Source organism: Chiloscyllium punctatum, chromosome 51 (genome assembly GCF_047496795.1).
Source record: "Chiloscyllium punctatum isolate Juve2018m chromosome 51, sChiPun1.3, whole genome shotgun sequence".
NCBI lineage: Eukaryota > Metazoa > Chordata > Chondrichthyes > Orectolobiformes > Hemiscylliidae > Chiloscyllium > Chiloscyllium punctatum.
In genome coordinates this window covers 9,151,658-9,223,746 of record NC_092789.1, presented here as the reverse complement: position 1 = coordinate 9,223,746, position 72,089 = coordinate 9,151,658, and positions in this window count along the sequence as shown.

Below are 72,089 nucleotides of genomic sequence, written 5' to 3'. Positions count from 1 at the left end.
CTGAGCCAAGATCCTGTTTTCAAATTCTACTCAGTTTGAGGTATGTCCCAGCGAATCGAGCTGATAGAGGAACGCTGTGTAACAGATAGAGCAATGGCAGTCTTTTCTCCCACAATTCCACGCCATTGTGAAAGGCGTCTATCTCTGGGCTTGTGTTTGCAGTCCATAGGGTTATTGCGAACGTCTCCCAGCAGCAGGAAGGGAAGCAGTCTCAAGTCCAAAGGCTGAGCTTAACGACTCTGCATTTCCCTTTCACCTTCCCTCCCAGCCAGAGGGGAGAAGGTTCTCTGAGGCCGCAGGAGCGAAAGGCAAATGTTATTAACCTATGAAACTCTGACCACAAAGATACACATAGCTCCATTTGTTTCACTTTGTTCTTTTCTGTGCCCATTCACGATGCCTCGTCAAAAATGTGGGACACCACCAAAAGACATCAGTCACTCACTGATCAACGCCGATACTCCGAGATCAAACACTCCAGTGAGTTAGCCATACAGAACAGAAAGATAATTCCCTTCCACATCCTTTGATTTAACTTGGCGGAAACCAACCTTTGTGTATTCAGGCAGATTTCACTTTATTTATACATTTCAAAATTAGCTTCAAACGCTCACTTTGGGTTGTGCAATCGGATGGAGCAAGGAAGTACAGGAAGGGTTTGCTCCATATGATACAATTATAGAGTCTGGCTGTTAGACCATGACAAAGGTTCCCAGAACAAACCAAACGAGGCACCCCGCACCATGGATTTTCAATTTGCATCAACCGGAGTACATCCTGCTCGTTTTCTGATTTTCTGAAATTATTTCAGCCGACATTTAACGTTTACACACAGAATGGCACCAGTGCAACAGATTTTACACATCACTACCGGATGTTGATTGTTTGATCTTGCTGTGTATTCTTTTCTTGCACCGCTTCAACAGTCACACATCGAAAATTTATTGCTGCTCCAACTAACAGTAAGAAAGCTCCACCCTTCATTTCCTTGTTCTCTATATTCTCATTCCTATACTGATCATTCTGTTCATTCATTCTCAATCTGTTTGCATATCTCTTTCTCTCTCTAACGATCGCTATCTCTTTCCATACCTATCTGTACATCAGCTCACAGAACTGTCCCTGAATCTCCCTCCCTCTCTCTATTTCCTCCCACATCCACATCCTTTTGCTATGTGTTTTTTTGTCATTATATCTCTCTTTCCCTATCATGCAGATTCATGAGTTAGTTTTCTCTCTGTATTTATCTCTTTCTCTCTGTGTTTCCCCGATGTATCGAAATGCTTCAGATGTTTAAATAGAGTCATAGAGTCATAGTGATATAAAGCATGGAAACAGGCACTTCGGTCCACCTCTTCCAAGCTGATTAGATATCCCAACCTAATCCAGGCCCACTACCATCACCTGGCCCATATCAATTGAAACCCTTCTGACACATAAACCCATCCAGATGCCTTTTAAATATTGCAAATGTACGAGACACGACCACTTCCTCTGGCAACTCATTCCATTCATGTACGCCCTCTGCGTGAAAATGTTGTGCCTTAGGATTCTTTTACACCTTTCGTTTTTCAAACTCAACCTATGTCCTCCAGTTTTGGACTCCGCCACCCCAGGGAAAATACTTTGTCTATTTACCATATCCATGATCCCTCATGATTTTAAAAAATTCTATACGACTCCGACACTCCAGGGAATGCTGTCTCAGCCCATTCAAACTCTCCTCATAGCTCAAGATTCTTCAACTCTGGCAACATTTTCGGACGTCTTTTCTGAATCCTTCAAGTTTAAAAAGTTCCTCGCCATTGGAAGGAGACCAGAATTGACCGCAATAGTCCAGAAGAGTTCTAATCAATGTCCTTTAATGCCGCAACATCACCTCCAAACTCCTGTATTAAATACTCTGACCAATAAAGAAAACCATACCAAACACCGACTTCATCACCCGATCTACCTGAGACTCTACGTCAATGTGCTTTGAACCTCCCCTCCAAGGTATCTTTACTCAGCAACAAAGGTATTTTTACTCAGCAACAATCTCCAGGACATTACCATTAAGTGTATAAATCCTGCTCAGATGTACTTTCCCAAAATGGAACCCCTCGTATTTATCTCACTTAAACGTATCTGTCACTTCTCAGCCCGTTGGCCCATTTTAATTAGATCCCGTTTTAATCTGAGGTAACCTTCTTCACTGTCCACTACATCACCAATTTTGGTTTCAACTGCAAATTTACTAACTCTGCCTCTTTTGCTTATATCCAAATCATTTATGTAAATGACGAAGAGTGGTAGATCCAGAACCGATTCCTGTGGCATGCCACTAGCGGCAGGCCTCCAGTTTGGAAAACACAATCCACGAGCACCCTCTGTCTTCTATCTTTGAGCCAGTTCTTTATCCCTTTATTCCATGAGAGTAATCTTGCTAACCAATCTCCCATGTGGAACCTAGTCGAACGCCTGACTGAAGTTCTTAAAGATCACATCTAATGCTCTGGCCTCATCAATCCTCCTTGCTACGTTTTCAGAAGACTCGACTATGGTTGTAAATCATGGCTTCCCATGCTTACAGTCATGTTGACCACGAGTCCTTGCCTTTCCAAATGCTTGTGCACCCTCTCCCTCATGATTCCCTCAATCAACTTGCCCACCTTCGACGTCAGGCTCATTGATCTACAGTTTCCTGGCTTGTCCTTCTCACGTCTCGTAAATAGTGGCACGGTGTTCACTAAACTTCAGTCTTGTGGCACTTCGCCTGTGACGAACAATGCCATGAATATCTCACCAAGGGGCCCAACAATCACTTCCCATCTCCCCGCAGAGTTCCAGCTTACACCTGACATGGTGTTGAGGATTTATCGACTTTTATGCGTTTCAAAACATCCAGCAATTCCTCGTCTGGAAAAAGATATTTTTCAAAATGTCATCTTCCATTTACCTATGTTCTATATCTCCCATATCCTTTTCCACAGCAAACACCGATGCCAAATACTCGTTTAGAGTCTCCCTTATCCTCTTCGGCTCCACACAAATGCCACATTGCAGATCTTTGAGGGGCTGTATTCTCGACAGTTACCCTTCAGTAAATGATTCTTTTATTTTACTCACTTGTCGATTCACCATTTATCGCCAATCCTAACGTAGCCTTAAGATGGTAGCCTTAGTTCCATCGTGAAATGCTATGTTCCATGTCTTGTAGGTAGAGTCCACTGTGCCATTCCAGACGGAATTCCAAGCTTTTGACTTAGCAGTTCAGAAGGAGCAGCTATATATTTCCACATCAGTACAGCGTGTGGTTTGGAGCGGAACGTGCAGGGCGTCGTGTTCCCATACACTGGTTGCTTTGTTCTTCGAGATGGAAGTCGTCATTTGTTTGGTAAGTGCTGTCTGAGGATCTTTAGAGATTTTATGCATTTTTGTAGTCGATATACGTTACTGCTACTGTGCCTTTAAGTTGGAGGAAGGGGAGACCTCTGGATGGGTTCCCGAAATATTCGTTCTGTTTTCGCCTTGAACCTGGTGCCAGACCTACAGAGTAATACAGCAATTTCACTTTTTGGTTTGAAGAATGCTTGTTGAGTGTGGTGTCAGCCAGGCGGGCTGATTTACCTGCGATAATGTTGACTCTCTGGATTATTGTTGGAGTTGCAATCATGCAGACATTTAGAAAGCATATTTTCATTACATTCCTCACTTCTGCCTCATCGATGGAAGAACGGCTTTAGGGAGCGATTCAGGAGGTGGGTTAATCGTTGCAAGTTTCCCTTACAGTGACTCTACTGATTTGGTGACTTCAGTTCAATTTCTGGTCAATGGTAATCCAGCAGGTGCTCATCTGGAGGGAATTCAATGTTGGCAATACCATTGAATATGAAGGGGCTTTAGTTAGATTCCCTCTCAATGGAAACCCCCAAGAAGTTGTGGGGTGGGCACCATTCAGTGACAGTGACATCATTGAACTTCAAAGGACAATGATTAGCTTTTATTTAAATGGTAATCACCAGCATGTTAATCGTCAGGGAATTCGATAATTCGATGATGGTAATGCCATGGAATGATATGAGGCAATAAGTCGATTTGCTCTCAATGGTAAACCCAGTTGTGGATAGATGGATTGAGGGGGTGCGGATGGAATCAGTGATGGTAACGCCATTCACTATCAATAGGTAGTGATTCTAAGAGGGCCATTGCCTGGCAATTCTGAAACGCGAAGATTCACTGCCAGTTTCCAGCACAGTGTACTCATGTAACAGTCATTGCCGGTTTGTTATACATTTACCCTCTAAGTGAAATTGTCCTGTTGTAAGTCTCCATTCTGTATGACACCCTTCAGTGAAGTTCAAAAGGGTGAACTGGTGCGAAGTATGCACCGATCGCTCATTGTCTGTTTGTGGGAACAGAGCATTAGTGGTGAATATTGACTGTTCGGTCGCTCTTCTTCGGTAACTGTGTTCACTATCATGGGTTCATATAATCACAGCGTCATAGAAATGTACAGCATGGAAACAAACCCTTCAATACAAATCTTCCTCTGGCAGCGCATTCCAAATATGCACGAACCCAAGTGAAAAAGGTTCCTTTTAAGTGTTATTACTCTTACGTTAAACATATGCCCACTTATTTGGACCCCTCAATCTGGAGATAAGGCGTTCTCAATTTACCCCATCCGTGCCTCTCATGATTTTAGAAAAGTTGTTACGTTCATCCCTCAGCTCCTGACTCTCCAGGAAAAATAGCCCGAGCCGTTTCAACCTCACCCTCTACCTCAAACACTCCAATCCTATTAACATCCTTGTAAATCTTTTCTGAACCCTTTAAGATTCACAACATTCCCTCGATAAGAAGGAGAACGAAATTGCACAGCAACTTCCATAAGTGGCCGACACAATGGCTTGCTCAACCATAACATGACCTCCCAACTACTATACTTAATGCAGCGATGCAGGAATTCCAAACGCAGCCCTCACTATCCTACCTATCTGAAATTGCACTGGCAAAGTTCAATCTAGTAATTGTTGTGAAACGTTATGTGTCCACATGGCAAGAAAAAGCAGACACGCGCGTGCATATTCTCACGCAGACATACGTAAACGCTGACATAAAAAAAAACCTGCACAGACTACAGAGTGAAAACATGGGAGAAAATTGGAGAGGGAGGCAAGGAAGGAGGAGACAAAACTCGATAAATCAATGAAGACAGAGATTACAGAAGGAGAGATATTATATATTTGATGAGAGGAGGGGACAGAGGGATTTGAGAAATGTGATGGAGAAAAGGAACGATTATAAATGGAGAGGAACAGTATCGGGAGTGGGGGGAATGAAGAGAACGTGTATACGAGAGAACTAGTTCGAGAGATAAAGAGGGACAACCATGCAAAGGTAAGGAGAATAGAAGGTCGAATTTGACTTGTTATCTAAGACAGGCCAAGGACATCCCAAAATTCTGTTAAACAAAACTATTTACCAAGCACTTCTCTGCTCATGGCAAACAATTTGTACCTGGAAAGCTCACACAAACTTCTGAATTGTAATAAGTGGAAGAGCTGTGCTCATTTTGCTACTGACTGCGTGACTACTGGTGCCAAAGTAACAGCGAGAGATCTATGACTGCATCACTAGGCATAGCACATCCATAAGAAAACTGAGATTGTGTGGGTATCTGTAAATGTTTCTCACACGGTGAGCTGAAAGTTTCGCAGCAATGCAGAATGATTCTGATTTCGGTCAGTGAATGCAACAAAGTGGACTGTTCCATTCATATGACACGGTTGAAGCCCAATCCGCAGAGGTCCTGTGGGACAATTCATTATAGAATCATCGATAATGTGCTCGTCCGTGGAGCACTGTGAAAGGTGGGGTAAACAATGCTCTTCAATCTTGCAACATTGATACTGCTGGAAACTTTTGCTTCCAATAAAAGATATTATCATTTTCTTTTACCGGGTACATCTTTGAGTGGAGAGTCTGCTAAACCAATGATTGGTCGGGGGATGTCCGTTCAGCCTGTCTAACGTGTACTGCCATGTAAGTGGAACATGGTTGAACTGTGTCGTCTTACGTCAGCAAGTCATAGTTGATTTGTAAGAAAAGATTCCTTTTCAAACGGAATACTATAAGTCAAACTTTCAAGTGTTTGGAAAACATAATTAACACGAACATTGTCAAGAGAGTAGCAAAAACGATTGCCACCACTGATCTATTCTTAGACCCCTTGTATCTCCCTCGAACATGTAGAATTTGGGGGATGATCTCCATCAATTCTACGCAACGATTACAACAGTGTGGGTGTGTGGATGTGTGTAGTTGTGGTGCATGTGTGAGAGTACGGCTGAGGGCGTTTGTGGGTGTGTATGGATGGGTGTGTGTCGATTTGTTGGTGTATGGGCGTGTGTCTATATTTGATTGCGGATGTGTGATTATGTGTGTGGGTACACGAGTGTGTGTTCGTAAGTGTTAGTGTGTGGGTGTGTGTGGGTGTGTGTAGGTGTGTGTGTGTAGGTGTGTGCGTGTATGAGTGAATATGCGTGCGTTTGTGAGTATGGGTGTGTGTTTGTAGGAGTGTGTGCGTTGAAATATGAGTGTGTGCATGTATGTGTGGGTGGGTGTGAATGTGATTGGGTGTGTGAGGGTGTGTGGTTGTGTGTGTGGATGTATGTCTATGTGTATCTGTGTATGCGTGTGGGTGTGTGGGTGTGTGTGAGTGCATTTGTGGGGTTGTATGCGTGAGTGTAGGTATGTCTAGGTTTATTAGGTGTGTGAGAATGGTTGTGTGTTGTTTGCGTGGGGTGCGAGCGTGGTCTGTGACTGTGGGTGTGTGCGTGGATGCATGTCAGTTTGAGTGTGTATGTGGGTATGTATGTGGGTGTGTATATGGGTGTTTGGATTTGAATGTGTTTTGAGTGTGTGGGGGTGTGGTACGTGTGGGTGGGTGTGCGTGAATGGCTGTGGATGAGTGGATATGAATGTGTGTGTGGTTGCGTGGTTGTGTGAGTAAGTGAGGGGATGTTAGTGGGTATGCGTCATCGGGTTTGGAGGTGTGTAGGAGAGTGGGTTTGTGTTTTTGTGTGGGGGACGTGTGTGTGAGTTTGCAGTGTGTGTCTGGGGGTGAGTGTTTGTGTATGTGTCCATACGCTTGTGGGTATTGGTGTATGTGTGTGGGTGTGCATGCACTTGTTGGTGTGTGTGTGTAGATCTGGGTGGGTGTGGGTGTGTCTATGTTTATGCTTGAGTGCGTTTGTGTGGGTCAGTGTGGGCGTGTGTGAGAGTGTGGGTGAGTCTCTGTGGGGTGTGTTCATCTATGCATGTGCATGTTGGTGGGTGTGCGCATTTGTGTCTGTGTGCATGTGGGTGTGTTTGGAAGTGTGTGAGAATGAGTGTTGGTATATGGGCGTGTGTCCATGTGTGAGAGCGGATGTGTGAGTATGTGTGTGGGTACACGAATGTGTGTTCATAAGTGTTAGTGTGTGGGTGTGTGTGGGTGTGTGTCGGTATGTGTGTATAGATGTGTGCGTGTGTGAGTGAATATGCGTGCGTTTGTGAGTATGGGTGTGTGTTTGTCGGAGTGTGCGTGTTGAAATATGAGTGTGTGTATGTATGTGTGGGTGGGTGTGAATGTGAGTGGGTGTGTGAGGGTGTGTGGTTCTGTGTGTGGATGTATGTCTGTGGATCTGTGTATGTGTGTGTGTGTGTAGTGTTTGTAGGTGTGCGCCGATGCGTGTGTGTGTGTGTGCGTGAGTGTCTGTATATCTGGGTGTGTCTGCCTGTGTGCTCATATCCAATCCTTCCTCACGTCTGATCATTCACACACGCACTTATGCAAACTTTCACTCTCCCTGTCTCTTACACACGTACACTCAACTACAAAGACCCCTTTCCCACACACTCTCACAATTGCATTTTTCACACATACACTTAGGCCCACACTCACACTTGCACATGCCCTCCATTCACACACGCATTTAAATGCTCTCTCCCACATGCACACTCACATAAACTTAGACAGCCTCTCTTCACTCGTTTGAACATACACTCACAAACTCACGAAAAATTACAAACTCTCCTCCCATTCATTCATATCACACACACTCTCAATCACATACTCATGCACAGTAACCCCCGCCCACACGCACTCACACGTACACATATTCTTCACCCACTCTAACATACACAAGCTCACACGTCTATTCATGCTCTCTGTCACACACACACTCACACACACGTACAAAGATGTTTCCTCCCACACACACACTCATACAGACCCTTTAACTAGACTGACACTCGCACACAGTCACATAATCTTGCACAAAATCTCTTCAACACACACTCTCATACACTCAGGCACACATAAACACACAATCCCATGCACTCAATCTTACACAGATTCTCCAAACACAGTCATACACTCAATCTGACACACCTCTACAGGCCCTCTCGACACACTCACAGAGATTCCCATTCACTTAGACTCTCCTCCTCCACTCACGAACACACTCTCTGACACACACACACTTATACAAACATTGCCCATCACACAATCTCGCACTCACTCCCGCACATTTAGAGAGTCTCTCCTTCAACGCATTCACATATACTTTCTCCCACATACTCATACTCACACAAACTCATGCAGAACCTATGCCACACAGTGACACTCACACGCGCACATACACACACAGACTTTCACAGCCCCTCATCGTACACACTAACATACACTTGCACACACCTCAACTCATACACACACATTTATATTGTCCTTCCACCCCAAGCATATTCAAACACCGACACAGACTCTCCTCCCCTGCACACATATCCACAAGTACGCAGGCACAATTATGCATACCTTGTCCGCATACACCCACTCAAATGCACTCACATCGACCAAACATTCACTTACATTGATCCTTAATGCACACGCTTACACACAGTCACACATAATCACACACACTAACACACGCTCAGGCCCAATCACACATTTACACGGATCCTCTATCTCACTCATATACACACACACTCTTAAAAACACTCTCACGCATTGACACAAATACTCAGACTCGCACAATTAGACCTTCCACATGCACTCACTAACCCACACATTGCACAGAACCCATCCCACATTTCCACACTCCTACACAGACGCACAGAATCATACAAATTCTTACACAGAACCTACACACACAAACCTTCGTATACATGTCCTCTGCCAAACACAATGTCACAAAATTAGACAGACCTGACTTCCTCCCTTGCACGCACACTCACCATCACTTACATATACCCTCTCCCTCTGACACACACACACACATACACATAAACTCAGACACACTTTCATCAACCATGCAGACACATACTTAGGCAGATTTATTGCCACATTTACACACATTTAAACACTCAGACACTCACTCACACTTACACAGGCCTTCCTGCCCCACTCTAACACACATTTCCGGTTCCTCTCCCACACGCAGCTACACACACTTATGCAGCCCCTCCCGCACACACTACACACAACTTCTCATAGACATAGACGCACACACACCCCCACTAATAAAAGCACACACACACTAAGACTGTGCTACCACTCAATCGCACTCACACACTTGCACAGTTCCATCCACACAGTCACATATTCACACTTGCATATCCCCTCCACCCACACTCACACACGTACACTCACGCACCTTTACATTATCTGTCCTACACATGCACTCGCACAAAGTTCGACAGACCCTCTTCCCTCATTCGCACACCCACACACACATATACAGATCCTCCCCCACACACGCACTCATACACAAACGTACAGAGTGTCCCACACAAACACTCACACTCGAACGCATATTTGTACAAACCATCCACCTACACAGACATTCGGCCACAGTCACATACACTTGAACAGAATCCCTTCCCAGACACGCACTCTAACACACTCATGCATATAAACACACACTGCCACACCCTCACTCTTACACAGCCTCTTCAACCACAACTCTGACTTTCAGACCACACATCTATATCTGCCCGGTCCCACACACACTCACAGAGATTCACACAAACATAGGTAGACCTTCCTCATCAACTCATACACGCTCACACTCACACAAAATTATGTAGATCCTCCCCCCACACAATTATACACACACTTACACAGATGGTCTTCCACACACATGCACACTCCCCCTCAATACACACATAGATAGACCTTCCTCCCCACACACAGTCACACACACTCAGTCAGATGTCCCTGTGATGGACTCACATGTACTTCCATAGACCTTTCTCCCAAATACTCACACTCACGTGCACTGAAACAGAACCTTCCCCATACACTGGAACACACGCACATTCACGTAGATTTACAGAGACACTCATCCCACACACTCACATATACACACATACACTTACAATGTTGGCATCCCACACATACACTCTCATATATACACAAACACTCACACAGACATTCCTCCCACACACTCACACACAATAACACCTACACAGACCACTCTCACCCCCACCCCCACACCAACACACATGCACGAACACACACTCAACTGTACTCAGGCACATTGATGAGATTTTATCTCACATACACTCAAACACACTCACATTTACCACACATTCACTTACATCGATGCTTACCCCACACACTTACACTCGTTCACACATACTCACACACACTTATGTAGAAACTCTCGTAGCGACTGATGCAAACACTCACCTTCACATACTCTTACTCAGTCCTTCCACAAACACACACTCACTAAATCACACACTTGCGAAGAACCCCCTCCCACATTCAGAAAATTTCACACGCTCACATATCCACATGAACACACTCACATTCGCAGACTTCTGCTTACACTTACACAGAATTCCACACACACTCACGCACACTGAGGCAAACCTGCCTTCATCCCTTGCATATGCAGTCACACCCACTTACACAGGACCTCTCTTTCTCACACACACGCACACAGACACACTCACAAACAGATGTACACACACGTACGCAGACACTCTCTCACACACAAACGCACACACTAACATACACTCTCACACGCACAGACTAAAACAGACCCTCTACACACATTGACACCATAACACACACTGACACAAACCCTCTCCAAGACACATACACACACCAACATTATCCATTCTCCCACAATTGCACTCAACACTCTTTCACAAAACCTCGCATCCAGACACACTCAAATACTCACACGCACACTCACAAATACCCTCTCCCAAACACACTTATACAGACTCTACTCCCACACACACGGTCACCCATACATTCACAGCTCCTTTCCCACACATTCTCACTTGCAAGTGCACACATAATTCGAACCCACACACTTACACACTCTCACCTATCACACACTCATGCACATTCAAATTTGCACACACACTGCGTCACGCATTTTCACAGTTAAACCACCCACACACTCACACACACTCAGATATGTGCATAAATTCGCAAACACAGACAATCATCACACACTCACACACTTACAGGGATCTTTGCCCACACACTCACATTCACACATGCTCAAATGTACACATGTATTTGTGCTGACCGGCCTCGTACAGACGCGTTCCCACACACTTGCATGGACTACCTTCCACACACCTACAGTCATATACACTTACATAGACGCTCGCCAAGACACTCACGTGAAGACAGAAACTCCTCCTTGCTCACACCTAACCAAGCACTATGACACAGACCATTCTCCCACACATACCGTCACACACAATTACACGGACACGGTCACCCACGCACACCCACTTACACAGATCCTTTTCCACACACACGCACGTAGACACATATATATTCATACATTCACATTCAACGTTCCACACTGATACTACTCCGACACATGCACTTACACAGAACCAACCCCACGTAGGCACATGCAATTTGACAGACCCTCCTCCCACATACAGTCACAACCACAGTCACACGCACAGTCCAACATACCTACACACGCAAATGAACAAACACATATGGGCACCTATAAGCTCATGCATACATACACACGTATGGTACTCTTTCACAAACACTCTTACACACATGAACACACACATACAGACACGCAGAGACACATGAATACACAGTCTGACACATAATTTCAACAACATGCACAACTACACACATGCCCTCATGCACACGTCCATATAATCATATACACACACACACACACATACGCACACAGGCACACACACAGTCGCACATGCGTACAGAGAATCTTTCCCCAGACACCGACAACAACTTATACAGAACCATACCCCCACACACAACCTCACAAAAACTCCTGCAAACTTACAAATTTCCTCTTCCTACACATGCATACTCCCATACTCACATTTCCACACACATTCACACACACTAACACAGACCCTCCTCCTACGTGAAGACAGTGACACACACGTACATATGCTCTCCCACACAGGCCCACTGACACTCACATGTGCACACGCACACTCAATCGCACTGATACAGTCCCTCTTCCGACACACATGCTCATATGCACTTACACTTCTCCCACACACTCACACTCGTATTCACTCCCATATACGCACACTCATACAGATTGACACAGACCCTCCTCATTCGCACTTACACTCACACACACTTGCACAGTCCTCTTCCAACACACATTTGCACACCAGGCCTTCCTCCCACGCGCTCACACTCAAGCACACTCCCATACACACACACGATCACACACACTTTTGTCGACCTCCATCCATGCACTCATATCCACACACAGACTGTGACGCACGGAAACAACACAGACATATACATACATCCACACCCATGCACACAGATGCACACATGCACGCACACACAGTCAAACATGCCTCCACAGTACCTCATCGACACACTGACAGGCTCTTATACAGACCCTCCTCCCACACACTCAAATACATGCATACTCATGTATGCGCACACTTACACAGACCCTCATACACCCTCACATTCACACCCACTCACATATACACATAATATTCACATACACGTAGTAGATCCTCCGTCCACACAAACATATCCAAACACACTCATACACACTGACGCAGACACTCCTCCAATGCACACACACTCACACACACTCACACACACTTACACACAACCTGTTAACCAACACACAATGCTACACACTGACACGAACCCTCACACTGACATACACTCATACTTTCCCACACACTGACACATACCCAGTCCCCCAACACACACACATATTCACACACTGAGACGGAGCCTGTTCCCACAGGCTCACACTCACATATACACACGCGCTCAACACACAGACACAGATCCTCCTCCCACACACAAGCTGACACTCACTGGCACCTTCCTTGTCCCTCACACACAGTCAAGTACACGACACATTCCTACCTCACACACGCACTCACACTCATCCAAAATGACACAGACCCTTTTCCTACGCGCTCACATACACTTACTCAGACCTTCTTCGCACGCACTCGCACAGACACACACATGCACGGTCACATAGAGTAATACACACTCATTGACAAATGCTTATTGAGACTGTTGCCCACACGCACATACGTGCACACGTGCGCGTGCGCACACACTCGTACAGACCCTCCTCCCACACACACGTGCACACATACACACGCATATAGATACACTCTAACTCACTCTGTCACATGCACACACATTCTTATGCAAAAGCATACACATTCACACACACTAACAGACACACACGTGTTTACACACATGCATTCTCACACACACTGATGCATGTAGATGTGCATACACACGTTGTCTCTCTAACCCACACATGCACACAAACATGTACACATGCACGCGCACATGCATCCACACACACTCACACTTACGTGCACATGAACACACATACAGACACATTCCCTCTGAAAGTCTATCTATCTCACACACTGGCACTCTGTCTCTCACGCACAGTTTCTCTGTCCCTCTAATGCAATCTCTCTCGGTCTCGCACACACGGGCTCTGTCTCTCCCGAACACTGACTCTCACACACAATTTCTCTAACTCTCTGACACTGTCTCTCTGTGTTTCTCACACACTGACTCTGACATATATTTTCTCTGTCTGTCACACAGTCTCGCTCTCATACGCACTATGTTTCATGCACAGTCTCTCTCTCTCTGTCTTCACACACAGAATCTGTCTCATGAACGCAATCTCTGTACTCCATCACAGTTTCCCCTCTCACACACACTGACTTTCAATCACTGTCTCTTTGTCTCACAAGCATGGCCTTTATGTCTCACACATTGACTCTTGCACAGTCCCTCCCACACACACGCTGACTCTTACACATGCACTGTTTCTCTGTCACTCACATGCATTCTCTCTGTCTGTCACACACAGTCACTCTCTCTAACACAGTCTATCTCTCTCTTTCTCTCTCTCTCACGCACACACACAAGCACACACAGGTTTCTCCCACACTGTCTCTCATGCACAGTATGCTTTTCTCTCTCTCACTCACAGTCTCTCCATCTCGCACGCACCGTTGTTCACATGTAGTCTTTCTGTCTCTCGAATAAAGTTTATCTGTCTGACACACAGTGCCTCACAAACATTTCTCTGTCAGTCATATACAGTCTCTCTATCATGCACACATTATCTCTCTGTTTCACACACAGACTCTAACACGCAGTCTCTCTCTCTGTCTTGCACACATAGTCATTCTGCCTCTCACTAAAACAGTCCCTCTGTCGCACACACAGTCTCTGTCTCTTATCCACAGTATGCCTCACATACACAACTTCTCTGTCTCTCACACGCAGTCAATCTGTGTCATCCACACTGTCTCTCACGTACACAGTGTCATTCTCTCACACTCGCTCTATCTTTCACAGTCCCTCTGTATCTCTAACATGGTCTCTCTGTCTCTCACGCACACTAACTCTCAAAAACAATATCTCTATTTTTCTCTCTCTGTCTCTCTAACACAGTCTCTCTCTGTGACACACACAAACACACAGTCTCTCTGTCCCGCGCATGCAGCCTTTCTGTCTCACTGACACTGACTCTCACACACAGTCTCTCTGTCTGTCTCATACCTTATCTGTGTCCCACAGGCAATGACTCACACAGAGTCTCTCTGTCTCTCTAACACAGTCTCTGTTTCTCACACACACCATCTCTCACGACCATTCTTTCTATCTCAAACACACAGCCTCTCTCTCACAATGCACGCACAAACATACACACACAGAGTCTCTCTGTGTCTCTCACACACACATTCTCTCGCTCTCACACACTGTTTCTCTGTCTCACATGCGGAATCTCTCTCTCTCTCTCGCAAACACACACCTTCTCCATCTCTCCATCACAATCTATCAGCCTCACACACAATGTCTGTCACTCTGTCTCTCACACAATCTCTCTGTCCCCCTAACACAATCTCTGTCTCACACACACTCTCTCTCACTCATTCACACACAGTCTCCCTGTCTCTCAAACACAGTTTCTTTGTCTCTCACGCACTGCATCTCACACACAGTCGCTTTGAAACTCGAACTCAATCTCTCTGTCACTTTGCAGCAGTGTCTCTCAGTGCTTAGCATATTCTCCTCGTGTCTGCATGGATGTCCTTTGGTTGATCCGGTTTCCTCCCACAATCGAAAGATATGCAGGTTAGTTAAACTGGCCATGCTAAATTGCCCAAAGTGTTAGGCTCACTAATTACACCGCAATGGGTCTGTGTGAGTTACTCTGTGTGTGTGTCTCGAACACATTATCACTATCAGTCTAAACCTCTCTCGGTCTAACACATACTGACTCTGAGTCACAACCTCACTTTCTCACACGCAGTCTGTCAGTCTCTGTAACTCTCTCACACAAAGAGTCTCTCTGTCTCTCTGACATCGTCTCTCCTCAACAGACACAGATTCTCTCTCACACACTCAGACACACAGAAATCTTTCACATCCAATGGCATACCCATTGCTGATTCTTGCACTAGCAAACACCTGGGGGTAACCGTCGACCAGAAAGGAACTGGAGCAGCTGCACCAATCCCGTGGCTACAAGAGCAGATCAGAGGTAACTCCTGTCTATTGACTTCATTGACATTTTAACACACTCGTGCTCCGATTGGAGTGGTGTAGGAGAATTCTCCCTGGTAAAAGGAAGGCTAGATTTTCTTTTCAGGATATGCAGTTTTAAACTTTTCAATTGTCTGAACAAATCTCTGGGCCATCTTATGGTTGTGACAGATGCAACAAACTTTTCAATTCGTATTAAACCCGTCATCCTGTCTGCATTCACACATCATCATTTCTTCTTTTTCCTCTCTTTTCTTCTTTCTTTCTTTCTCTCTCCATCCCTGTTGCCCTTTTCCAAGTATCTCTGACACTTGCATTCATTTAGCCTCTCTCACCCTTCGTGCTGTTTGTCCTTCCAATCTCTTAAGAACAATGGTGAAACGATTTAGAACGTAGAACAGAGAACATTACAGCGCAGTACAGACCCTTAGGCCCTCGATGTTAGTGGACCTTTGTACCTAGTCTGAATCCCAGCTTAACTACACTATTACACTCTCGTTCATATGCCTATCCAAAGTACATTAAATGCCCTTAAAGTTAGCGAGACTACTACTGGCTGAACGCAGGACGTTTCACGCCCCTGCTACTCTCTGAGTAAATTTTAGATTCTATTCTATGGAGTTCAGTCAACTGAGAGGGGATCTCATCGACACACAAGGGATACTTAAGTGGCTCGACGGGGTGAAACTTTTGCAAGTGTCTTCCTATGTGGGTGAGTGCAGGACCAGAGAGCATCGTCTCAGGAAAGAAAAATACAAATTTCTGACTAAAGTAAAATAAGAATGTCTTCTCTCAGAGGATTGTCAGTCTTTTGAACACAATGCAGTGCTGTTGGGGGATGCGGTGCAGAGCCCTTATGTATATTAATAACTGAGAGGTTTCATTCTTAATCAGTCGGGGGAAGAGAAATGTAGGTCGCGGGAAGGAAAGTGGATGCACAGAATTATTGGACCAGCGATATTCCTACTTCACGGAGGAACAGGGTGGAGGGAGCTGCAAGGTCGAATGCTGTGGCTATTTATTATAGACGTAAGGTCTTCTCATCTTCTCCACTGTTTCTCAGACCCTCTCCCTCCCTTTCTCTCTCCCTCTGTCTCCCTGCCTTAATCACCCGCCTGGATGGTTAAATATTTCTATTTTCAATCCGTGGCTGAGTTGTTAAACATTCCCTTCTGAAGCGCAACTGCTTTATCCTCAGACTCCAGCCAGTCTGAACCACATCAGCGCAATTGTCAGGAGCGAGATGTTCCTGGATACAACCCAGCAGCTCGCTGTCTCTTTAAGAGCCGCCAAAATACATCATGAGCTGTTACCAACCAGGTTTCAATCACTAATCGCCTCAAGTGAAGTGTAGAGACTGATTTCAGTGATCGATTGTGTGTCATCAACACAAAGCAGTGACACATTTGTTGACTGGAGATATTCATCATCTTGCAATTGCGTGATGCAGATGTTACTTGGCAGTTTTCATGCCAAGAGAGCAGTGTGGAAAAGCACACAAGATCAGGCAGATTCCGAGGAGCAGAAGATTCAACGTTTCTGTCAGAAGGAATTTGGGTGTGGGGGTAAAGAGGCTGGAAGTAAATAGGAGGGTGTATCTGGTGAAGTTAGGTGGGAAGGCGATAGGTAGATGGAAGTGGAGCAATGGTGATAAGTCGGAGAGAGGGGTGGTGCAGATGGATGTGAAAGACACTGCACAGGTCAAGAGGGCGGTGATGAGTGGGAAGGTTAGATCTGGGAGAGGGTAGGTGAAGAGGAAGTGAAGAAACTAGTGAAATCCATATTTATCCCGTAGGGTTGGAGGGTCCCGAGGTGACGATGAATTCTTCTTGCTCCAGACGTTGTGTGGTTATGGACTGGCAGAGGGTGTCCTTTGCAGAGTGGGACGTGGAGTTGAAGTGTTAGACTACTGGGCAGTGGGATTGGTCAGATGCGCGCATCCAGGGGGTGTTCCCTGATGCGCTCCTCAAGTTGGCGTCCTGTCTCAAAGGAAGCTTCCATATCTTACAGATTTTTTTCTGTAAGCTGGACACTTCAACTCCCCTTCCCTCTCCACTGAGGACATATAGATCCTGGACCTCCTCTATCGCTAAACCCTAAACATCAGAAGCCTGGAGGAAGAACGCCTCATGTTCTGCCTTGGGAACCCCAAAGCCACCGGATCAATGGTGATTTCACAGGATTCCTCATTTCCTATCCCTGCCACATTCACTGTATCCAAATCCAAGGCCTGTCCTGTCTAATCATTGTCTCTACTATTTATGTGCTCCACTCACCTCTCCAAAACTTCTCCTTCCACCACTTTCATCTTCCTATATCCTTCCTAGCTGACTTTCCCCAACGTCACACAACTGCTATTTCACTCTCAGCCCCCTATCCCTGATGAATTGCTTTTGCCCGAAATGTCGATTCTCCTGCTCCTCGGATACTGCCTGCAGTTTCACATTCTCTTGCAGTTTTCAGACCGAGCCTTGGTATTGTCCAGGTTTGCAACTTCAGCACAAGGACTTCTGCACATTCTGAGGAGTGGCGAATAGTGTTAAAGATTCATCGGTGAACATTCCCCTCTCCTGAACTTCTGATGGAAAGCAGTTTATCTCTGAAGCAGCTGAAGATGTTTGGGCCTCAGTCATCACTCTGAGAGACTCCTGCCCATGATGCTCCTGCAAACGGTACACTGGGCCATTAGATCAAAAGGACTCGATTCCAGGAGTTGGTAACATCTGATGTAATTGGAGAGGTCGGAATTCATCTGCAGGACTGAGTGCAGTTTTGGTCTCCTTCCCTGGCAGAGGGACGCCGTGGCTGTGGAGTTAACCAAACTGGTTGCAGGGTTTGCCGGACTAGTGTCGGTAGGCCGAATGCATAGCGTTGCGCCGTTGCCCCTCGACTTTACATGAATGATGGTTCGGGAGAAATCGACAGAACTCTACGACTTCCCACTTCTCCCGGGTAGATGCTGTTCCAACACATGAAGGGAAGTCGAAACTATCCAGGGAAAGATCAGCACCCTCCTTTCTGGATTGGTACCACAACCCCCCATCGTTCTCTCTCTGACCCACCCTCAGTAAAAGCAGTGTGTAACGACGACAAGACGCTCTGCAGAAACTCACCCAGTTACAGCACCTCCTTAACTTATGGTCACTTCGATTTTGAAACACGCGCTGTGTGGGAACATGACACACTCCCTTTAAGGTCCCGTTATGAGTTCCTCAGCAAAACGAGGAAAAAATATTTCGGACGTTCCTTCAGTTTGACTCAGTCAGAATCCAGGGCACTTTCCGTGAGGAACATTGTTGGTCGACCCTCCAGCACATGGACGGCAGAAGTTCACGGCGTGGGGGGGGGGGGAATGGAATGTAATTGCTGACCCAGCCAGCAGAGCCACACCCTCACGTGAGAGAATAGAAACGAAGCATTCGGGAGGCGCTGCGGCATTGTTTCAGAGGGAGCCTTCTCTCCCAGCATGCCCACCCATCATCTCACTGAAGGATTGTATTTCCTTCTGCTCCACCGCGCTCTCCAGGCCGGATCGGGCTACAGCACCGTTGTTACAAGGGCACAGACAGCAGTGTACAAAACAGGGATCCTGCTGCTGTTAGGATAGAAGTTACTGTCGCAGTTATGTAATTAACTTAGTGTTGTAATATGGCATCATACTGCATGGTTCCCGTAACAGATAATGGCAGTGTGCTGTGATAGGTTAAGTGTATGCCGGGAACCAATGTGACAGACGATGTGGAGCTTTGAAAGGCAAACCAGGCCAGCATGATTTGTTCTGCCAATGTTATCCGATAAGCGTGGGAACAACTGTATTAGCTGTTGAGGAACAAATGGGTCGTGAACAAAGAGCTAATGGGTCGTGTGTCACCCCAGATGGGACAGGGAAGAGAACCTTCCCTCTGAGAAGAGGGTTCAGTTGCAGGGCACTTCCAAGTTAAACCGAGAGCTCTCCTGAGACAGACAGAATAAAAGTTTTGGTCAACCACAAAATAAAGGGATTGTGTTTACTCCTAATTTGGTCTATATTCAGTCAAGTAAGGGACATTCTCGGAAACGCTGCTGTCCGAAGTTAGCTGCTGATGGATCACTCTGATGCAAAGAATTATAAGTTGGATGGTGAATTCAAGCTTGAGGAGACACAGAGGCTGTTCAGGAAAACTGTGCAGGGAAATGCGCAAGTACAGAATAAAGAGATTGAGACAAAATTCAAAATGATGTTTTTTAAGAGTGTGTGGATACAACCCTATCTTTGAGAAAATACAACAAAGCAAAACAAAAAAAGTGACAAAATATTGGGGAGTGCACGGACGGGGAGCGGTAGGATTTTTCTTTGTTAGTATTAGTGATTGTGGATGAAATTGAAAACCAGCATGTTGGTAGTTGATGGTTAAATGTTTAAATGTAAAATAGTAGAGAATAGTCATCGTGTTAAACTGTTACCCGTCTGTTAGATATTTAGGAGAAGGCCCATACTGCACTTTTAGAAATGAAGAAAAGGGTCTTTTTCGGCAAGGGTGTGTGTGTGTGTGTGTGTGTGTGTGTGTGTGTGTGTGTGTGTGTGTGTGTGTGTGTGTGTGTGTGTGTGTGTGTGTGTGTGTGTGTCTGCATGCGCGAGGGAACGAGAGAGAGAATCATTAGCTTGCAGAAAAGCTTTGTCTGTCTGGGAGATGGAGAGTTTGAGCATTGTCATCTGGTTTGTGTGCACAATTGCTTCTCGGTTGTCAACTCTTTGTGCCTTTTCCCGCATCTCGATATTCGGAAGTGTTTTGATTTAATTTTTGCTCTGCAGCGATTTAGGAGTGTATTTTCTTCATAAAGAGACTTTTCAAGAAAGCATTAATGGCTAAATGCATTTTGCTGAAGCAGTCCTAGATTAGTTGAGGCAGCACGAACGAGAACAGTTTTTTAAGTTAATTAGTGGAAAATAAGAACGTTTAGGAACTGATAGATTTGTAAGTGACGATTGTAAGCTGTAGAGTTAGGGAACACGTATAATAAATGACGAGGCGCAATCTGACTTCTAAGGCATAAGGGAAACAGAGATGTGAAATTGATTTTGAAACAGAGATAATAGGTACGCTGGACTGGTAGGTATGTCAGGATGAATAAACGAACTGCAATTGAAACACTGAGTCAGACAATTCCAGGAGCAAGAAACGATATCATTAAACTTTCTGAAAAATGGGAAAGAAGAACGAAGTTCTTTCATTAACTAAATGGCTGAAAGACGGTATCTTTGACATAAATATGTGCGAGGAAATCGCAAGGCTAATGAAGAATTACAGACAGAAGGGGAAATCAAACAATAGAATATTGAAGTGGGAATAAGAGGGTGACAGTTTCAGACTGTTTCGATTTGAAGGACAGCAAATTTTTCAGGCACTAGTTCCAACTGATGGGAATGCCAGAGAGCATAATAAGCACCTTCTGTGAACAACATTTGGGTATCATAGCATCTCCACGTGCTCATCTTAGAATACGGGACAACATTTACATATACGAAGTTGGAAGACTTGGAAACCAACCGCACCCCCACCCGACACACTCCCCCATCAAACACACACCTTTTAGGTGGAGAGAATGTAACCATTGCCTTGTAATGAGGAGGACAGGAGCGATCGAGGGGGAATTGAATTGGCAAGAGGCTGACCCAGAACAGAATATGTTGAGAATAATACAAGAGACAGAACAGTCGAGAAGGCAAGCCGAATCAAACGCTAATAACCTGTAAAAAGAAAGATTCCAAGTTGAAATTTAGAAGCTTTGCAGGTTAAGAGAAGGAAGGGATTGGAAGCATATTTAAATCGTTGCAGGGATGTTAGGGAGAAACAGCCGGAGAGTGATAGTGTGAGTGATAGGGGAAGTAAAGCCGAGAAGTCAATAATGTGGTCAGGAAAATGGACGCGAACAGAACAAGCGGCAAAAGAATGACAAGAGATATAAGTATGGTCCGAAGTGGAATCTGATGAGGAATTACAATGTCGCAGCTCTAATAAGGGAAGAAAGCCTCCACCGCCATTCCTCGTGAAAAGTTGGAGACAGCTTGGGGAACCCAGGATCTGGAACGACTGACAAATGTGTTCCCAGTTTACATGAAGGAGTAGGAAAATTGATTAGAGCTTTGAAGATGAAACCTCAGAATGGTTCATGGCTATGGGTGATTTGAGGGCACTGCTAATAAAGGTGGTGGGACTCTAGCAACTAAGAGAGAGAATGGTTCGAGCTCGCTTGAAAAATGTGGTGGACAATCCGATGTCTGATGATGCTGAGTTTGAGCGAATCAGACAGAATATATGGCGGGCTCTGAGAGATTGTTATCAGCCGAAGGTTGATCCCAAAGTTTTGACATGGGATCCACTGGAAGAAACTGAATACGGGGCAGCCTGTTTGGAAACCCAGTTGAAAAAATGCAGGTTTGAAACAGGACAAAATGTTGAATGTAGTCAACTTTTGACGACAATGTTCTGGACTGCTACTGTTGAGGCAATGCCCGTCAAGTCAATCTAAGTTAGCGGAAGGAATGAGTCTAACGTCCATAGCCCGGCAGGAATTCAGAGATCCTGCCGACCATGTAGTTGAAAGATACCGGAAAGAAACAAGAAGCGAACTGATCAGCAGGAGGAGGCGCAAATAAAGTTGGCACCACTGCAGCTGGAGGGACTTAAAAAGAAAGAAAGGCAGAAAAAGCAAGAAAATGTGCTCAGTGACAACGGGGTTTCTCGTCTCTCATGTGGTGAGTAATATGCCGGTACAGGGAAATTCTCTAACGGTACATGGCAAGTGCTCGAAAACCCCATGACGATAACAAACGTTTTTGGAGGGACCTTTTTCAAAAGTATCATACCGAGGATAAAATAAACTTAACCACATCCTCGGTGGGACTGGGGTCTTCAACGAGAAGGTGTGCGGGAGGGCACAAAGCGTATGGTGACAAGTCACATTCAGAGAGGATCAGAAATAGCGTGTTGGTGGTGTTATCAACTTGGCCGTTCATGGAGAGATTGCGCCTATTGAACTTAGCCATCCCAACCCCAGGGTGAACCTTCGAGTCAGGAAAGTCCAGCCTGTCCAGCTACAAATCCATACAGGCCCGATGGGAACTGAAAATCCGTATAGGATATATTAGGGTTGCATAGAGAACCAAGTGGGAAAGGGAAATATCCTATAATAACGCGGAAAGGTGAAAAGGAACCCTTTGCCCATGTTAGTGTCGAAGGAATGTTGACACCTCTGATGATAAATACTGGAGCTACGCACATTTGCGTCCAACCACAGTGTTCCGCCCACCTTCCCATGTCAAGTAAATTCATTACAACAGTAGTATATTCGAGTATACTGCGGTTGCCCAGGTTTACAGCTCCAGTAAATGTACAAATGGGTAGTTAAAGGGTCGTCTTGCATTTATTAGTCTCTAAGGGGACAACGATTAATTTGCTGGCTTGGGATGCTTTATTTAAGTTAAAATGAAAATTGGATTATACTCAAAATGGTTTTAGTAAGAACAGGGTGGCCATATTGGATAGGTGACTTCGATGATTATATTTGGGAAACTTGGGAAAAATGGAGGAAAGATGTTTTAGCTTCACTGATTTTGGCTGAGAAACCCGTTTCTGAGCTGAAGTGCACAGTGATATTTGGCAGGATTCAGAGTAAAATAATCAAGGAGAAGCGGCACCATGAGGTGTGTCACCCGGCAGCATTTCCAGAGTTAATCAATAGTGAAAGGAAAGCAGGGATCAGCTTTGCAGATAAGACAAAATATTCTTCTCAAGAAGTGGCAAAGATTCTGTCACTTTGCTCCGTGTGACACTGTTATTAAATGGGGGACTGCAGTACAAGGATTTGGAACCCATAACGAAGCACGTAGAAATGATTAGTGATTGGCAGATGACAACACCAAGAATCTGGATGTCGAGCGATAGTAACTATGTTCGAGTTGCGGTTTTTATTTTTTTTCTGGGGAACTGCGAGGAGCTTGAGATGGTTTCCCAACGGAGTATGGCAATTTTAGCTGGAGGACAAAGTTAAAAATCACACCACACTAGGTTACAGTCCAACAGGTTTAATTGGAAGCACACGAGCTTTCGGAGTAGGGCTCCTTATTGTCGCCTGATGAAGGACCGTCGCTCCGAAAGCTAGTGTGCTTCCAATTAAACCTGTTGGACTATAACCTGGTGTTGTGTGATTTTTAACTTTGTGTACCCCAGTCCAACACTGGCATCTCCGAAACATAGCTGGACGAAGTCGCCATCAATTTCCATAGTCATTGGATGCATTGCCAGTTAGCTTCTTGTCAAAACATGGTAGGGATATAAGGACAATGAAATCACCAAATCCAGTGGAAATAAAATTAAAACTGGGCCCACATTTAACAGACGATCACATTCTCTTTTGAAACAAGAGGCAGAAGAGGGAATAGCAGCAACAATATTGGGACTGCTGGAATCAGAAATACTGAGGGAAACATGCCGCCCCTGTAATACTCTTTTGCTGCCTATTTCAAAAACGGATCCATCCAAATGGAGACTGGTACATGATTAGAAACTGTTTAATGAAATGGCGTAAGATTGGCCAGCAGTGATTACAAATCCACATACTTCCTTGACTAATATACCACCGGAAGCAGATTGATTTTCAGTTATTGACTTGTGCTCAGCCGTATTTAGATTTCTACTGGCAGAGAACTATCAATATTTGTTCGCTTTTAAATATGGGGGAAGACAGTTTACTTATAATCGAATGCTGCAGGGGTTTATGCATTCGTGACATATATTTATTCAGGTGTTGAAGATGGCTCTGGAGGGTGGGCGATTGGACAGAACAATAATCTAGAATGTTGATGATTTGTTAGTTTGCTCTCAGAGTCAAGGGCAATGCGAGCGTGACACCTTATCTCTTCTGGAAAGCTCGACATAGTTGGTCATAAGCTGTCCAGGCAGAAGCTGCATTGCTGTAACCAGCAGGTTGAGTATTTGGGTAGGCTGATATCGATGGGAAGTAACTGGATAACAACTGATCAGATTATGGCAACAACACGAGATGTGAAGTGATATATGTTGGCGATCATTGACAGGTTTAGTGAATGGGTAGAAGTGACGGGTCGATGGATTCAGGGGCAGGCACTGTAGTAAAGATATTCACAACTGAAGTTATTCCGTGATTTAGCATCCATCTGAGATGAGTTCCAATCATAGGTCTTCTTATATGAAGCAGATGGCTACGTTGGTGCTTCAGAATTTGCAGTATAAGCAGAGGTTTGGCAGTGTTTAGCATCCCCAGTCGCAGATTATGGTTGAACGGATTAACGGTACTTCGAAGGGTCAGTTGATCCAAATTGGTGCGTGCACCAATCTTAACTGGGTCGATTCACTGCTGCTGGCTGAATTGAGCTACCAAATACAGACTAATTGCCTGACACCGCATGAAATGCATCCCGTTAGATCCATGCGAGTTCCCAAGTGGAGAGGTCCATATGACAGGCCTAGTTTGAAGCAATTGGAATTTCTCCTTCAGCAGTAAAGTAACAGTTAACTATGCTTCGTGAGTCCACACAAACACCGGAAAAACTGAGGGACCTAGTGTCTGGTGACAAAGAGGTGACCATTAAACCTGGAGATCGGCTGTGTGTGGTGCTTTTCCGGAGAGAATGGAATGAGCCACGAACAAAGGTTCCCTTTACAATAACCAGGGCGTCGCCTACTGCCGTTGAAGTGGAGGGTCGGTCTATGTGCTATCATCTTAATCTCTGCAGTCAAGTGCTTGCGGAGGCACAGGTTGACTCTGTGGTTGAGGTACATCAGGGTAGAGAAGGGGCTGTGATGATTGGACGGGGCGGGCTGGGACCGTTATTCCTTTGCGTGACCTGGGACAGTTGGAGAGTGAGGCTTGTGCCTCCGAAGCCGTCGGTGACGCCGTTATGAAAGTAGATTTTTCTTCCTGCTTTGTGTGGCTGTGAACGGATTGGGGGTGGTTGTTGGTGTCCCCCTCCCCATACCAGAACCATTCTATTCCTGTGCTGACTTGGGACCGTTAATTGGACGGGCCGGGCGGATCTTGCTTGGTAGTTCTAATCCTTTGAACGGAGTGCCCAATAGGCACAGGGGTTGAAGCCCGCATTCGTCGTGTTTGTCTCCCCGGAGTAATAATCGGTATCAGTGGGCAAATGTTATGTTGGCCATCCTTGCTGGGCAGGACATTTCTTGTGTACGACGTCGCAGCCATTGGAATGTGTCATTCCTGAACATTATTATTCATTCTCATGCTCTCCATGGCGTGGCTAACGTCGGTTTTCTCAGCCGATTGACCTGAATCAATTGCTACTATATCTGCAGCCCTATTGTGTTTTCTGGTGCTTCTTCCTCCAGTCTTCCACGGTTTGTCGTTACACTGTGTCTGGGTTGGCAACACCTTCAAAAGTGTTGTGGTTATTTTACTTCTTGGACTACCAGTCAGAGTAAACTGTCGCCTTCCGTGGCTGAGTTTGAGTTGTGGGACAGATTGAGATTTGAGTGTTTTAGACGTAAGATTCACCCGTGTGATGATCTCCATGAGGTTGTTGTCTCACCACCCGCTCAGTTTGATGGTTTGTCCTCGCCGCATTTGGTGTTGCAATGTGATTAGCCAGTTCTGCAGTGAGGATGGATCCGGAATCAGTCATATGGTTGTACTCCCATTCAGAACGACTCGGCAGTCTTCCAGGGGGACAAGTCGATTTCTAATTAATCGATGAGTAGCTTGGAAGCTTGATAAACGTCGATGATGGAAAGAGGGGATAAATTTATCAATTTTACTTTTTTGGTGGAGTAGTGCAGCGGGCGGAAATTCTGGCGTGGCTTAGTTCTTTCTGCACAATTGTTCCACAATCAAGTGACATGTTCTGAATCTAGGGCTGATATCAAGACTTTCATATTCAATAATATTTGAGAGGCGATTTGAAGACAGAACGCAGGAGGGAAATTTCTATTTATTTATTTATTATTCCTAATCGGTAGTGGACGGATTGAAAAACATTACGACAACAAAAGCAGGAATTAATAGACAGCCGATTCTGAATTCGAGATTGTTTTATTATTTAATTCAAATTCGACCATCTGGCCGCCAACATTTTGCTTATTTTCAGTATCAGTAAGTGTCTAAAGGTACTATCAATAATTCAAGATTAAGAATGAATGATCTTGGATGATACCAAAACCCTCCTTTTCACCATCACCGATGAGTTAATTATTGCTTTTAGAATTTCACCCGTGGGATATGGACATCAGTCATTTATCAGAGACCAAAGAGATAGAGAGAGGGAGAGAGATAGGGCGAGAGAGAGAGAGAGAGCGAGAGGAACTGAAATGTGCTAAGAGGAACAGAGGATTATAGTTCGTGAAGAGAACTGCAGAGAGACTTAGTGTGTTCTGTTTTGTTGCTGATATATTCGGACGAGGTTCATATTAACATTAACTTGCAGATTGTTCTGTCCTGTTCCATTGTAAGTATCCTTGATCCTCTCATTTGTGACCAAAAGATGACAACAACTGAACAGTTGCTCAGTTGGCTTTCGAGAGTGGCCCAGAGTAGAGGGATGGAATGCTTTACAGTGGAAGTTTCAAGACGTCGCAAGGGGATCAGAGTGTGTGACATAGGAGAAGTACATCCCGCAAATTATTTCCGAGTGAAAGCTTAGCACTAATGTCTTCATTAAACTTTTATATCCATTCATTCAAAAGGCATGAGAGTTGCTGTCCGAATTTATCTCCCGTCGCCCCCTTTGAGAAGGTGGAGGTTGAGAATATTTGTGGCTGAATTCCTTCCTGAACCGCTCTAGCCCGTCTTCTGCAAACCGACTCAGAATAAACCCTCAGGGAGGGAATTCGATTTTGACTATATGACTCTGAAGGAATGAACAATGTACTTCAGGAGTGAGTAGCGTCGAATGGAATTTTCACTGAAGTAGAGTTTCCATCGATCCGTCCCACTTCTCCTTCTGGTTTAAGTGAACATAGGTTTGAATATGTTATCAATCATTCCTCTGGTCATGCTTTAGCGACGTATTAGTTGTGCATATAGTATTGACACAAAACAGTGATTCTGTGAACCAATCTAGTTTGAAGCTGAGAGGTGTGTCGGTCTCTCTGCCATTTCTGATCATTAACATCCACTGACATCCCGCCTCACCCCCAACCACCGTGACAATACGATGCTTATAAGGCAACTCTAAAATTTGGAAGAAGACACAGGTTTTGAATACTGGAGTTCAAAGCTTCATTCACGATTGGAAAGCTGTGAGTTAGGGCTCAAATGGATGAGCATAAACAAGAACAGCTCAAATTACAGCGACTGCAGTTAGATATAGGCACAGGCTAAGCTGAAAGATGCCATATCCTATCTTTGCTTTTCTGTGATTCTCTGAATGTCATGGCGGCATCAATAGAGAAACAGTAGGCATCTACCGAGCAACACGGTTTCACCATTTTTATAATCTCCAATTCTACAAAACCTCCAGTTAAGTTGCAACTTACGGTTACACTTGCAAAACACCGATGAAACGGGTCTGAACTTTAATCTAACCTCCTGTTATTGAGTCATGATCAGTGTTTCGAAGTTATTGTGCGTACAATTGGAAAAGTGTGAAATGCTGAAAGCATTGCGTGATCCCTTTGAAAGATGTTTTTTTTTGGTGCGGTGCTTAGAGTTAAAATGGATGTTTATGTGTTGCTTTAAAATTTGCAGGTACACAGAGATATCTAATTGAAATATTCTGTATCAAAATTTCAAGCAGCATCAGTTATCAAGAGAAATACCTTCCTTTTGATTTAAAAAGACAATAAATTTTAAATAGGCCCTTATGTTACAAAAAAGTATTAAATTTAAATCTGATGGACTGACAATCCATTACAAATCCGAATGTGAAAATATCCATAGGTCATCAAGGTTATAAAATAAAAGCATATTTGAAAAATCGAGAGAGAATGAACAGGCAGGTGGCAAACGCGAACAGCTCTCAGTTCTTTCAGGAAGCATCACTGTTTTACCCTGGTAACAGGGCACAGCTTCATAAGTTCTGACAATACAATTTACAGGAAACATTCCTGACAGAATAATGAGCGAAAAGACACAGGAAGTTCCAGAACACACGAAACACAGCTGGAGTTTCTTGAGACTACATTCTGTTGTTTTAATATGTAACTGGATTTTGCGTAAGTGGGAACACAGTAATATTTGAGTTTTGCGATATTCGGCAGTAACTAAAGGTTAGAGGACAATTGTTCGATCTGTCATTAATTCAGTTAAGTTATTCATTGTCGGAGTTATATAAATAATTTGTCACTTTCAGACTTTGAAGACAGAGTCAGGGATGTGTACCACTTAAATGAGAGAAGTTTCTGCAATGAGAACTATCCTTACACATCTTTCTAACGGTTATAGGGCAAGCTGCTTCCCTTTGGATGATTGGTTTGTAGTTCAGAGAGAGGTGAAACCCCGCGTTATGGCAAATCTAAAGTCAGTGTTGCCCCTTCCATCGCTGAGTAAAAGTTAAATATTTCAACTGCACCACATCAGTGGTGGAGTTGGGGTGTGGGGGGAGGTTAGGGAACAGGTGTAGGTGACGGGAGCCAGTCTGTCACCCTACAATTATCATGATATCATGAGTATTTCAATGGTGGACATGGATTGGCAGGGAATGCTTTTAAATGAGACAATTGGCTGTTTTATTCTGCAGTGGAAAGGAAGTCGACGGAAAACATCTCAAGAGTTTAGTGGATTGCTCACTCATGGGAAATGACGACAATATCTCATCAAATGCACAGTGACTGAATGTTCGACTCGTGGAATAGTCACTACATTCGAAATCTAAGACCACCAAGTTCATGCTGTGTAAACTCGCGTTTAAACCTTATTGCAAAAGTCTGATATCAAATATTTAAATAAGTTAAAAGTCAGCGCACTCAGGAATGTGAAAGTAGGGAATATTGATGTGTTCCTCTGGAATATTATTCCTCTAGAATTTTTATTTCTATCACAAACAACTTTGTTCCCAGCACCAATACCGGTCTATTAACACTTCTTACTCTTCTCCATTTTGAGAAACTCCCTTCCATTGCAAGCCTCTTTCCTTCAATTTCCCTCGGGCATTTCAATTTTCGGTAAATTTCCCTAGAGAATTGAATCTTCCAAACTTCAACACCTCGCATTTACCGGATTGAACTCCATCTGACATTTCTACCCCCAACTTTTTATTTTATCTCTATTTTGTTGCATTCTCGTGCATTCCCCTTCACTGTCTGCTACTCCACCAACCGTCATGTCGTCTAAAGATTTGCTAATCAGATCACAAATACGTCCCTGTCGAATATTTGTGTACATCAGAAACAATATTTTTTCCAGCATGGATGCCAGTGTAATACCACTTCTTATACTTCTCCAATTTGAGAAACGCCCTTCCATTACTAGTCGCTGTTTCCCATGATCAAACAATTTATGTATCCACATAGCTATTACATCTTGGACCCAATGCGACATGACTTTCTCCATCAGCTACTGAGCTGAACCATATCAAACGCTTTGTTGAAGTCCAGGTATATGACATCTACAGCCTTTCCCTTATCAATCAACTTTCTCACTTCCTCAAAGAATTGTATTAAGATGATAAACTTCCCTGCACAGTACCATGTTATTCATCACTTGTAAGCCCCTTGACTTCCAAATGGGAACAGGTGCTGTCCATGAACATATTCTCCAGAAGATGTCCTCCCATTGACGTCAATGTCTGTGATACATAGTTCCTGGATTATTTGTGCTATTTTCTGTAACAAGGGGAACAAGATGACGAATTCGCCAGTCCTCTGGAACATCACCAGTGTTCAATGATGTTGCAAAGATATCTGACAAATCACCAGCTATTTCCTCTCCCGCTTCCATTAGTAATCTGGGTTGCATCCCATCTGGACCTGGGGACTCGTTCACCTTCATTGTTTTGCCATTCTCATGCCGGCTTCACCAGAGTAATTGAACGTCTTTCTCAAAACACAGCATCCGTGATGTCCCTGTTCTTGGTGAATACCAATGCAATGCACTAATTGATGATCCCATCCATTTTTTCTCTCACTCTGCGCATGACTTTCCTCCTTTGTCTGCAAACCAAGACAGTGCGAGAGTTGTACACCAGTTGCGTTACTTCACAAACCTGATGGGACTCTGTTAACTTTCGTGGACTCGGAGAAGGTCTATGCTATAACAAAATCGGACTCATATCCAATTTAAAGTTTGGAGGACAGGGTAAACAAAGTTGGACAAGCCACTTCCATCAGCAAATTAGATTTACTGCGTGATTAATGACAGGGAACTATAAGAGAAAGCGAAAGGCCTTTCACTGTTTGAAACCTCAAACAGGCGATATACATTCAAATTGATGTCATTTAAAACGAAGAACGTACTGGCCACATTCGAAAGATTCATGAATAGTGTTGAAGCTGGGTCGGAAACTGTGCCATCAATTTGGATGATACAGTGTTCTTTCGTGAATCATTAATACATCACATGATACAGTTGGCAGAGCTCTTTGAACCAGTAAGAGAACCAAAAGTGTCATTTAATGTAAACAAAACTAATTTCCAAAGCCAGTGGTGACGTTCTTGGGACATAGCATTGGTGTTGAAAGGTCGACACCCCGGAATGGAAAAACGAAGACAATTGAGAAATTTCCACGATCAGCCGAGGGGAAAGAGGTGTTTCAGTTTTTTGGAATAAGCAGATTCGACCATTCCCATTGAAAAGGATGTATTGTGTTTGTGACTGGCCTGACACCATTTAAATATCTGTGTGACAAACAATGTGTCAGGGTCAGTTGTGCAAAAGTATGATAATCGTCTTCCATTCTTGGAATGAATTAAAGGCAAGAATATGAGAATATTTTGTTGGAGTGTTATGATATCAGCTTTGAATTTACAAACTGTACATGTTGTGCGTCATAAAAATGTGAACCTAAGTGACTATCATGTGTAAACAATTATAAGGAGATAGAGAATTAGGAAAGAAAAATAAGCCATCTTTCTATTATGACTTTTCATTTTGTTTTCTTCGGAGAGGAGCTGTGAAGTTGAAGGCGCATACTGTAGCTTTAAGAGAGGGTCAATTCTATTTTTCACTGAGAACTGACAAGCATCTGTCATATGAGGCGCCAGCATTCGCGGAGTGAACTGTGAAATTGAGAAAAATAACATTTGGATTTGAAATAGACGTCTCAGTTGGTTTCGCCTTCGAAAACAATTCAAATTTAAACAATCTATTTACATTATGTCCCAGGTTGTTAAAATCCAATTGATTTTGAAGTTGTTGTGTTGCCAATCACGAATCAATGACAAGATCCCATTCTTGGGCCCTAAAGCAGCAGGCATTTTGGAAGTCAGTCAGAATATAAACAGCCATGGAGGGAGACCGCCATTCAAAAGAACTTTTCCTTTGGAAATACTGAAATTTCTTCATGAACATAATTTGGGCCTACATCCACCCTGCTCACTACAGCGATTCCAGAAGGCAGCGCATAGCCGTCTCCTCAAGAACAATCTGTGCCAGCCAAGTAAACTAAGTGCAGTCAGCGACGTCCATGTAGTATTCTAAGTACTTCTCTCAGTTCATTCAGGAGAGAATACAGAAAACAACTTACACGCAAAGAGAACTAGAAAATTAGATCTCTGTTCCTCAAATGGATGTCGATGCGAATTCAATTGTTGCACTGAAACCTGAAAAAGACGGGGTTTTTTCTCTTGCAAGTGTATCAAGGCTATGGACTCAAGGCAGTCTCCTGTAAAACGCTCCATCTCCACCCAAGAAAGTGACTGGATATCGGAGGGCAATATAAAAGTAATAATTGACAGCAGCAGTAAGACACAACTGGCGTTAGGTTATAGGGGACTTGCAACAAAATGGTCAAATGGGCAGATCAGTGTCAGATTGAATCAGACACTTGCATGTGCGAGTTGATCAACTTTGAAATAAATAGTAAGTTCTGCGAGAACTGAATGAATGCCAGGTTATGCAGTCATTCAAAGGAATAGAGGGAGTGTTGGCTGCTTTATCAAAATCTCTGAACGTCAGTTGCCTAGCTGATATTGTAGTCAATTAAGTACCTGTGACTCTTGTCTTAACTGATTTGTCAAAATATTATAGTTTCAAAAGTGTAACGTTGGAGCTTTAAAAGACTTGGGAAAAACACAGGTGGATTATAATGTGCAATTCAGATCGAAATACTAGGGGAATGATGTGCTTGCACTGTTGGAGGTTATCGAAGTTGAAGTCAGAAACTTGCTGAAACAAACATGAGGTAACGAGTGTCTTCAGGAAATGCTGAAAATGTTGCTGGACAAATGGTAATGGGGACAAGAAAATAGGTGAGAAATTGAAAACGTACTTTGTGTCGACCTTGCTCGTGGAAGTGTTGAATAATATCCCACGCATTCAAGAGATTTTGCGGCACAGATGAGTTTGGTTGCCATCACCAAAGAGAAGATGCTAGCAAAACTGAAAAGTATGAAATTGAATAAATCACTGCACCAGGTGGACTACATCCTCAAGTTCTGATATATATTGTTGAAGAGATAATGGAGCTTTCAGTAGTGATGCTGCAGGTGTCATTTCTGTTAGAGAGGGCTGGGGTATCGATATTGTAAAGCCCATGTTGAAGAAGGGAGAAAACCTAAAATAATGATGATGATTAGTCTGATCTCAGCCTTTTGGAAGATTTTGGAGTCCATTGTGAAGATTTCCGAATACAGTCAAAGAGTCATAGAGATGCACAGCATGGAAACAGACCCTTCAGTCCAACCTGTCCGTGGCGATCAGATATCCCAACCCAATCTACTCGCATCTGCCAGCATCCGGCTCAGATCCCTGCAAACCCTTCCTATTCATATACCCATCCAAATGCCTCTTAAATTTTTTAATTGTACCAGCCTCCACCACATCCACTGGCAGTTCATTCCATACACGTACCTGTCTGAAAATGTTGCCACTGAGGTCTCTCTTATATTTTTCCCCTCTTCAACCTAAAGCCTTGCTCTCTATTTCTGGACTCCCGTAATCCAGGGAAAAGACTTTGTCTATTTGCGGTATCCATACACCTCATATTTTTGTAAATCTCTATTAGGTCACCCCTCAGCTTCCAACGCTGCAGTGAAAACAGCCCCATCCCGTTAGGCCTCTACCTGTAGCTCCAATACTCCTACCCTGACAACATCCTTGTAAATATTTTTTGAACCCTTTCAAGTTTCCCAACATCTTTACGATAGAAGGAGACCAGAATTGCTCGCAAAATTCCAACAGTGGCCTCACCAATGTCCTATTAAGCCGCAACATGACCTCCCAACTCGTGTACTCAATACTGTGACCAATAAAGGAAGGAATACCAAACGCCTTCTGCTGTATCCTGTCCACCTGCGGCTCCATTTTCAAGGAACGATGAACGTGTACTCCAAGGTCTCCTTCTTCAGCATGGTATAATAGGGCAAAGTCAGAATGATTTCATCACGGGAAGGTCATGGTTGATAAATAGAACAAAGAACACAGAAGATACAGCACAGTATATGCTCTTTGCCCCACGATGTTATGCCAACGATTAATCCTAATCTGAAGTAAAATAACCTAACGTGCGCTCCCTTCATTTCACTGCTGTCCATGTGCATGCCCAGTTGTCGAAAAAATGTCCGGAGTGACTCTTCTTCCACCAGTACTGCTGGCAACGCATTCCTTGTGCTCACAAATTCCTGAGTAAAGAACCTACCTCTAATTTCTCCTCAAAAGGCTCTTCCTCACACCTCAAAATTATGACCCCTCGTTGCAGTCAATCCTGCCCTGGGGCATAGTCTCTGCCTATCATTTCTATTCATGTCCCTCATTATCTTGTGCACCAATATCAAGTCATCACTCTTACTCCTTCTGTCCAGAGAAAGTTCGGTGCTCAGTTAACCTCCCCTCATAAGGCAATCCCTCCAGTCCAGGCGGCATCGTGGTAAACCTTCTTTGTACCCTCTCCAAAGCCTCCACATCATTCTTATAATGGGGAGACCGAAACTGGAAGAAAGGGAGGACTGCAGATGCTCGAGATCAGAGCTGAAAATGTGTTGCTGGAAAAGTGCAGCAGGTCAGGAAGCACCCAAGGAGCAGGAGAATCGACGTTTCGCTCCTGAAGAAGGACTCATGCCCGAAACATCGATTCTCCCGCTCCTTGGATGCTGCCTGACCTGCTGCACTTTTGCAGCAACACATTTTCAGACCTAAACTGGACACAATATTCCAAGTGTGGTCTCACAAGGGTGTTGTAGTGGTGCTGCAAAACCTCGCGGATCTTTATCTCGAAATGTCTATTAATGAAAGCCAAAACACCGTACCTTTTCTTAATAACCTTATCCAGTTATGTGGCAACTTTGTGGAATCTATGCACTTGAACACCAAGGTCCTGCTATTCCCCCATACTGCCAAGAATGCTGTCTTAATTCCTATTTCAACATTCAAGTTCGAACTTTCAAAATACGTCACGTCACAATTATTCATGTTGAACTCCATTTACCATTTCTGAGCTCAGATCTGCATTCTGCCACTGTCGCGCTGAAGCCGACAATGTTTCACAATACTATTAATGGCAACTCCAGCCTTTCTGTCATCTGCATACTTAAAAACACACCCCTCAACCTCCTCATCTCAGTAATTTATAAAAACTACAGAAAACAGATGGTCAAGAACAGAGCACTGCGGGACGCCACTCACCACTGACCTCCAGGCTGAATACTTTCCATCTCTCATCACTCTCTGCCTTCTGTCAGCCAATGAAGTCTGAATCCAGACAGCCAAATCTCCCTGCATCCCATGCCACCTGACATTATTCGTAAGTCTACCGTGAGGACCCTGATCAAATGCCATGCTGAAATCTATGCACAGCATATCCGCTGCTCGACCTTCGCGAACCCTATCTCGTCACCTCCTCAATGAACTCAGCAATATTTGCGAGGCAAGACCTGCCCTTCACAAAGGCATGCTATACCATCAATACCATCCCCCAGAATTCATTGCAATAAATCTTGCTGACCACAAACTTAAAACTGAGAAGTCTGTAATGCCTCGGGATTTCACTACTCTCCTGCTTGAAAAGAGGAGCTGCATTCACCTCCCTCCAATCCACTGGTTTGAGCCCGAAGGACAAGAAACAAAGAAATTCGCGAGTGGCTTAACAAATTCCGTTCTCGCTTCTCATACGACTTTGGACTAATCTGGGGACTTATCAATTTTAATGTTTGCCAAAATTTTATGCACATAAACCTCCTCAATTTCGATCTGTTGAAGCTTGTTTCCCCACTCCTTAAAGTTCTTATACACAGAAACCTCCCTTTCCTGAGTGAAAACCGAAGGAAACAAGCCATTCAGGGTTCTTCCTTTCTGATCAGCCTCCATGCATAAGTTCCCTATGCAATCCCTGATCGACCGTAACTGCTGCTGCACAATGAAGAAAGCTGAAAACAATACTCCAAGTGTGGCCTCAGCAACGTCATGTGCAACAATGACGTAACTCTGCAACTTTGATATGCAATGCCCTGAACGATGAAGACAAGTGTGCCGAAAGCTTTCTTCACTGCCCTGTCTGCCCTTGACTCCACTTTCCTTGAACCATTAACCTGAACTGCAAGGTTTTCTCTAGTCCACTTCAGCTGCTCAGGCCCTACCATTCACCTTGAAATCGCGACCTTGATATGACTTTACAAAATGCAAGATCTCACACTTATCTGCATGAAACTCCATTTGCCATTTATCAGCTCACTTCACCAGCTGGTCAAGGGCCTGATGAAATTCCTGATAACGTTCCACATTTTCCACGATATTACCTATTTTAGTGTGATCAGCAAAATTGCAAGTCGTGCCTTGCACATTCTCCAAAGAAAATCTTTGTTGCAGATAACAAATAGTAATGCGCCCAGCACGTTCCCATGAGGCACTCCACTATTCACAGGCCTCTAGTCCCACAAACATCTCTTCAAAGTTACCCTCTGCTCCCAACCATCAAGCCAATTGTGCGTGCAATTCACTAGCTCCCGCTGGATCCCATACGGTCGAACACTTTCAGAGCAACCTATCACGTAGAACCCTTATCAAAGGTCTTTTTGATGTCTATAGAAAATACGTATCCCTCCATACAATTACCAAGATTCCTGATCACTCCATCGGAGCCGTGCTGACTACTACTTATCAAACTCTGTCTTTCTAAATGCATGCGTGTCTTATCTCCCAAAGTCTTCTCACGTATGTTACTACCTCAGATGTGTGGCTAGCTGGTCTTTCGTTGTCTGATCTTCTTTGCAGCCTTTCTTGAATAAGCACCCAAACGTCACCGTGTTCCACACTTCATGAACCTCTTCCATTGCTAACGAGGTTGCAAAAATATCAGCCAATGTCCCCGCAATTTCTCTCTATCCTCTGCAGTGTTCTTGGAGATATCTTGTCAGGACCAGGAAATTTATAGAAATTCTGCAGTCTGAGAAACGCATCTATTTCTTTCAGGTGCAAGCAAGAAAAGGACAGCGTTATAATACTGTTTAACATAACAAATTAAAGATTAACTTAATCATTGGCAGTGACTTGAGAAGAATTTCAATTATTGTGCAAACATAAGAACTCTCAGGCATTTACGAGCCAGAAAATGAATGTTTTGAAACTGATAAGTAAAACAAAAAGAGATCATGTATGCGCAGAAATATGCGGGACTGCACAAAGTTTCAGTGTTTAGCACTGTTCCCTCACAGCGTCAGGGAAACGGGTTCGATTATAGCCACAGGCGACTGTCTGTGTGCAGTTTTCACATTAACCCGTGGCTGCGTGGGTCTCCTCTGGGTGCTCTGGTTTCCTCCTATAATCCAAAAATGTGAAGATTAGGTGAATTGGCCATTCAAAATTGCTCACAGTTTTAAGGTATGTGGAGGCTTAGTGAAGTAGCCTGGGGAAAATGTGGAGTAATAGGGTAATGGATCTGGGTGTGATGCACTTTGGACGGTCCGTGTGGACTTGCTGGGCTGAAGACCTGTTGTCATACTGCAGGGATTCTGTGATTTTATCAAAGAGGAAGAGAAAAACTGCACAAATTTACATTCTATATTTCAAAGAAAACAAAATAAAAGCAAGGTCATGTGTGGAAATTCGTAATCGGGATAGGAAAATGTATTGTGAAGAACGGGGAAATGGCTGTGTAAATAAACAGTTACTTTGCATCGGTCTCCATGGAGGAAGATCCAGGAAAAAACACCCAGAAATACTAAGTGATCATATAGGGCTTGTGGAACGAAAGACATGGAGTCAGTTCGTCTCAGTGACAAGGTAATACTTGAAAATATAGCTGATTGTGCATTGTTAAGTCTGACAAACTTTTAGAATGACAGAAATAAGTCAAAAATAAAAGTACTAATTACATGCTTCATTTTCCTGTATATCCACAGAGGCATGACGCCACTGCAGATAACCGAAAGTTTGGAAACGTAATCAAAGCGTTTTAGATGACTGGAAGGGATCCAACCATCTACAAAGGGAAGATGAGACAGTGGGGAGGACTGCAGACCAATTCACTTGATATTCGGAGGGAAGTTGTTGGAATCTATTACAGAGGATGTATGACTGAATAGTTAAAAATTGATAGTAATATTGGAGAGAACTGATATGCATTTCCCATCGAGAAGTCATACTTGATGTACTTCGGAATTGTTTGAAGTTGTTTCTTGCAGCAAAATCATTGGGGAACAAGTGAAAGTGGGAAATATAGATTTTCTGAGGTTTTTTAAAATAAGTTTGTAAATGAGTTTGTAAATAAAATGAATGTGAAAGGTATTTGGAGCAATATATTTAAGTGGAAAGTTAAATTTACGTTCGCCTTCAATACAGGGAGTCACACTCCAGATGAAAGACCAGTTGAAGCAGTTTCACAGCGTGTTAGTAAGACTGTACCTGATGTATTGCGTATAGTTTTAGTGAAAACGATTATACTGACCACTGACAATGTGCAAAGACATTCTCCAGATTCGTACCTCAGATGGCGAGATTACCTGATGAGGAAACTCGGACTGTGTTCTCTCGAGTTCCAAAGAATGGGAGGTGGAGCCCAGTGAAACGTGGAAAATACACAGAGCACGTGTTAAGGTGGAAATGAGCAGAAGGTTTCTCTGGCGGTCAAATCCACATTCAAGACAAATTATGGCAGGATAAGTGGAAGTTCATTTAAACCTGAATAAGGAGGTTATTCACTCAGATTGGTCTGACTAACACAGGGGCATGGAAACCTGCTGTCAGGCAAGATGAGGGGGAATCCCCAGCTAATCTTCAAGTGTATCACGCCAACAGAGTTAAAAGGCAACAGGGAAGACATATTCGTGACTTGCAAAGTGTCATCCTAATCACCTTAGTTGTAGAAGACCGAGGGTGTTGGTCGGAGTCTCTTTGTGCGACTGGAGGCCATATGGTGTCCATCGGGATCAGTGTGGTGTCCCTTTTTATTTGTGATTTGAAAGTGCCAGTGTTGCACTAGAGTTGACAAAGTTAAATATCACTGAACATCAGGTTATAATCCAACAGGTTTATTCAGAGTCACGAGCATTCAAAACACACAACCACCTGATAAATACACAGAGCTTCAAAAGCTAATGACTGAATAAAACTGTAACCTGGTGTTGTGTGGTTTTAAAACTTGTCATTTGTTGGATTTCCAAATGATACAGAGATGAAGGTGGACGGAGGTGGGGAGAGTGTGAGAAGTAAGTTTGCGGTTGGAACAATGATTGGATAGGTGGTTGCCAGTGAGGGGGAAGGTCTTCTCTACGGGAAGATACAGATGAAAAAGTCAGATGGGGAGATGAATGACAGATGAAATGTTACAGTGATAAATAAGAGGCGATGTACTTTGGAAGAAGGAACCAAACAATGGAGTAGTCAATGAATGTCCGGACACTTGGAAGCTCAGGGGGTGCTTCTCCACAGGTCCCTGAATCCGATAATCAGGTGAATACACAAGTTGAGAAAGCTTAAGAGGACCGTTATTATAGCCTTTATTCATCAAATTATAGGTTATAAGAGCTATGCAGAATTACGATTAAGCCAAGATGGAGTACCATGTGCAGTTCTGTTACCCACATTACTGGAAGGATGTGATTACACTGGAAAGGGTACAGAGGAGATTCACCAGGATGTTCCCCGGTATGGAGCATATCAGCTGTGGAGAGAGGCTGCATCAGCTCGGCTTGTTTACTTTGGAGCAGAGAAGGCTGACGATGATGTGATTCAGAAGGATAGATTACTAGGAGTATAGACAGAGTGGATCGACATCAGCTTTTCATTTTAGTGAAAGGGAGAGGGACAAAGGAGGGTTTGAGGATTGGTGAGGATTTTAGGATTGCTTTTTACACAGAGGGTGTTGTGGTCTGAAATTCACTGCCTGATAGTGGAGTTGTCAATGAATCTCACAACTTTGAAACTGTATCGTCGTGTACATGAAATGCCATAACATTCCCGGCGATGGGCATTGTGTTGGAAATTGGGACTAACGTAGATCGTACTGTATCTCTGACGGTACAGAGATTATGCTTGTGTGATTGGATGGTGTGGAAAGAAAATGATTGAGCAGCTTAAGACAGGAATTGATTTGCCAATGAAGAGTATAATAACAAGTGTTATAAGAGTGAACTTGTAACAGCTTCTCAAAGTATGTCCATGGCAAACCTTTGGTGAGAAAAAGTGCAGCTCCCTTCCAGTTTGAATCCAGAAAGTGGAAAATGGAGAATAAGGAAATAGCAGTACTATGAATCAAAGATTACAGTTCTGTCTTCACAGAAGAAAAGTAAACAAAGAAATAAATGTTCCCAGCAATGCTGTGAAACTGCAGTCTGGTGAGAAAAAGCGAATAACATGAAATGAGCGTTGAGTGAATTAATAATTGTTTTAAACAAAGTATTGGGACTAAAATTAACGTACATAGATAAATGCAACAGAGATTTATGAAATGGGAATCCTTTTTGAGAAAGTGACTTTTAGCAAAATTTTGGAGAAGCAATGAACGCAATATGGTTGGATTTTTGGAAAGATTATTGATAAAGTCCCAAGTCTCTTATGCAATTTCGAATCTTATACGACTCGGACTAACATATGGACATGGTTTTCGAATGGCAGAGCTGGCATGAAACAGTAAGTACGAATAAAACAATATTTTTTGAGTGGAAGGCTTGGAGTATATAGCACAGATCTGGCTTTGGGCGACAGAAATTCCCAGTACACATCTAACATTTGTTTGAGGAAACAAAATTAAACATTTCCCAGTCTGCTGACAGCACGAATCGACGTCAGATTGTGAGTGGCTGAGGAGGATGTAAAAAGCGCCATGGTGAGTGAGGCAAATGGAGTGAATGGGCAAATACGTGGCAGATAAAGAGCAACGTTATGCAGTTTGGTTGAGATAATAGAACGAAGGCCTACCAGTTGAAAAGGGATTTGTGGGAAAATGTTATACGATAAAGAGTATTATACTTTTTTGTTTCCTTCTGCACAGACCTCCGAGGTCCTTGTACGGCAGTGAGTTCTGAAGACAGAAGTCAATACTGGGAGAGGCATTGGCACGCAGACCAGTGTACATAGACCCACCAAATGGGTGGTTATAAAATTAAAGAGTATCTGAGTCTCTTTGTACGGCAGTCACTGCAAGTAACATTGCAGGAACAGAAAGCAGTTCGGGAGATAAATAAGGTGTTAAGCTCAGTTTGAAGTAGAATTGAGTACGGGAGTAAAGGTGTCTTACTGCAGCTTTACAGGGCCTTGGTGGGACCTCATCTCAAACTTTGTGCATTACGGTGTACAGTTTTGGGTTCTGTACCACATAAAGGACACAACTGACTTCGAGGGAGTATACAGAAAGATGTCGAGACTGATGTCTGAGATAACAAACTTGTTGTGGGAGCACAGTTTAGGTTGACTGATCCTGCATTCCATGGGGTTTAGGATATTGAGTGCTGATCTCAGTGAAATATACAAAAAAAACTCTGACATGCCGAGACAGACTGGAAGTAGGGATGACAGTTCCCCTGACTGGGCTGTCTAAATCAAGGGGCCACTGTATTCTGTACAGACAGGCCTAAATACATTGAGATGAGAATAAATTGCTGCACTCAGAGAGTAGGGAATTCTCTCCCACATAAGGCTGTGGAGATCAAGGCATTGAATGTAAAAAAGGATTTCTAGACACGAAAGTAATGGAGACAGAGCAGGAGAATGCAGTGGCGATCGAGGATTAGCTCTCGTGACAGGTAGTTATCAATTATTGTAGTAGGTGGTGATCCTATGGAACACTGCTATTGAAAATAGCACAATCTCAATAACGGGGCCTCTCGATAAGTGGGAAATCACCAAAAATATACGAAATATTGAAATATAAATAATATTTAATGGAACAAAAATGATAGTTCAATCGAAATAAATCTTTAAATCATATATATTTCAATGAATTAGCACCGTAAATGCAACACTTCAACATTACAGTCACTAACTACAGCACTGTAACTTTCAGGAAGCTCCTCAGCAGAAAGTGCACGACCTGAATGACCACGTGGATGATGACACCAAATTCCAGTGCTCCCCAAGATTCTCCCCTGGTTTGAAATAAAGTTCCTTTGTAAAGTTGATTGCAATTCACAGTTTCAAGCTCAGTTTCAAGGCTTGCAAAGCTGATTGCATTCCTGTTTTCGCTGAACACACTGACTTTTAGTTGTTTTTTAATGCAGAGGATAATGGAGCTGGGTTTTGCCGTTCAGTTGGTCTCACGAATTGCATCGTGCAACAGTGAAAGAGAGCTTGCATTGTAAAAATAAGATCCACGGTTCACTAATTTTGTTCCAGCCAAATTGTGTTTAATAAACACGTGATATAGACAATATACAATATGTGCAGGAGTAGGCCATTCTGCCCTTCGAACCAACACCACCATTCATTATGATCATGTCTGATCATCCTCAATCGGTATCCTGAACCTGCCTTATCCCCATAACCCTTGCTTTCACTATCCTTAAGAGCTCTATCCAACTCTCTCTTGAAAGTATCCAGAGACCTGGCCTCCACATCCTTCTGGGGCAGAGCATTCCATACACCCACCACCCTCTGGGTGAAGATTTTTCTCCTCAACTCTGGTCTAAGTGGCCTACCACTTTTTTTTATAGGAGAATATTAATGGAGGAGCAAATTCGAAGGACCGAAGGTTTTAATGCATATTTCCTAATGGTAATCTGATTTAGGGAGATGTACACAGTGTGGGAAAAGTTCGTTGAGGAGATGTTCGGCCATGAACTAAAATGGGAGAGTTTCAATGTGTTGAATGATCACCTCCTTTTCCAACGTTTCTGTGCATTCTGTGGGAAATCTGAGTAAATGTTGTCACAATCTCTGAAATGCAGGATGTCTCTGCAGGTTCGACAGGATTATGCTTCCAATTCCCTTTACTAATTCCGAGGCTGGGGCTGGTTCTTCTGTCTGGTTTTATCCTTTAAGATCGCGAAGCAGTGTCATAGAATTGAGTGCCTTGCATGGCCGTTCAGCGACCATTAAAGAGTTTATCACATGAAATGTGTCTGGAGTCACTTTTACACCAGACTAGAAAATCAAGAGAGATTTGATTTCTGAAATTATATTGGGGAAACAAATTGGTGTTCACAATCCACAGTGGCTTCAAGGTCAATGCTACTGACACCAAGTTTTGGATCTTGATATTTTGTTAATGTTTTCAACTTCCACCAGCTGCCAGAGAATTAGTATGCTCTGCATTGGTAATCCAATGACATTTCCACCACCCATCTCCACATCAATAGCCAACGGAAACCAGACTGAGTAAGTTATTGTTGTGCTGTTTGACAGCTCTGTTATAAAAGAACATCCAACAATTGGGCGATCATGATGGGATTGAGGGGGTGGTAATTGTTTATTTTCTAATTATTCTCCTCTTAGGGGACTGGACATTGTTGAACAATTTTGCACATTATCAGGTATCTGTCAGAGAGGGAGCTCGAATGAAAAATCTTCCCCAGAGGCACGGCTTGCTGTGCAGCACATGTCTTCAGTGTTATTGCAAGAATGATATCAGAGCACATTTCCTTTGACGTGTCTATTGTGTCAACATTTTCTTCATGTCACGTGCAGCAAACCAAATTCTTTGAAGACTGTCAGCTGTGCTTCTGTGGACATCATGAGGAGAATGACGTAGGGCATCCACTCAACACTTCTGATTGAGGATGGTGCAAGTACTACATCCTTGTCTTTGACGGTGATGGACAGAGCTATTACGTTCTAAATGATGGGGATATTTGTGGAGCACTCTCCTCCAGTGATTTGTTTAACTGCACGTCGCAATTTACGACTGAATTTGGTTGGACCACAGAGCTTTGATCTGATCTGTTCTTTCAAGTGCGACTGTTTAACGTCGTCAAGTTTAGGTTCACATTGTTCTGACCCTGGCATGTTTACCCACACTCGTCACTGATCCATCGATAGACTAAATGGTAATTTTCGACAGAGCGAATATCCAGGAAAAAAAGAGTTACATATTGTGGTTTAATGCAGTTCTGCTTGTACTGCTGCTGTGGTCTACAGCACTACATGAATGCGTAGTTTCAAGCTGCAATATCTGCAATGCAATTCTGCTGTCTCTCTCCCAAATCACATCAAGACCCAGTCGCTCATGAGCCCTGCAAACGGAGATCTACTCTGGGTTCTGACTATGGTAACACTTCCATTTGAATATGTTCAATCTCCCTGGTGTCGTGCCTTAATCTGACACATCCCTCAAAATCTTTTAACTGATATTAATTCATCTGTTTTCCTCTCCGGTAGTTCATTCTTTTGTTTTAGATTTGAATGTGTTTCCCTGTGGTTCCCTCTCTGACGATGATTGCGAGCTCTGTCAGTGATACCAGCTTTATGTGGTTTCAGAATCAATAAATTTATCCATTTTGTGTTATCGTTCATTTACCAGTATGTGGTGCTCCATATTGGACACGGTGTTTGAGCAGCTTTGACACACGTATTTGAAACTTGTTCAAAAACACCAGTGCTGATGAAACTAAGCAGGAATGGCACAATCTGCACAATGAAAAAACAGTTAACCTTTCAGGTTTAGTAACTCTTCTTCAAAGACTCTCGTCGTTGTGTTTGTTTAATAACTCCAGTTTCCACAGTTCTTGGTTTTGGTGAAAAATTGTCCTGCTCATTCTGGAGAAACTCAACAGATCTGATCTCCTCTTTGAAGACAGAAAAACAGAGTTATCATTTCAACTCCTGCCTGACTACTCTTCAGAACTGGAAAGGATTGGGAAATTAGCTTTTGAGTTACTTCACAGCGGTGGAGGAGTGGTGACAGGAAACAGGGTGCGTGGAGGTACAACATAAAAGAGAAACTGGCTTTTAGTCGTGTGTGAAAGAGAAACAGATTTAAAATAGAAAAAATGAGGTTTGGATTAGGGCAATTGATTCTCTCCTCTGAGTGCAAATAAACAAAACACGATCATAGGGATCCCAGGAGGGAGATTGCATGAAAAATGGAGAACAGCCATAATGGGGTCAGGCTGTGAAGTGATTGAAATGAATATTAAGTCCGAGAGGCTGTAACGTATCAACGTGTAAAGTGAGGCGTTACTCGAGCTTTGATTGTGTTTCTATGGAACATTGCAGCAGCTCAGGACCGAAATATTAGCATGAGAGGAAAGTAGGTTATTGAAATAGGAAGGATTGAGAAGGTCAGTGTTGTTCCTACAGACAGACTGAAATATTCCTCAGAGTCGTGTTTTTGGCCTTCCAAATGTAAAGGCGACTACATCGTGAGCAGCAACAGTAGGAGACTGGATTGAAAGAGTGCAGGTCAAATGCTGCATCATGTGGAAGGTATATGCTGAGTTGCTAAGAAATGGGGAATGAGTCAGGGATCTTTTCAAATACCTGGCGTTATTTCTCCTTCGAAGTAGACTGCATAGTGGCACATTGGGACCTCCGCACCAACAGCTTCAGTCAAGTTTTTTGACGGTTTTTTTTTGAAACTATTTAATCACATACCATTCCCCATATCTTTACAACAGGGTTTAGGTAACAATCTGTTTGTCAATTGTGCTTCTGTCCACGTCGAACCGATTTCGTTTGAGTCAACCACATATTTGCAAGCCTGTTGTTGCAATAGCTTTATGTCAGTTTAACTCTTGTTATGCTGTAGATTAACCATACAATTTTCAATGGTCTCTATAACTTCCTTTTTTAAACTTTATTTACATATTGAGAATCCCAATGATTCACTGTGCTTTCTTACTAAAAAAAAATCAGCTTGCCGAGCCACTGGCAATTTCCTGCATTCTGTGTCCCTCTCCTGAACCTGGAAGGTTTTATTTGTTAGTCCTCTGGGATCCTCCCTGACTCCAGTGATTCCTGAACTATTCCAGAATGATCACCAGCTACACCTCCACAAACTCCTCAGCTACCTCCTTAGAACAATGGGGTGCAGTCCCTCAGGTTGCGTGATTTGTCCGCATTCAGAAATTTCAACATCCCCAGCAACTCCCCCTTAGTGATGGTCACTACACTCACCTCCGCCCACTGACTCTCTTGAAGTTCTGGCAACTTGCGAGTGTCTTCCACCTTGAAGGCTGATGCAAAGTGTCTGTTCAATGCCACTGCCATTTCATTGTTACCCATAACTCTTCAGGCCTCATTTTCCAGCAGTCTGACGTTTGCTCTTCTCTGTATATATCTTCTATATCTTAAACAAAATTCTTGCAATCGCCTGTCATATTATTTACAAGCTTACTTATCACCGTATATTACCTTCTCTACCCTATTGCTTTTATTAGTAATCCTCCACTGTTATTTAAAGGCGTCTTTTTCCGAAGGGCTCCCAATAACCTTTCCCACATTGTATGCTTTCTCTTTTGATTTTATGCTGTCCTTGACATCCCTAATCACTCATGGCTGCTTTGTCCTTCCGAGTATGTTTCTTCTTCTTTGGGATGAATTTCTGATGTTCATCTGGATCATCCCCAGAAACCCTGCCATTGCTGCTCCATGGTGTTCCCTGCTTGGCTTCCCTCCCAATTAACTCTGGCCAGCTTCTACCTCAAGAATTTGTAATTAAATTACTCAATTCTAATCAGAGTACGTCAAGAAAAGAGCAATAGATATAAACTGAAAGAAGGAGAACTGAGAAATGGTACACGAGATTAATTGGAGGATTTATTATCCAGATACAAAGAGAGAAAGAGTGAGAATACAGATGAAGAGATGTCAAAAACGCGAAAACTAGATGAATGGCAGAAGTAGATGCAGTTCTGTATTTGTTTTCCCAATTCCTGTTTGCTATGGTCTTTGTACAGTGTAGGTACAACAGAGCAATATGTTCAAATGCTGCATCTGAAGCCAGAATTTTTCTCTCCAATAATATGACACACACTGGCTGTTGACTGAACCCAGCAGGGCAATACGTTTGTTTGCCGGTGGAAAGGCAGTCAACTAAAATAAGTTGGGACACCAGAAGCAGGATATTACAACATACATCCTGACAAGAACGAGAGATTAGAGCCTGGAATCCCAGAAAGAGAGAAACGTTAAGAGACTGGGAACATTACACCTCAGATGAGGATCAAATTTTGTTTTATTGTTTTATAAATTTTATACAATGTATACATCACATTTCATTAACTGTGTCTCCGTTGTTCATTCTGAATATATTGAAGACATATGTATAATCTTACCTTACTGCACGTCCAATGATAAACTACTTTATGTGAAATCATTCTTCCCCCATTTCAAATTGTCCTGTTTTGTTTTCATTTTCACTTGCTATTCCTTCTTCTTAATGTATTCTCTTTATTTCTTTGCATTTCATTTTATTCCATTTGTCAATGAAATATTGGTAACTGGGAGACTAACATATTATTGCTCTCCAGTGTCCACACCGACTGTCTCCTAGTCCTTTCTGTTTCCTAACCAATGACACAGACATGCTGTCTCTGACCCTTTAATCCCAATACAGAAATGCAATTGTAAACACAACATTTACTTTCGGGCGAAGACGAAAAATCTGGGAAAGAAGAGCCGAATTTACTGTGCAATAAGAAGTTTGCATGTTTAGAAACGAATTCATGAAGTGCAGAGTGATAAAGTTAAAATGTTGCTTTATTAGAGTAGTGAAAGGAATGTCCAAAGAAGTCTGTATTTCTTATGTTTAGGGCAGTTGTCTGCAGAGACAGTTTTAAGACTGATATTTGTTGACGTGGAGGGATCTTAATTTTTGTAACAACTTCTCGATGGTTACGATCAAATGGTTACGTAAAACACTGTATGTGTATACTACAGCAGAGTCACAAAGCATGTGAAGACAAAGCATTGCCTTTCTCTATTACATCTAACATTTTTGGTATAATCGGAGATAGTCGGTAAGACCAAGAGCAGGCGACGTCAGTACCCCACCCAGAACAGCTGTTGTTGTTACAATATATGTGTTGCCGTGATGGGATTAAGTGGAACTTCTGTTCAGTGACTATGCATGACATCAGTCTCCAACTGAGTCACTGGAGGCTTTCCCTCTACTGCTAATAAGGGACTCTTAAAAATATATCAGCGAGAGCATCATCCTAAACATGATTGGAATCAACAGCTGCGGAGAGCGGGAATGATCAAAATCTGAAAGCAATAGACTGGAATGTTCCAACATGAATCCGAATCTAAGAAGAATAGAATGGAAGGTTCCAACATTCGATCAGAATCTGCGAACATCAGACTGGAATGTTCCCGCATTGGATCAGAATCTGAGATCAATGCATTGGAATGTTACAAAAATGGACAGGAGTTTTTCTAGTTGTCTTTTCTGGCTTTCTCTGGATAGGATGTGGTTAACATGGCGGATACGATGTGTACTGATAATTATTCAGGCAGGTTACTATCCCATTCTCGCTATAATTGGTGTTCCTGGTAAGTCTATCTCAACTCATTTATTAATTCTGTCAATGATTTTGGACGCCATCGCTCCTTCTGTTGTGTATATTTAGCAAAGCTGTAAAGTATTGTTTTCGCTTTCAATCACATACTCCATTCCCATTTCATGAATTTCGTTGTCTTCACTTACAAACATCTGAGAAGGAACAAAATATTAATAACCAAGACTTCCCCATTTAGTCCTGAGTTGATCTATATCTCAATAACCCCTCTATCACCAAATCTGTCTACTACCAACTCCTCAATATCAGTAGTCGTCACTTCTGCTTCAGTGCATTTTCTGAATAAACCATCACCGACACCTTTCCCGTTGCAGTTCTCTTCTGGCCTGTCTTCCAGTTACAGATATTTTGATCGAGAACTGATTTCTGTCTCTACGTGGACCTATGTCAGGTGCAAACTGTAAATTCGGTTTGTTTCTAAACTGCTGTTGCCACGTCTTTATGTCACCACTTTCAGCATAGCCTGTACCCTAACACTAAGGAGAGCGCAGTGCTCTCAGTGACCGTGAAGTCACAGATTCAATGAGCTATTTTGAGTTGAGAACTTTCCGAGCAGGATTGGGTCCCATTTCAATCATCTTCCAAGTGCAGTGCTCTAACTTTTTTACTTCGTGACGGAGGTCATCTCTGCCCCCACTGACGGGAACAAATTAGTTCTGTCTCCACAGTGAAACATACAGAAAATCATCCAGAAATATTCCGGGTCAGAGTGACTGTTAAAATTGAGATTCTCTGGGAGATTAGAATTAATAAAGAGAAGTTACCCAAACAATCCTCATTGAACTGAAGATTCTTAAGTTGCTGCATCAGACCAGCCCCAATCCCAGAGTTTTCAGGGAGGTGGCAACAGAGCTAGTGAAAGAGTTATAGAATTGTTCAGCACAGAAACAGATTCTTCAATGTAACCTATCCATGACTAACACAATCCCAAATTAATCTAGTCCTACTTGCTGACACTTGGCATACATCTCTCCTAACTATTCCTATTCATGTCTATTAAATGTTGTAACGACAAGAAATAAGATTGAATATCATTCCAAACTGTTTATGCTGAAAAATCTGCTTCCTGATGTCTGGAAAGTTGCTTTTGTAACCCCAAATATTGAAAACGGGAGGGTGAGTGAACACAAATGAGTCTAAATAATGGCCAATTTGATGTCTGTTCTGAGGAAAATATTGGAACCTTTTTATAAGAAACCTGATAAATGGAGGTGTGGGGAATCATAATGTGACTTGGCAATCATCTTAGGGTCACGAAAGGGAAAACATCTTTGAGAAACCTGTTGTGTTTGTGTCAGTTGAGGTATCCACAAATGAGAAACCAGTGGCACCGGTGGATTTGCATGAGCAGTATGCTTTCAATGTTGTTATTGGCAGGGGAGTGCAAGGTCATGAGTAAGGTCGGATATATAACGTGGTTTGGGAATTCTTTACTGGAGATAATAGAGAGGTCAGCGCCCATTCCTGCACTGAAGGCCGTTACTCACGGGATATCACACGGATCAGTATTTCGACCATAGTAATTTGCAAGGTAGGCACATGATTTGGATGAAGGTAACTAATAGGATAGATCTTATTTTACATTGATTAAATTGTGCGAGGTTGGACAATGTCGTATTCCGAAAGGACCTGCATGTCCTTGATCAAGAGTCATCAAATAATACATCCAGTAGTCTTAAAGTCATAGAGTCTGACAGCACGCCAAGTAATCCACGCCGACCGGTTACGAAGCCAAAAGCATGTCTGGTTACTTTGAGACAGGACGTGTTTTGCTGAATATAAAGTACAGCCACAGCTGCCAGGTCATGGCCAGAGACTTCCAAGTGTAGCAACGTTCTGTTGAACAGATACCTGAGTTTTGGTTGTTGTCTCGTCAACAATTCGAATTTCACCAAATCGTTTTAGTCATGCACAGGATACCAGAAGCCGCTGGAAGCTGAACATTATTGTCTTGACACATGGAACCAATCAGGTTATCAGAATTAAATGCGTCATGGAAGTATATAAAACCGTAATTTTGAAAATTAGAGGAAGATTAACAGCCATCGAACAGCTGAGGTACTGTTGTAGACTCGGGGAGTGAACTGGTCAACTAACTTCTTGATCTCAAATAAAGAAAAAAAAACACTCCCGATGACAGATGTTTCTTCATATAAAACCTACTTGCGGCAAACAAAAGATGACCTGGGGAGATCTGCAGCTCGGAAATTGAAGACAGCGGATCGGACAGAGACTCTGTGGTCTGGAGATTAAGTAAGTGCAACTTTTCATATGTGGATTATATGAACAGAATTTTTTATAGACTTGGATTCAAATCGCAAGCATTAGGAAAAGGGAGTCGGATTTGTGAAGGGCTGTTGTTTATTGCTTACTATTAGAGATCAGATCTTTTTAGATACTGGAATTTAGGAGTTCTCTGCCACACATATTTTAACAGATTACGAGACGTGGTGAGCTTTTTGGGAGTTTGGCTTAATTTACAGAAGGGTTCGACATCGACTTAATGACAGTTGGGGGCTTGTCATTCGGGATTTAGGCAGATGCGAACGGATTAGAGACATAAATGGTCCTCGCGGATTCCAACATTTGGCAATTGGGTTATGGATCTTTATGTAAAACGTAGGTGAGAAAATGTGTTAAATTGTGGCTTCTTGTGGTTGATTCAATTAAAAACAAGATAAATTGTTCTTAACATTGCTAAAGACGGTCTGGGGTTTGAAAGTGATTTCTAAATTTGCCAAGAAAGTTTCGAAAGACAGAAGAAAGGCATATTTTTAGAATTAACAAATACGTTAGAATTATGTTGAACCAGCGACAAAAGTAAATCAGAAATTGTGACTGGGTTGTTAAAAAACTGAGGTGAATGAGATAACCAGACAAGTTCAGTGGAGTCAGATAAAAATAAATTGCAAATGTGACAACTGGAGTTAGAAGTTAAAGAAAGAGACAGAAAGAGAGAGAGAGTGAGAGAGACTGGAATGAGAAAGACAGAATTTGAACTTCTGAAGTTGTAAACTATTGAGGAAAGTCAAGGTAACAGGATGGAGATGAGGGGAGACAGCAGTGATATGTGCAGGTATGTTAACATTTTGCCACATATGGAGGAAAAAATGTCGAATGCTTTTTATTTCATTTGAAGTATTGGCTAGGCAGATGGAGTTACTAGTTACTTGTGGATAAGGTTAGTGCAGAGTTAGCTAGGAGGCAGAGCTCGTCATGTATGCACAGTGTTGTCAGGTCAGGGATCAAGAGATTACGCAGATATGGAACAGACCATTTTGAGTGCTTAAGAATCTGTACCAGAAGCAGACAGATAGCGGCTCCGAAACATAAAGATGGAACCAGGTTAGACTTAAGTTGATTTTCAATTACTTAAACACATTAAGTTTGATAGATGGTCGTGCGCTTTTAAAATAGACAAGTCGTATGAGGCTATAAAAGAGATTATTCTGCTGACAGAGTTTATAAGTTCTCTTCTAGGTATGATAAGATTTCATGTGAATGAACAGAAAGTTCATGAAGTGAGGAGAGTTGCAGAGATGACATGTAAAAATGCATTTATGAAATTTAGCTTCTGGCAGTCATGTTCCTCCCGTGAGGGACAGAAAGTGAGAGTAGGAGGACCTTACTCAACAAAACAAAGTGAACAGCACACTAGTAATGTTTTACCAAAAGTTAAAATTGAACCCAAGAGTGTTGAAAGGAAGTGAACGCCCTCAGGTATTTTCACTACAAGTGAGTTGAGCACATAAAATTACAGAGTCAGTGCTTTAAGATGAACACTGGGAGAAGGTGATTTTACTGTCGTAATTTGTGACAGACAAAGTGATTGAGGAAAGGCATTATTGGAAAAGCGGCTCAGTCAGTGATATTAGGGCAAGTAGTAAAGGAAACCACAAGAAAAGTTGAAGAGCTGCAGTGGAGTGCAAGTCTGGGCAGGGGTTGTGCATGGCGTTAGTGCATGATCTCAATAAAGAATTCGCCTCTTTATGTAAAGTATACTCAGAAAGAGGAGAGGGAGAAAGTCAACAAGTTTAAGTTTGCGAGATATGGGATTTGCTAAGTCTCGAGTAATCGAAAAGTGTGGCGCTCGAAAAGCACAACGGATCAGACAGAATCCAATCCATATGTCAGGCATCAGCCCTTCATCAGCAATGTGGTGGAGGGGACAAGTGTCGGAAAGATAAATAGAAGGGAAAGAAGTTGTGCTGGCGCAAAAGGCACTAGGAAGGCGACAGGAAGATGAAAGTGGGAGTGATAGTGATAGGTCTGAGGTGAGGCTGGAGTGGATAGGTGGGAAGGAAGGTGGACAGTTCGGACATATCAAGAGGGTGGTGCTAATTTGTAGAATTGGAGGTGGAATGAAGTGAATTTGCCTGACTCTCTGATTTTCTGTGACTCTGTGATTATCTGTCACTCTCTGTGACACACATACAGCCATCGAGTCACAGAGATGTACAGCACGGAAACAGATCCATTGGTTCATCTCGTCGATGCCAACCAGGTATCCCAACTCAATCTAGTCCGACCTACCAGCACCTGACCCGCATCCAGATGCCTTTTAAATTTTGCCATTTTACTAGACTCCACCACTTCCGCTGGCAGGTTATTCCATAAACGTACCACCCTCTGAGTGAAAAGGTTGCCTCCTCGGTCAATTTTGTATCTTTCCCCTCTCACCCTAAACCTTTGCCCTCTAGTTCAGGACTTGCCTACTGGCAGGGAAAAGGCTTCGTCTAATTACACTATCCATGCCCCTCATGATTTTCTAAACCTCTGTAAGGTCACATCTCAGCCTCTGACGCTCCTGGGAAAACAACCCGATCGTATTCAACCTTCCCCTGTTGCACAAATCCTGCAACCCTGGCCACATCATTGCAAATTGTTTCTGAGCTCTTTCAGGTGTCACAACGTGTTTCCAATTGGAAGGAGACCACAATTGCACGCATTAAGCTCCATCTGCCACTTCTCAGCCATTGGCTCATCTGATCAAGATCCCGTTGTAATCTGAGGTTACCTTCTTCGCTGTCCACCACACCTCCAATTTAGTTGTCATTGGCAAACTTACGAGCTTTACCTCTTATGCTCACATCCAAATCATTTACATAAATGTTGAAAAGTCGTGGGCCCAGCACCATTGCTTGCGGTATTCCACTGGTCACAGGCCTCCAGAGTGAAAAACAACCCTCCAACACCATCCTCTGTCTTCTTCCTTTCAGCCAGTTTTGTATCCAAATGGTGGGGCAGGGGAGATCTGAAAACTGGTGAACTCGATGTTGATCCTGTATAATTGGAGGGTGGTTGGAGAGTCCAAAATGTTCTACCACCTACCGGCTTCATCCTCCCCTCCAAGCTATCAGCATAACTCCCCACCTGAATCTACCTTCGTCTTCCGAGCTATCTTCCGCTCTGCTCCCCCGCCACCCTCCGACTTATCTCTCCACCCTTTCCTCCAACGCCCTTTCGTTAATAAGCGCTTACGCCTGAAACTTCGATTCGCCTGCTCCTCGGATGCTACTTGAACTGCTGTGCTTTTCGAGTGCCACACTCCATTCTCCAGAATCTGCAGTCCTCAGTTTCTCTCAGCTTCTAATCGGAAGAGATGTTAATATTTGCACTATTTCTGACATGTTACCCAAGCCGGTGATAATTTGTGGAATAACGAACCGAAATGTAGGATTATCCTGTGTAAAGCAGTTTGGACAGCCAAATCAAGACTGTGAGAGCGATTGACGAGTGTCAGTCCAAGAAATCCAGTTTGTTCGTGGGAACGATTTGGTGTGATCCAAGGTGGATGTGACACTACTTGTGGTTGAGAAGCCAAAGGAAGACCATCGATCAGAGAAGTTGAAAGAAAAATCTCCTGGAATTTTTCGACACTGTGTAGTAAGAAGCTCCCACTCTCATATGTCACAGCAAGAATCAAAAACGAAAGAAAAAGACGAAAGACTTGATGTTCATATAGCTGCCACCCTGTTTGATGTAACGGTCCAGGAAAGGAATCAAAATATATTTCCAAGCGTCATTAACTTAAAGATATTATCCTTAGATGAAAATAGAGACCACAGCAGGTTAGTGCAGATGGGAAATTGGAAATGCGCCAGACAATGAGGCAGTAGCACATAGACAGGATCTGTTCCGAGGAGCACATAAACTACCTGTAGGAGGTCACTTCGGTGCACGGAAGACTCAGGCTCGGGTACAAAAGCATATCTCGTGACCGAGAATGCATAAGGGACGTTTGTTTTGGCCGTATATGCCACACTTTCCCAATAGTCAGTACGCCATAGGCAGTAATAAAAAGAGCAACTTTATTACCGACTCCTGAATTTAAAGAACATCCCACGCAGGTTATGAGTAATTGTGTTGGTCCCCTTCTTAAATGCGAGTGTGACATTTGCTAACCATAATAGAGTTTCTGCAAGATTTCCAGACGCAATTCTATTGCAGACTGTTAAGGCAGAAAAGGTGGTGGACGATTTGGTAGCTTTCTTTACTCAGTATTGGCTACCAAGAGAGATTGAATCAGACCAAGAGTCTCATTTTATCCCTCGGTTGTTTAGGGAAATCATGGATGGCTTCGGCATACAGCACGTTAAAACAAGTGTTTACCATTCTGAACCTCAGGGATCCTTGGAATGTTGGCATCAGACGGTGAAGACCATGTGAAAAACGTACTGTCATGATTGCCCAAATGATTGCGATAAAGGTGTCCCATTTATATTGTTTGCTATTAGAGATGCCCCAAATTAGTCGACTCTGTTTAATCTCTTTGAGTTAATTTTCGAACATGAAGTTAGAGGTCTTTTGAAATTACTGAAAAGAAATTGACAGAACAGAAATCGGAGATCTCACAATTGGGTTATGTTTATGAGGTGAGGGAGAGATTAGATAGGGTAAGTGAGTTATCTAAACAGCACCTGAAGAGGGCACAGCATAGAGTTACACAGGCAGCAAATAAAAACTCTGAAATTTGAAAGTTTTTACGTGTGGATGACAGATTAGTATTCCTACCATTAGAAGTAAATCCTTTCAAAACCAGGTATAGTGGCATCTTCCACACTGAGAAAAATTGAGTTTGGTAAACTATCTGGTAAAACTGCCGGATATTAAAATCAACGGTATTTGGGATTTCATGTGAATATTTCAAACCTTTCTATAACTGAGAAAAGTACACTGAGAAACAGGTGTTACGTGCCTCCCCTCAGAGTGAGGAATCAAATCCATGATGTCATGCAGTTTGATGTGTCTCAAAATATTAAAATACCAAGGAAGTATTTGAGGACTGGCAACGGATAGTGAGCTGTCTGTCGCAGGAACAAAGAACCCAGTTGCTTATTTGTTGCTGCCGTATGAGGACATATGCAGAAACAAGATGGGAGGACTAACACTATTGTGCATGAAGTGGAAGTATGGAATGCTGTTGCGATAAAATAAACACACCTACAGGCTAAATCCTCTCAAAGCTACAAAGGTCCAGAAGGAATTGCATGTGACTTCCAGCCAAGGCATCATGGAACCGAGTCAGAGCAAGTGGAGTTCGGTCTTTGTGTTAGTTGATAAACCTCATGTGACTCAACGATATTGTGTGGACTATCAGAAGGTCAACGTTGTAACAAAATCGGACTGGGATCCAATACCAAGATTGAAGAACAGCAAACATAAGTTATGACAAGCCACACACATCAAGAAGTTGGAGTTACTGCGTGGTTACAGGTAGGGACCTCTATGAAACAAAAAGGTCCTGCCAAGATCACATGGAACTTATGGCAGAGCTCGTTGACCGATTAAAAAAAAATTCTGGAAATAAACCTAAAGAAAACAAGATTCACGAAGACAGTGGTGACGTCTTGGGACATTACATTGGGCATTGAAGGTTGATACCAAAGAAAACAAAAAACGAAGGTCATTGAACATTTTCCACGACCATCGACAAAGAAAGTGGTGCTGCTATATTTGGGTCTGAGTGGATTCTATCTCAAGTGTGTTTCCAACTTCAGCAGTGTAGTGACACCACTGGTGCATTCACTGAAGAAGAACACAAACTTTTGAAGGACAAAACATTGCCAGGATGCATTTGAAGCAGTATTAACAACTGCGCCATATTTAGCTAGACAAAATATTTAGAAACCCTTCGAATTTGCGACTGATGCGAGCGATATAGGGATTGAAGAATTTTTTTTTGCAGGGAGATGATGATGGAATTGAATGGCTAATTGGTTTGTTGTCAAAAACGAAACTCTTTGTACAACAGAAAAAAAACTTCATTATTGAATAAGCATTATTGAGTTTTGTACTGGCTTGACCACACTTTTGTGTTTCGGTGATATACAAATTGTCAGAGGCAGTTGTGTTCAATATCATCAATTCTCTCAAGTGTTTCGAACGATGTAAAGACTAAAATGTAAGACTATTTCATTGTCGTCTTATGCTACAGTATTTTAATTTCAAAAACGTGCATGTTGCGGCTCGTAAATATGTGATAGCAAATGTGTTATTGCGGATTTAAAGGAAAATGTGCAGATAAATTTTGACTTTTTCCAAGGTTATGTATGTGTACAGAATTAATATGAAAGGTATAACTTTGATTATTTCATAATAATAGGATGAATATTTAAAGGAAAGGTATGAGCGCATCTTATCATTCTAATTTTTTTTTACTTAAGGGGTGAGGTGTTATGAAGTCGATGAAATGTCTGGTCATTTTAAGATGGAAAGTGCATTGCTGAATTTAAAGTACAGGTCCAATGCGAGCGGGTGGCTCCGTGGCTCAGTGGGTATCACTGCTGCCTTACCGCCCCAGGGCCCCAGCTTCAATTCTAGTCTTGGGCGACTATCTGTGTAGAGTTTTCACATTCTCCCAGTATCAGCGTGGGTTTGCTCCGGGTACTCCGGTGTCCTCTCACATTCCAAACATGTGCAAGTTAAGTGAATTGGCCGTGCTAAATTGTCCATAGCTGTAAGGTGCATTAGTTGGGGTGGGTTACTGTTCGGAGGTCGGCGTTGATTTGTTGGGCCAAAAGGCCTGTTTCCACACTATAGGGAATCTCATCTAAAGGACAGACTGTTCCAAATGTAACAAGTGGCTGTCCATGGACACCTGAGGTTTGGTTGTGATTTGAAAACAATTCGAATATGAGAATAAAGCTTTACATTATGGCAAGGATATCAGAAAAAATGGAATTTGAATTTTATGGTTTTGACACCTGGAATCAAATCAGATTATGAGAATTTATGCAGAAGTATATTCGCCAGGTATTTTGCAATTAGAGGGTGAACAATTGCGAATGAACAGCAAAGCAACTGCTGCAGAGTCGGAGAGCTAACTGGCTATCGAACACTATCTTGGTCAAACAAAGCTTCACATGTAAAACCTACTTGTAATTAAATAAAGAAAGAAGGTGACACAGGGAGATCAGCAGCTGGAACAGTGAAAACAGTGGAGAAGACAAAGACTGCGTCATCTTGAGAGTAAGTAAATTTAATGTTTATAAGTGGGTAATTGGAACAGCATAAATTTATGGAGTTGGAGTCAGACAATACATAGTGAGGAAAAGGGGGGCTTGGATTTGTGAACAGTTGTTGTTTAGTCTGCACTGTTAAAGTTAAGAATCTAAATTGTTACTTGTCTTGAAATACTGGAATGTAGGAGTTCCCTGCCGCTCATGTTTCATCAGATTAAGAGACGAAGCGAGCTTTTGTGGATGTTTGATTTAATTAACATAGAGGTTCGACCTCCGTGTCGTAAATGTCTATCCACGCTAACGCCATTTCCTTGCAGTTGGCTGATATCCTTCTAGTCCGTTCCTATCCATGTATTTGTCCAAATGTCTTTTACATGTAGTTTATTACCCACTTTAACCAAATCCACTTGCAGCTCAATCATTATGAGTACTAGTCTCCCTTTTATTCTTTCCCCTCTAACCTTGCACAGATGCCCTCTTGTCTTCGATTCTCCGATCCTTGGAAAAAGACTGTGAGCAATCACCATCTCTGTATCCCTCATGGTGTTATACACATCGATGAGGGCCCCCTCATCGTCCTCTGCTCTAAAAAAAAGTCCGAGATTGTTCAACCTCTCCCTTAAAGTCAGGCCATTGTGAACTGGCAATATCTTTGCAAATTTCTTCTGCACTCTTTCTTGTTTAATGACATCCTTTCTGGAACAAGTTGACAAAAACTTAACACAATGCTCCAAGTACGGCCTCACCGAAGTCCTGAATAACTGCAACATAATTTCCCAAATTCTATACTCAGTGCCCTGACTGACGATGGCCAGTGTGCCAAAAGCCTTTTTCCTGCCCTGCCTAACTCTGCCACCACTTTCAGAGAACTGTGAACATGAACTTCAATGTATCTCTGTTTCTTTGCTTCAGGCCCGACCATTCATCGCGAAACTCCTACTTTAATGCGACTTTCCAAAATGCAAAGCCTCTCACCTATCTATATTAAACTCCATTTGCCATTTATCGGCCCACTTCCACAGGTGATCAAGGGTCTGCTTCAATTTCTGATAAACTTCCTCACCGTCAACGATACCATCTATTTTCGTGTCATCTGCAAAGCTATTAATCAGGTCTTGTCCGTTTTAAGCTGCTCAGTGATATAGATAACAAACAGCAATAGTCCCAGCACCGAACCCTGAAGCACTCTACTCGTCACAGTCCTTCAGTCCGACAAATATCCTGCCAGTATTACCTTCTACTGCTTAAGATTAAGCAAATTGTGCATCCAATTTTCCATCTCTCCCTGAATTCCATGTGATGAAATTCAAGACCATCCTTCCATGTTAAACCTTATGAAACACCTTACTGAAATCTGCAGAGACTACGTCTACCGCTCTGCCCTCGTCAAAAATCCTGGTCACTTCATCAAAGAACTCAAACAAATTTGTGAATAAAGCTTTCCCACTCAGGCCCATGCTGACTGCTGCTAATCAAACCCTGTTTAAGTGATGAGAGCAGGACGTGATATGTTGTCCTTCGTGGTAAAATGATTCAAGTACATAAGTAAAACCATCTTCCGGCAGCTATACAGCCTTGTTGAGAGAGTATTTGGGGCACTCTCTATAGATTTGATCTCCTTTGTAAGGAATGAGCTCCTTACCACAGACTCAGATGTTGATACCATGAAGAGATAATGAAGAAACTGAGTGTTTTTCCTGCAGAGCTGCGATAGCAGAAGAGATGGTTACGCTGAAACGTGAGGTTCCGCAGCGATGACTTCTTTCCAAAACAGACATGGATAGGGTGAGAAATACCACACTTTAACCAGGATTGAATGATTTGATTTATTGTCTTGCCTACAGGGGAAATATAAAACACCATTCATGACCAGTGGAGGCAGATCATAGTAAACGTGCACTGCACAAGATCGACATGAACAAGAACATCATTATTTGATCTTAGAGAGTCCATTCATTTGACTAATTCTGATTTCCTGATACGTTTAATGCCTTAATTAACACTCCTCACATTGATGTGCAGTCGGTGTGTGAAGATGTACTGAACGTCATGTTGTTCACAGTCTTCAGTTAGGCATTCCCACCAGCGTCTGATTTCCACAGAGAATACCAATCTGTCTTCTCAGAGATGGTAGATGCCTTCTTGAGACTTCATAAAAAACATTTGATTTCCTCCTTAGTGCTAGAAAAACATGTTAAAGTCCCACTTGTGTATTATGAACAATGAAGCCACAAGGAAAAATGTGGATCAGTCTGGCTGTGCAGCCCCTGCACAACTTATTTACCATGTTAGAGCGTCAATTTGGAGAAAGTGAGGACTGCAGATGCTGGAGAACAGAACAGAGGGTGTAGTCCTGGAAATGGACAGCAGATCAGGCAGCATCCGAGAAGCTGGAAAATCGACGTTTCCAGCATAAAACATTTCAGGAATCTGCATCAATCACTTCATTCTGTCCTGTTTGATTGATTTGAGGGCTGAACGTCCTCCTTCTCTTTTGGTGTAAGTGCATCAAGGGAAGGAATGGATTACTTCTCGTCAGATTGGACAGGGCCAGTGTCCTGATCGGCTTTACCTGGTTCTTGTATAACAGCTCGATGTGTCGACTAGTGTAACAATGCTTTAGCTTAAAGAGGTTATTTTGTCCTTGGTTTCTTCTGGGTTTTGTTTTCTCAGTAATATAAGAAGCTATTGGAGTCTCAACAGATTTGGAAGAATCACAGAGTGTCTTCTGGCTGCTACTCTCTGTTTCTTTACTCTTGATGATGCGTTTCGCTTCATGGTTTGGAGAACTACTTGTGACAATCTGCGCTTGCATCTTCCTTTTATCTAAGGGGTGTGTTTATGGGATGATCCTGCACTGAAACAGTCAATTCGGAAAAGTTCCTGTACACATTATTCTGTTCAGTTGTCCAATCGAGGTCATTTCTTCTAAATTGCTTTTATCTACAATGTTTAAATAAATTGTGTTTTCCTGAAAACCAAGTTGTTTGAACAGTCACAATACATCTGGAGCAGACGCCTTACATTTCCTATTAAGTAAGAAAACTTTAGCGTCTAGGCTACTGCCTTCAAATAATTTCAACGGGCATTGGTGTGGTCCACAACACTAGACTTCTTCTCTTCCTGGCTAATCGGTTGGAGGCACTGAATGGGCAATCCCTTTTCTTCTCCAGTAATGTCTGTAGTCTGAATGACGTCTTCATATTCCTGTGAAAGCAGCACGAAATGCTGAATGAACTGTTTAGTTTATTGTTGCAATGTGCAATGTTAGGCCATACTGTTACATGAATGTTAACAGCACAAGCCTTAGTGCTGTCCGGGTCTTGCTTTGCATGAATACAGACAAGTTTGTGGGCGGAGTGTGGACAAATTATTCTGAACATTTTGGAATTTCCAGTGACAATCCCCATTTCTGATCTTATTGTGGGGAAGGTAGAGTGTGGGAACAGGCGGACGTTGAGAGGGCAGTTGAAGATGTTTGTGCCGAGGAAGATAAGTTGAGGATCTCCCAGAGATGTCCCGGGAGTGAGATGATTGACATTAACGAACCATAAACATCTTCGTTTGTGCTTGGATTGACTCCAGACACTGGAGAGTTTACTCTGATTCCCATTAACCCCAGTTTTCGTAGCTCGTTGATATCAACCTCAGTCAACCAGTGCCTTGATAACACTACCAGTCAATATTAACTCAACTCTTGTTTTCACCTCTTTGTTAATATCAAACAGACATGGTATAGGAATAGCAATTGTTTATTTCAAACAGGTGAATGAATGTCAGGTATTCTCAGCAGAGTGTAAGTGGAGCTCGATGAGAGATAGTATTTGAAGAAGAGTTCGATGGATACTGATCTGTCACATAGTTGAGGTCGAAGAAGAATTGGGCATGAAGGAGTATTTGAGACCGAGTGGGGATCAGCAACAATCTTATTTGAAGGGCAAGGCAGGCTTGCGGGGTGAACGACATGCCCCTGTTTCTGATGTTCTCACAATGTATTGTTGGAAATTTAGCTGGTGTTATTTTTCTGGAAGCTCTGTTATTGAATGTTGCAGTCACGGAGACGATTTTGTTCTCGTTCTCTGGATGAGCTTTTGGGGCTGTATTCACAGTGAGAATGGGTCTATAATATAATCAATAAATGAAGCACAAGTTGCAGATAATGGAATCTATGTGAAGAGAGACGGTGTGGCCTCATTGAAATCCAACCTGGGTTTTCAAATTACATTTCCCGAACTACTCCAAACCGTGTCTGAGGGCCTTTGGGGCCTGAATGGTCTCCTCTGTTTCTGTGCACCCAGGTTATAGGAGTAAGTGGCCACCAACGGTTCCTTACAGCAGGTCTAAGGGGCTGATTGGAACCTAGGAACATGGGACTGAAGCGCAGGAGTGGGTCTTTACACACTTTAAGCCGTCTCCTCCCGGCAGTAGGAGTGTGGCTGATCAGGCTGTGATCTCAGCCAATATTTCCTGTCCTTTTCCCATTATCCCTGACTCAATTCACTCTCAAATATTTAACTAACTTAGCTTTGAATCAATGTGGACATAGAGACCCCACAAACGGGGTGAACAGAATTCCAATTCGAAAGATTCTTTCAGACTTTCTCATCATCCCTCTTATGGAATTGGAGTCATACAGCATAGAATCATACACGGTAGTTCCATCTGTTCACTGCGAACAGAGAACCAAATCTGATCTTGTCCTATTTGCCAGCATTTGGCCAACATCCGTCCTATTTCAGACACTTTTCACATGTACTGTCATACCCACCTACACCACTTCATCTGACAGCACTTCCGATAAACACACCACTCGCTGTGTGAAACATTTGCCCCGATGGTCCCTTACAAATCATATTCCGCTCGCCTTCAACTTGTGCCCTCTTGTTTTGTAATCACATGTCATGGGAAACACTCTATGGCTATTCTGACAAAGCATGTGCCTGATGATTTTATAAATATCTGAAATGTCACCCATCAGCGTCTGACACTCCGGGGGAAACATCTCAAACTTTCCAGCCTCTCCATTGAGGTCAGACCCACTAGTCTGAACATTGTTTTGAATCTTTTCTGCAGCGAACCGATCTGTTCACAGTATTCTTAATGTAGCTTCAACAACATACTGCACAGATGCAACACATCACCTCAGCTCTTACGCTCATTGCCCTGAGTGATTAAGGCAAATGTGCCAAATTTATTCTGAACCACTCTGTCTACCTGCGACTCGACTTTCAAGGAGCTATGCAGTTGGTGACCAAAATCTCGCTCTTCTACAACACACCCCAGGACCTTACCATTAAGTGTATATTTCATGTCCTGATTTGCCTTTTCAAAATGCAAAACATACTTAGCTAAATGAATCTTCATGCGACAATCCTTGCCCCATTGGCCCATTTAATTGTCTAGTCGTTGAACCCTGAGATAATTCACTACATCACCTTTCTAATGTCATCTGTAAACTTAATAACTATGCCCCTGTATTCACATCCAAATCATTTACATAAATGATGAAATGTAGTGAACTCAGTGCTGATTCTTCCAGCACACTGCTGGACACAAGCCTCCAATCAGAGAAACAGCATCTTCCTTCAAGCCAATTGTGAATCCAATTGACTAGCTCCTCCGTGTCCTATGTGACATAACGTTCCTAATCTGTCTACCTAACGGAACGTTATGAACACCTTGCTGAAATATATACAATGACTGGCAAACTGTTTTCATCAATTTTCTTTGTCACTTCTTTAGAAAACGCAATCAAATTAATAAAACATGAGTTCTACTGCACTAATCCATGTTGACAATCTCTAATCAGTCCTTGCCTTCCCAAATATATGTGAATCCTATCGCACAGAATTGCCTCCAATAACCTACCCATCAGTGACTGTGGGCTTACTGGTCTGTACCTCCGCCGTTTTAAAGGTCACTGTTTCATTTTTCGAGTCTCACTCCACCACTGCTCACAACAAATTTTAAATGTAAACAGGTTGGTTATATCGCCAATGATATATGTCTCAGACTGGGTCAGTGTCAGTTTTTGGAAGAAGTCAGGCTGGTTTCTTTCATCTGCCAAAATAGCACGTTTGTGATCCAAGGAGAAGTTACTGAAACTATGATGGAAAGATGGATGGTAAACGGTTTAGCTAGTGCAAAAATATAATCGATATTTCTGTTTCTAAAAACACTGACACACACACACTCACACACACAAACGCCCACACGAACGAATATACGGTCACACACACACTCACAGAAACACGCACGCACACACACATGCATAAACAAACGCAGACCTAAAATCAAAATTTCTACAGTTTTATCCTGAAAGGACTTAGTACAAATATTAGTGTAACTCATGGCAAACTGAAAAATTGAGATATTGTGCAAAATGTTATTCTGATTCTGAAATATTCTGCTCATACAGGCTGCGCACAATTTGATTTTATCTAAAAACGTTGGATTTGGACAAATTCCCTCTGCTTTCGTCAGTGAGGAGATTCCAATGCATTCTGGTCAGGAATACCAGACGAGTCTTAAAGATGATTCGGTTGTTTTTCACTCGCCCACATTGCTGTTATTAGGAAGAAGGAAGGATAGAAAGTGCAATGGGCCGTCCATTCTCAAGCAGATTTCATTTTCTTCCTCTTTATTGAAACAGACCATAATGTTATCCTACACAAAAATGGACCATGTGAGATCTCCTTGAACATTGTCAGAACTTTGACTCTATCACATTTCCTGCTCCATATAAGAGCATCTTTGCTACTCTCAAATACAGAGCCATTTGCTTCGCAGAACATGCACCCGATTGATTTAAATCTTTCCCCTCTGACACAAAAGCTACGCCCGCTAGTTTTGGAATCTGCTGCGCTTAGAAAATGCCTTGATTATTCACCTTGATATTATTGACTTTGATAATATTCAGTTGGAGTGGGTTCAGAAGAGGTTAACCTGGATTTTGCTGGGAATGGGGGAAATGAGTCATAACGAGAGGCTGGATATGCTGGAACTTTCCTGCAGAGTATGAGAATGACTGGTAACTTCACTGAGGTTTGTAACCATGAGTGGCACAGATAAATTGAAGGCCGCTGTCTTTTCCCTACACTGGGTGATACAAGATTGGGGATATTTTAAGATGAGAGGTGAAAGATTCACCAAAGTCATGTGGCCAATTATTTTATACAGAGACAGGGTTGTGCGTGCAATGAATTTGGAGAGGCAGTGGAGCAAGTTGGAACAGTTATATCGTTTAAAAGACATTTAGACTAGTACATTGATAAGAAATCAGTTTGGATGGTGCTGTGAGCAACTGCCCTCTACCACTCCACATCTGAATGAATCCCTGTTCTTTTTCACCCTGAACCAATGTTTATGCAGTGGCGTGGAGAGGCCAGCAGAGGGTCGCATTGCTTCAATTTAAATTCCAGCAACATTGCTCGACTTGCCTCACACAGAGACACACAGATATACAGACACAGGAATTGTTATGACACGGTGTGGAACCCTTCTGGTAATGTCAACTAAACGCGTAGAAAAGCTCACCTCGCCTCGTAATCTGTTCAAGTATGTGTGGCAAGGAACTCCCAAATTCCATTGTTTAAAAAACATCAAGTTCTTTTTAGCTCTGAAAATGAACAATAAACAATAACTATTCACAACGCTAAGCCCCATTCTCTATGCTGCTTATTACCTGCATCCAACTCGATAACAATATACTGTTTCAATAAGACACTTATTCAAATTACACAAACTTAATTTCAAAATCACACAGCAAGTGCTGTTTTCGGTGTCTTCTTCCTGCTGACTATCTCCCTGGGTCATCTTCGAACTTTTTAATATGGAGATCTTTCTTAAGAAAATGTGCCTTTGATAGAGCGTGCTTTCAAATTTCTTGGAACTGCGTTGATAGCATTTGTTCTGTCTGCAATTTTCAAAATTCCTGTATTTCTTATATTCACAATATTGGATCGTCTCATTGGTTCGATGTTGGAAAAACAATAAGTTTAAAACGATTTGTTTTTAATATCCTGAGGCATAATTTAAACTGATCGGTTGAACTCGATGTTTTGTCAAAACCGTAACCAGCTCAGGTATTTATTTCACAACGTATTTTTTTTTTTTCAATTTTCATTTACATGCTGGAGATGCCATCTATTCATATACACAGGTGCTTGCAAGCTTGCAGTTTAGAACAGCATTCAGAGTCTCTTAAAGAGACAGTTAACGCCTTCAGCTTCATAACATTAATACTCTGATGTCAATACAGATAAGTGGAGCCTGCCTGGATTTCTGTTGCTCCTTGGTTTGTCAATATTTCATTCACTCTGTCTGGTGTGTCTCAGGATTTTTATGGCCCGGTTAGCAGTATGTCGTTCCTTCTTTCCATCCGTGGGGCATAGATCAGTATTTCACTTGTTCACAATCGTGAATGTGACAGGACTTCAGTTGTTTTGTGTGGACTGTGATGCTGCGACAATCTCAGTGCTTCCAGATGGCAGTAAACTTGGAAGAACGTAACGTGTGTGCAGGACAGTCTGAAACTCTAGCATGACAATTAAACATTGTTGAAGTGCTCAAGTATATGGCAGATGATGACAATGTAGAGCAGTGTGCGGCAGAAAGGACATTGAAAGACAATTTTCAACAAAGTTTGTGAGAAGATTTGTAGCTCGGGTGCTCGTTTTTGTGGTTCTGTTCGCCAAGCTTGGCATTTGTGTTGCAGACGTTACGTCCCCTGTCCAGGTGACATCCTCAGTGCTTGGGAGCCTCATGTGAATCGCTTCTGTGATGTTTCCTGCAGCATTTATAGCGGTTTGTCGCTGCCACTTCCGATTGTCTCAACATAGTGTACAAAGTCCCAGACAAGGACTGCACAAAACACTACATAGGAAAAACAGGAAGACAGCTAACGATCCGTGTCCATGAACACCAAATAACCACTAAATGACACGACCAGCTATCCTTAGTAGCCACACACGCAGATGACTAGCAACATGAGTTCGACTGGGGCAATACCAATATTATCGGACAAGCCAAACAGAGAACAGCCTGGGAATTCCTAGAGGCATGGCACTCATCCACAGATTTTAGCAACAAACACATCGACCTGGGCCCAATATACCGGCCACTGCAGCAGACAGCTGGAATTGACAACCGGAAGTGGCAGAGACAAACCGCTATAAATTCCGGAGGCAACATCACAGAAGTCCTTCACAGGAGGCTCCCAAGCACTGAGGATGTCACCTAAACAGGGGACGAAACGTCTGCAACACAAATTTCCAGCTCGTCGGACAGAACCACAAGAACAATTTAAAACAGGCTGTACCGTTATAAAAGTGCAGCAGGAGCAGGCATCCTGAGTTTATATGACCAAAGAGAACTGAGGATGCCAGAACAACTTAACATCACAGATTACTTTCAGTAATTGAGCTGTTTACAGGAGACTAGGTAGGAATGAGTCTCCATGCTCCCTTCCTGGGAGGAGCAGGAGACGATGTGTTGTGAGCCCAAACTTCTGCCCACCAAGACCGTGGAAATTCCATTTGCACCAGCTCGAAGTGAGAGCGAAGCAGGGCCACAACCTCTAAGTTGCATCGGTGGAAGTGGAAGTGACAGTGGGTTTAAAGTGAAAGTTTCCCTTCAATGAACGTTGTGCCTTACTCAGTTCGTGGGATGTGGATGTTTCAGAATCTCCACTGTCCTCTCCGGCTCGTGCCATGGTCCTCCACACATGGCGAGGGGAGGGGGCGTAAGGCACTGGTATCGGGGACTCCACCACACGGATTGGCCCTTTCTGTTCTTTTTCAGTTTGTTTCTCCTCGAATGGTAGAACGGGAGGGAAGGTGTGATGGTGCGAGCGGGAGGTCCTGCTGTTCGTCGTGATGCACGTGGAGGGAAATGGTGAGGTTTCTGGAGGGAGACAGTTCACAGTGTTGTATTTATGCAGTATTATTAGTGTGGATGGATGCAGTGGGGGGGGGGGAAGAGAGAAAGAGGTACGTTGGGGCATGCAGCAGTGAGAGTGGTGGAGCATGAGTCAACATTGGAGTGGTGCTGGAAAAGCACAGCAGGTCACGCGGCATCCTGTTGAAGGGTTTTTGCCCGAATTGTCGACTTTTCTGCTCCTCAGATGCTGCCTGACATGTTGTGGTTTTCCAGCACCACTCTAATATTGACTGATCACAGCATCTGCAGTCCTCACCTTCTCCATGCTGGAGCATGAGACTTTTTCGTGGTTAGGTGCTATCACAGATATACAGTGAGCGTTAGGGAGTAGACAGAATATGGTGACACTTATTCTGACAAAGCGGTGAAGGTTATTGATGCCTGTACTGTGTGGCTGGACATTTCTTCAGACGACAGATACTGCACTGCTCTGCGTGGTGAGCTCAGACTTGGTCGGTGGCCTGGTGTTGGGGCATCCCTTGTACTACCACATCAAAAGCACGGCTGCGCCCCTGTCGACAAATCGTGTTGTAATTGCCGCTGATCTGCGAGGCTCGGATTAAAACGTGCAGTACAGTTCCGAGCTGAAAAAGCTGAACTGTGTGCCCATTAGCCTTTTAAAGTTAGCATCATTCCCAGGGATCACGAAATAACCAGGGACATTGGGGCGATAGTGAGTACATGCAGCTGTTATGGGTGAGAGAATCGAGCTGGTAATAAATGAGAGGGGCACAATTGGATGGGTTATGTAGTTAATGAGGTGCATTGGTTAAGATAGCACGAGGAAACTAGCTCGGCCTCATGCACAGAATCCCGCTGTCACACTCGGTGAAAATGCCACGGAGCCAAATTATTATTGGAAAGTTGCAGTGCAAATGCCCATTCAAAACTCTCCATCATCTGAACTCAAACCAGTGTGCTGTTGACCCATCATTCTTGGGAATATTGGCTCCTGTTACACGATCAAATCGAAATGTCGACGTTTCAGCATTCTGAAACCAATGTACACATCATTCCAAAACATGTCTGTCGATCTTTCCCTCTCTGTCTATATCCCCAACCCCTCCCATTTCTTGGTTTTATAAATAATTCCCCCCAATTGCTCTCTGGCAACGATCTTCACACCCGCAGCACCCCTTGGCATGGCACAATGGAGAAATGGAGCTGTAAATAAATGGGAGCTGCACACCCTGTCACTTACAGTATGTACGCAAGTTTCCTGACGCTGTGAAGTCATCAAACACAGTGTTGGCGACAATTGAACAGGGGTGGTGTACATAGCTCTCCATGCTGGGAGGATAAGTGGTACATGGTTTACAGATCTATTCACCAGTGCTCGCTGCACAGTTCCCTGTACTGGTCAGACATTCCAGTTGAAGTTTCTAAATCATTCTTCTGCTGTGGTCTGCAAAGCTCCCGTTGCTGAACAGATATCTATCCCGTGTTTCTAGATCAATGCTCTGATATGATCGGAGTAGTGTTTCTTTCAGGACAGATTACTGGATTATATTGACCAGTGCAATGTATGAATCTTCACAGTGTTCCACTCTGGACAGATTGCTGAGTTGTACTGAGCAGAACTATAGCCTGCTCGACACAATGTTCCATGGTGAACATGCATGTCCGCTGTGGCTATGGTGAATGGACTGGTTTTGTGAGCTGGATTAAGAATGTGATGTAACTAATCACGTCAGCTGATCTTGCAATGCCTTTAGATCTAATTCTTGTGAATGGACCCTCCATCACTCATGATTTTAATGTTGTTGTGTGACCATGCACCGTGCATCATGTTGGTGACTACCCACAGGCTCTTCATTCAGAAGCAGTCAGCCATTCCCATCATCTTAGGGTTTCCACGACGAAGGAAAAGATGGTCTCTTGGCAAAAAAAAACACCCTCCCCTCCCGATAGCCAACCAACCACATCAAAGTATCCCACGTATGGGGCCACTGGGAGCATCAGTGAAAAGACCATAAGGGAGATGAAGCAAGAATTCTAATGTCTGATTGGGTCAGAGTGAACTTTCCAGTACTCAGTGTTTCATTAAGTCTTGTTACCTCTCTCCATTTATGTAATATATAGCCCTTTAATCTTCCTGGGAAAAAAAAAGCACGGGTTCATTTTGACCCACATTACATTCTATCGACCAAGTTGTTGTTTATCGTTTATCCATTTACATATTCTTGAATTCCTCTCGATAATTTCAGTTCCTGTCTATCTTAGTGTCATTTTATCTTTTTTTAGAACACTTTTTTTTTCATTTATGCAAACCGTTGATATTGTTTGTAAATATTTGAGGCCGCAGCACTGTTCATTGTGAAACTGATATATACTAATTAATCCCATATTTATCTATGCTTCCGGCAAGGTAACCAATCCTCCCAATGTTCCTGTGTAGCAGCATTGATAGGCTGCGTATTCCCTTCCATTTCCGATGTCACAGATATGAGATATTAAAAGATCTGATCCAATTGCTGAATAAGAGGGTTGACTGGCTGAATGACCTCATCCTTCTCCTGTTCAAAACTCTTGATGGGGTGAACATCCTGCTTCAGTGTAGTGTCGTTGTGAATGGTGCTGAACTTCTTGGAACCAACATTGATCAATCCACTTTGGACTTTATGATGGAGGGAAGGCTATTGATGCTGCAGCTGCCGATATCCCACAGTACTTCATGGATGCCCAGTATCCATGTGCTCGGTCATTTAGACCTATGTCCTACTTCGTAGGTGATAGAGCCAGAGAACAAAGTGGGCAGTGTCTTCAATATGAGGCTGAGGCTTTCCCTACGCCCGGACGGTGTTCTAGCTGCTGATACAGATACCGTCTGCGACAGATCCATCTGTGATAAGTAGTTTGGTGAGATTATTTCTCGCTTCTTGGTGCCCCCATCACTTCTCACACTCTGGCTGCTGTCTGTTTGTGATGTTGTACCTGCTCAGTCCTTGTTGGGCCTGTCGAGACACTCTTGGTGATGGATTTTGAAGAGCCACATCCAGAGTACTGTCTGTGTCCTTGTCAACCTCAGTAATTCATCTGATTGGTTTGCAACATGGAGGGAACTGATTTATCACGAATTGGAGGTATGGGTGGCAGTAGATATCCATCATCTCGTGATTTTCATGACCATCTGTGACCTGTTACCACGAGATTTCCCGGGTTCTGGAAGCAATTGTGGGGTATACCAGTGTAACTCCTTTCCTGATTGTACCCCAAGGGTTCCCCACCACTGGCGGGTCTGTCCTGCCGTTGAGACAGGATATACACTGGGATAGTGATGGGGCTCCATGAAATATTAGCCACTACGTCAGATTTTGTGAGTATAACGGTGTCAGCCTGTTTTTGCTGTTCGTGTCAATGTGAGGAACAAAAGTGAAATTGATCAAGGAATAATTGTTCTTTTAAAAATACACATTGAATTAAAGACAGTCACTATGAATGTGTTTTATATTCTTACAAGCGATTTTGAAATGCATATGATTGAATGGCGTTAGAGAGACATTGGGACAGAGTGACCAACATTTTGGACTGAACATTAAGCAGATTTAATATTTCGAAATGTTATACAATACTGAAGATGAGGTAAGGGTAGGTCTCCGAATAAAG